Source organism: Mustela nigripes, chromosome 2, assembly GCF_022355385.1.
Source record: "Mustela nigripes isolate SB6536 chromosome 2, MUSNIG.SB6536, whole genome shotgun sequence".
Classification (NCBI taxonomy): domain Eukaryota; kingdom Metazoa; phylum Chordata; class Mammalia; order Carnivora; family Mustelidae; genus Mustela; species Mustela nigripes.
In genome coordinates, this window is record NC_081558.1 from 125248666 (window position 1) to 125320754 (window position 72089).

Below are 72089 nucleotides of genomic sequence, written 5' to 3' on the forward strand. Positions count from 1 at the left end.
CTTTGGCAAGCGGGTCTGCCGACAAGCAGCAAAAGCCGACCTAGAAAGCAAAATTTGGGCCAAAGGAGTGAGCTTGCAGCGACTACTAGTGGTTGTCTTTTATCATTGCATGGTTGGTAAAAAACATTTTCTGTGTAAAGTAGCCTATGAGTTGCAGAGAACCAAGATTAACAGCAACTTCCCACATGCCAATGCGCAGTCATTAGCCCCAAATGCAGTATACACTTCTCTGTAAAAAGCTTTCCTCATAGGGATGCCTGTATGGCTTAGCTGGTAGAACCTGCAACTCTTGATCTCAGGGCTGTAAGTTCAAGTCCCATGTTGAATGTAGAGATTACTTAAAATCTTAAAAAAAAAAAAAAAAAAAGTTTTCCTCACATATTAAGAAATATGCTTCTCTTTAGAAAACCAAACGTGAAAACATAGGACATATACGATACCACTTGGATGAGATTATTCATTTAAAAAGTAAATACTTCTAGTAGGACCCCCTTTAAAAGGATAATTCCTCTAGTTGTAACACAAAATTTCAAAGACACACACATTTTTAGAAATATTGTAGCACAAATTCATAGTGTAAACAAATGTCTCCAAAATTGTAAGCAAATGTCTCCAAAAAGTCCATTCATAGACTTTAAATGAAATGCCTGTGAGTTTGGGGGTTTTGTCTATTTTGTTGATCACTGAAATCTGAGTGTGGCCCAGTGTCTGGCAGACACAGAGGCACTCTGTCCATATCTCTTGAATGGAGCTGATTGAAATGTTCTCCCAAAAAAGGAGAGACTTCATTTGGCCTCCAAGTTTCACTAGGATGCTGTCTTAGTCTGTCCCAGCTGCCATAATGGAATACCATAGACTGGGTGGTTTATAGACAACAGAAACATTTCTCACAGTTCGGGAGGCTAGAAGTACAAGATCAAGGCACCAATCAGCAGATTCTGTGTCTGGTGAGAATCCTCTTCTTGGTTCATAAACGGCAGTGTTTTGGCTGTGTCCTTAGATGATAGAAGGGTCAAGGGAATTCTCTGGGGTCACTTTCGTTAGGGCACTAATCCCATTTAGGCGGCCTACACTCACGTCACCTAATCACCCTTGAAAGATTAGGTTTAACCGGTGATTTCAGGAGGACACAAACATCTAGTCCATAGCAGCTGGGAATCTGAAGAAGAAGAAATCAGGAGGTAGGGATCATAACTGGTGTGAGAGCAGGCAAGAGGCAGACTGAAGGCCCTTTGTGGTCTCAGTACCCACCTGCTGTGCTTGGTAAAGAAGAGCTTTCTCCAGTAAGGAACGTGTGCTGCTCAGGTCTCAAGCAGGACAATCTCTGATTACCTAGAGATCCTGGCTCAGTCAAGGTATCTTCACTGAGAGCAGAGCACTTTCACAAAGTTCTTCCATCTAGAATTTCGACTTCAGCTACTGGGGGTAGGGGGGTTGCCTTTTCAGGGTCCCATTTCTTGGCCTGCGTGATGCAATTAAAAACCATTCCTGCAGAGGCCATTTTATTCCAGATTTCCCCTCCTTCCACTTAAAGATGAAGCAAAATAATGAAAGGCTGCATCTGGATTGTTAGGTTTGAGCCCTTTCCAGAATGTTTTCTGTCCTCTGCCTTCAAACGGCTATTCATCTGCTTCTGTATCAGAAGTTTCAGAATACACTGGACGCTATAAACTCATATGTCCTAAAGACCAGTCGCAGTCCATATTTTTAGTTCAAACTGGAGATCGCATTTTTCTGAAAGTAGAGTTGTCATGAAGTACGTAAGTAATAAAAGAAAAATGAGACAATTGACTCGAAGTCCACACTATTAAATTCTCTTTGAAATTAAATTATCTTCCATTTACCCACCTAAGACATCAAAATATAGAGCAATTTGTCAAACTGTAAATCTTGCACTGAAGAATGTATGAGTTACAGAATAATCAAAATCATCATGTATCCTCTTGTTATTCATTCAATACATGATATTAGATTATAAATTACGTTATCAACACTATACTGTTCCATAAAGAATTACTAGAAGAGAAACCTGTCTCAATTGTACCAATTATTTTCTTTCAATTTTTCATTAGTTTGTTACATAAAGTTTCTACTTTATGAATTATCCTGAATGAGAACATTCCTGGACACTAAGATCTAAGGGAGACATTAGAGCAGGTGGTTAAGAGCACTGGGTTGGAATCCTAGCTCCATCACTTACTAGTTACTTAACTAGTTGAGCAAGCTATTTAACCTTTCTGTTAAGTTATTCTGTTTAGTAACCAATATTCTATTTCTTACTAGTAAAATGGTATTTAAAATAGTAATTATTTTACAGTAACCATGATAATTACTATATGTAAAATCCTTGGAGCAGTGCCTAACACATATAACCACTCAATTAATATTAGTTTTTATAAGTAGTTAATCAGCTTGTTTTAAACCTGTTTGAAACAGCATAATCTTCATATAACAAAGCAGTGAAATTCAAAACATTTCATAATCTGGTAGCAGATGAACAAGAATTTGAAAGGAAAGCAAACCGCATCTGTTCTCTAACTAAAGGAGAGAAGGCCTTTTCAACAGCCAAGATATTTCTAGCACTTTGCTCTTTTTGTCATTAAAATTTAACAACTAGATACAATTCCTTTTTAATTCTACCGTTGGTAATATTTTTGCAGAAATTAGCTTGGCCACTGGAGGGCTCTCATGGTCTCTCATTAATGCTATATAAAAGTGATACGATAAAAACAACACAAAGAATGAACGCTACAAAATACTAATAAAACATGATATAGGGACACCTGGGTGGCTTCATTGTTTGAGCGTCTGCCTTTGGCCCAGGTCATGATGATCCCAGAGTCCTGAGATTGAGTCCCACATGGGGCTCCTTGCTCAGCGGGGAGCCTGCTTCTCCTTCTGCCTGCTGCTTCCCCTGCTCATGCTCTGTCTCATTCTTTATTTCTGACAAATAAATAAATAAAATCTTTAGAAAAAAAATTTTTAAAATATGATACATCCTTTCACAAAAGTAATTCAGCAATATATAGCCAAAGGCTTTAAATACGTATATTCTTTGTTCCAGCTTCTAAAGGTCTACTAAGAAAATCGTTAAGAGTGTATTCAATTCGGTTTTTTTTAAAGATTTTATTTATTCATTTGAGAGAGAGAGAGAGAGAACATGAGCAGGCGGGGAGGATGAGAGGGCAAACGGAGAGGGACAGACAAGCACAATCCTAACAGAGCAGGGAGCCTCTTTAGGGACTGCATCCTGGAGACACTGGGATCATGAACTGAGCCTAAGGCAGAGGCTTAACCTACTGAGCCATGCAGGCACCCCCAGTTTTTCAATTTACATTTCAATTAAGTGTTCAGTTCAGAAGCAAATATGTTGGGGTGCCTGGCTGATGCGGTCAGTAGCATGTGACTCTTGATTTGGGGGTCATGAGTGCATGTCCTATATTGAATGTAGAGCTTACCTTTTTTTAAAAAAAGTAAACATATTATAAAATATGAATTTCAAAATGCAAATCATTAAATTGCATTTAGAAATATCTAGACAGTTGGAGATTGGTTTTTAAATACATACAGATATATTTGGAAAATCAATGCTGAAATAACAAGCAGTTCCTTCAGGTAGTAAGATTGAGGGTTCCTTCCCTTGCGCTTGTTCTTTAGGCATTTTCCAGTTTTCTGTAATACGCATGAGTTGATTTTAAAATAAGGAAATAAATTTAATTTTTTAATTTAAAGTGCTTTCAATATTTTTAAATATCCATTACCATAAGGATCTATAAACAGTACTCGTGTCCCTATATATTATGTGACCATCCTGATGATTATGTCACTACTTCACTGACAGTCCTTTTCACTTTTGGAACACATTCCAAACCCTTTAAGATGCAAGAGCACACACACCCTTTGTGAACAACCCTCTCAGCAACTTCTCCCTTCCTTTTTACAGCCCCCCACTCCAAGTAACAGCCATACCTGTTATAATGAACTTTCTAGCAGTTCCTCATAGAAGAATGCCACACTTTCTCATTCCCTGTGCTTTATACCTGCCCTTCACCCTATAGGAAAGGACCTTCTTCACGCAACTATTTTCCAGTCACCCAAACTAGTTAGCTCAAGAGCTTCCTATGACAGGAATTTATGTGCCTTTTCCTATGAAGTTCTGAGGTGTTCCCATAGCACCTTTTGTATGGTTATATCAAAACATAAATTACTAGCATTATACTGTTAAGATTCAAATTAAACTGTGTGACTTGTTCTTTCATAAAGTATAACATTGTAATCCTTACTATCCGAAAGTAGATCCTTCCACCTAGAAGGTTTCCCAACACAGCCACAGCTCTTCCTCCCCAAATTCCCATCTCTCAAAGTTCTGTTCAGTTATCATTTGAAACAGGAACACTCCTTGCCTGTCATGTTAGGCTAAGTGCACTCTTCATGTTCTCCTAGCCCTCTGTATAGAACTTAGACATGCTGCTTTGAAATGATCCATTCAGATGTCTGGGAGTTCCTCCAAGGTAGAAGTTGTGCTTGACTCATGCTGATAGGTCCAGTATCTGTGTCAGGCCAGGGCAAACAGTAATCATTGCTATCTAAGCCAAACACCTCCCCTTAAAACTTTCCAAATCAAAGTTCTAGCTATAATGTATGCAACTCTGTGGTTTCAACCAAGATTATTTTGGTTATATGTATATTTTATTATAGATATATTATTATATTATTGGTTATATGTGTATTTTATATATATATATATATATATATATATTACCTATCCTGTGGTAAGCAACCTCTAAGATAACTCCCGGTGGTCCCTACCTCCCGGTATTCACTCTTGTGTAGTGCCCTCCTACACTGTTCCACAGTGGGTCTGTATGAACAATAGCATAGGACAGAAGTCATATATCACTGCAAGATCAGGTTATAAAGTGTCTATGGCTAAATAGGACAGTGGTAAGTCAAACAATGAACCTGGATGCTCTAAGCTCTCATTCTCCCACAGAAACATTTAAAAAAAAAAAAAGCAACTGGCAGCATCAACTTTGTCAGTACTCTGGAAAATAGCAAAAGCTTTAAGCAACCAAGCAAGCACCCAATTAAAAAAAAAAAATCTTCTAAAATGATAAGAATGTTTGGGGATGTTTTGTTTGCCCTTTTTATCCCCTCTCTAGTGTAGAAGTAGTCTTGATCTTAAAGCACCAGCCCAGTTTCCAGATCCCTCCCTTGAACAAGAGGGAGCAGAGAAAACCTTATTTGAAAATCATCATGTACATCTGGGGCGCCTGGTGGCTCAGTTGGTTAAATGTCTGCCTTCGACTCAGGTCATGATCCCAGGGTCCTGGGATCAAGTCCTGCATTGGGCTCCCTGCTCAGCAGTCTATTTCTCTCTCTCCCTCTGTCCCTCTGCCCACTTGTGCACTCTCTCTTTCTCAAAGAAATAAATAAAAATCTTTTAAAAATGAAAATCATTGTGTACATCTGTTCTGACTTGTCTGGGAATACTTGAACTACTGATGAAGTTTCTCATCTTCAATATGCCTGATTTGGAACTTAAGTGGAAAAAGCAGTGGGGATTGCTTATAAACAATGCAAAGGTGGAATACAAATTCATAGATGCCTGGCACAAGAGATAACAAGGTAGAAATGAACACAGACTAAGTACTGAAGGAGAAGCTAGGATGAGATTCTTTGGGAAATTAGAACATTCAAAAGCAGCTCTGTGTGTGAAAGCCACACACATGCCAGGCAAGTTACATGCCCAGAAAAGATCCAAGAAGGCCTTAAACTTTCATTTTGGGCTGACTCCTAGGATGAGAGCAAGTATAGCTTAGTGTTGAAGGAGTGCTCCAACACAGAGTCAAACTGCAAAGACTGGGAGAAATGCTTGTACTTCTTTGTTTGCTTTTGTTTCTCTTTTTATATTTTTTGTGAGTTTTGTTGTTTTGTCTGTTTAGCTCCTGACATTCAAGGAAATCTTTCAAAACATTAGCTGAACATGAACTAAAGGAACAGCTACTTCAGTGACCACACAGAATAAGGAATAGTCTGCAAAATAGTGTGGAAAAGTCAACCAAGAAATTTATATTTGGCAAAACTGTCCTTCCAAAATAAGGGAGAAATTAAGACATTCCCAAATAAACAAAAACAGGAAATTCATTGATACTAGACCTATCCTACAAGAAATACTGGAAAGAATCCTTCCAATTGAAACAAAAGGACACTCAATGGCAACATGACACTTTAAGAAATAAAGATCTCCAATAAAGGTGAATTCTTGGACAAATATAAAAGTCGATATTATTGTAATTTTGGTTTGTGGTTACACCCTTAGTTCCACATGATTTAAAAAAACAACTGCATTAAAAATAATAAATCTATGTTATTAAGCACACAATATATAAAGATGTAATTTGTAACATCAATAATAATAAAGTGGGGGAATTTAGTGGCATAGGAACAGAAGTTTATATGCAATTGAAGATCAGTTGGAATCAATTCAAATTAGATTGTTGTAAGTTTAGGATGTTAAACATACACCTCATGGAAACCACAAAGAAAGTGTTTACCGAACATTTTCACAAACGAAAAGGAAAAGGGATTCCAAATATGTCATTACAAAAAACTCAACTAAAAACAAATTAAGGCAGTAATGGAGGTAATGAGGGACAAAAAAAGTAGCAAAATGATGATAGTAAGACCTTTCTTTATCAGTAATTACTTTGAATATAAATGGATTAAACTCTAATTAAAAAACTGAGATTGGCAGAATGGATTTTTTTTTTTTTTAAGATCCAAGTATATGCTGTGTACAACACACTTTAAAACTAAAAACACAAACAGGTTGAAAGTGAAAGGATGGGAAAAGATACAGAAATACCTCAGAGATATGTGGGCTCAATTCCAGATCACCCTGATGAAACAAATATCACAATAAACTGAGTCAAATGAATTTTTTGGTTTCCCAATGCATCTAAGACTTATGTTTACACTATACTATAGTCAATTAGGTGAGCAACTCCATTTTGTCTGGAAAAAACAATGTAAATACTTTAATTAAAAACACTTCAGAGTTACCTGGGTGGCTCAGTCAGTTAAGCATCTGTCTGTGGCTCAGGTCATGATCCCAGAGTCCTAGGATTGAGCCCCTCATTGAGCAACCAGCTCATCATGGAATCTACTTCTCCCTCTCCCTCTGCTCCTCCCCCTGCTAGCGCTCTCTCTCTCTCAAATAAATAAATTTTTTTTTTAAAAAACCACTTCATTGCTAAAAAATGCTAATCATAATCTGAGCTTTCAGTCAGTCATAATTACTGATCATGTCACTACAACAAATATAATAATAATGAAAAAGTTTGAAATATTGCAAGAATTACCAAAATGTCACTCAGAGATGTAAAGTGATCAAATGTTAGAAAAATGGCACCAGCAGACTTGCTTGATGTAGGGTTGCCACAAACCTCCAATTTCTAAAAATCGCAATATCTGTGAAATGCAATAAAGGTTCAATAAAACAAGGTATGCCTGTAGTCTGTGAAAATAGTAATCAAAAGACAGCTGGGATAAATGTGCTAATATCAGATGAAACAGACCTTAAATCAAAAACTGTTACAAGAAACAGGGGATATTATATATTGATAAAAGGTGCAGTTCATCAAGATGATATAAGAATTGTAAACATATACGCACCAAACAACAGTGTCCAAAATATATGAACCAAACATTGACAGAATTGAAGGGAGAAACAGTTCTACAATAAGAGTTGGAGGCTTTAATACCCTGCTTTCAATCATGGATAGAACAACCAAACAGAAAATCAATAAGGAAATAGAGGAGTTAAACAACACAATGAATGAATTAGACCTTACAGATATATACAAAACATTCCACTCAATAACATCAGAGTACACATTCTTCTCATGTACATATGGAATTCCCCATGATAGAACATATGTTGAGCCACAAAATGAGTCTTAATAAATTTAAAAAGATGGAGCTCATGCAAATTTTCTTTTCTAATCACAATGGAATGAAACCACAAATCAATAACAGAAGGAAAATACACAAATTGGAAAATAAACAACTCAACCTTAAACAACCAAGGAGGAGTGCCTGGATGGCTTATTTGGTTAAGTGACCAACTTTTGATTTTGGCTCAGGTCTGATCTCAGGGTTGTGAGATCAAGCCCCATGATGGACTCTACACTGAGCATACGGTCTGCTTCAGATTCTGTCTTTCCCTCTCCCTCACCTCCCCCTGCTCATGTTCTCTCTCTCTCTAAAAAAAACAAACGTACAAACAAGGAGTCAAGAAGAAATCACAAGGGAAATTAGAAAATAGCTTGAAACAAATGGAAAAAAAGAAAAAAACACACAACACTACATACCAGAACCTATGGGATGCTAATTAAATTTCTATTCTAAGATAGAAATTTATAGCTGTAAAAACATCCATTAAACAGAAAGAAAGATCTAAAATCAATGACCAAACTATAAATCCTGAGGAACCAAAAAAAGAAGTGCAAACTAAATTCAAAGCTAATAGAAGGAAATAACAAAGATTAGAGTGGAAATAAATAGAGAAGAGAAAAATCAATAAAATCAAAGGTTGGTTCTTTGAAAAGATCAACAAATGAAAAACCTTTAGCTAGATTGACTAAGGAGAAAGACAACTCAAATTCCTAAAATCAGAAATGAAAATAGGAACATCTCTACTTATTTTACAAAAATATAAAGGATTTTAAAAGAACACTATGAACAATTACATCCCATCAAAATAGATAACTGGGGTGCTTGGGTGGCTCAGTCATTAAGCATCTGCCTTCAGCTCAAGTCATGATCCCATGGTCCTGGGATCAAGCCCCATGTGGGGCTCCCTGCTCAGCAGGAAGACTGCTTTTCCCTCTCCCTCTTCCTGCTGTTTCCCCACTGCTTGTGCACTCCTCTCTCTCTCTTTCTCTCTCTTTCTCTGTCAAATAAATAAATCTTAAAAATCCAAAAGGAAAAAATAGTTTTAAAAAAATAACCTAGATGAAAAGGACCGATTCCTAGAAACAAAATATACCCAAAAAACAACTCATTTAGAAACAGTAAATTTGAATAAACTTATAACTAGTACGGAGATTAAATCACTAATCAAAAACCTCCCAACAAAGAAAAATCCAGGGCTTCACTGGTGAGTTCTACCAAACACTGAAAGAAGAGTTAACACCAGTCTTTCTCAAACTCTTCCAAAAATTTGAAGCCCAGAGAACATTTCCTAACTCATTCTATGAAACCAGGATTATCCTAATACCAGGACCAAAGACATTACAGAAAAAGAAAGAAAGAAAGAAAGAGAGAGAGAGAGAGAGGAAGGAAGGAAGGAAGGAAGGAAGGAAGGAAGGAAGGAAGGAAGGAGGGAGAAAGAAAGAAAGAAAGAAAGAAAGAAAGAAAGAAAGAAAGAAAGAAAGAAGGAAAGAAAGAAAGAAAGAAAGGAAGAAAGAAAAGGAGAAAGAAGGAAAGAAACTCCAACTAATATCATTTATGAGTATTGATGCAAAAACCAACAATCTTAGCAAACTTAAAAAAATACAAATGCATCAAATTAACATAGTGTACACCTTAAATTTACACATTGTATGTCAAGTATATGTCACTTACATAAATATATTCACCACAAGCAATGGGATTTATTCTTGGAATACAAAAGCTAGTTCAACATACAAAAACCAAGCACTATAATACATCACAGTAATGGGGGGGAGCACATGATCATCTCTAGCACTGCAGAAAAACCACTTGACAAAATCCAACACCTTGTCATTATAAAAACACTTAATATCTTAGATATAGAAGGAATTTCTTCAAGTAAGCCATATCTGAAAAACCCACAACTAAAAAAAAGGGGGGGGGAGGGGAGAATCCACAGCTGATATCATACACAATGGTGAAAGACTGAAACCTTTCCCTCTCAAATCAGGAACTGAACAAGGATTCCTGCTTTCACTACGTCTATTCAGCATAGTATTGGAGGTTCTAGTTAGAGCAGTGAGGCAAGAAATAGAAGTAAAGCCATCCAAATTAAAAAGGAAGAAGTAATTTTTAGATGATGTGATCTTATGTGCAGAAAACCCTAAAAATTCCACACAGTATAGAATTGTTAGGGTTAATAAATAAATTCAGCCAAGTTCCAGGACACAAAACCCACAAAAATTAACTGCATTTTCTACACACTAGCAATGAACAATCTGAATGGAAATTAAGAAAAATCCCATTTATAATCATCAAAAGGAACCAAATATATAAGAATAAATCTGAGGGGAAATTCTTGTACATGGAAAACTACAAAATATTGTTGAATATATATATATTTATATATATATAAATGCATATATATATTAATGCATATATATATAGATATATATATCTATATATATATAAATGCAAAGCTATTCTGTCGTCATGGACTGGAAGACCTAATATCATTAAGATGACAATACCATCCAAAGTGACCCAGACTCGGGTGAAATCCCCATAAAAATTCCAATGGTGTTTTTTGTAAAAATAGAAAAACCCATCCTAAAATTCATATAGAATATCAAGGGACCCCAAATAGTCAAAACAATCCTGAAAAAGAATAAATATGGGAGACTCACACTTCCTCATTTCAAAAATTGCTACAAAACTACAGTAATCAAAAAAGGGTGGTACAGGCATAAGGAGAGATACATAGACCAATAGAATAAAACAGTCCAGAAAGAAACGTTCTCATATAAGGGCAGTGATTTTGGACAAAGATGTCAAAACCATTCAACAGGAAGAACAGTTTTCAACAGATGATGCTGGATATTCATGCACAAAAAAAAAAAAAAAAAAAAAAGGGAAGGAAGGACGAACGAATGAACTTAGAAATTGGACCTCTTGGGCGCCTGGGTGGCTCAGTTGGTTGGACGACTGCCTTCAGCTCAGGTCGTGATCCTGGAGTCCCGGGATAGAGTCCCACATAGGGTTCCCAGCTCCATGGGGAGTCTGCTTCTCCCTCTGACCTCCTCGCTCATGTTCTCTCTCACTGTCTCTCTCAAATAAATAAATAAAATCTTTAAAAAAAAAAAAAGAAAGAAAGAAAGAAAGAAATTGGACCTCTTACATCATGTACAAGAAAAAAAAAACTTAGAAATTGGACCTCTTACCTTAAATCATTTACAAAAGTAACTCAATGTGGATCAAAGGCCTAAATGTATAAGCCTTTTTAAAAATATAAAATTCTAAGACGAAAATATAAGAGGAAAGCTTTCTGACATTGGATTTGGCAATGATTTCTTGGGTAGGATACTGAAAGCATTAACAGATAAAGAGAAAATGGGTAAATTGGACTTCATCAACATTTAAATGCTTTGTGCATCAAAGGACATTAAAAGTGAAAAGACCACCTACAGAATGGAAGGAAATATTTGTAAATCATTTATTTGATAAAAGATTAATATCCAGAATATATGAAGAGTTCCTCTAGCTCAACAAAAACAAATTATCCAATTCAAAATGAACAAAGGACCTAAGCAGACTTTCTCCAAAGATATACAAATGGCCAATAAACACATGAGAAAATGCTTAATGTCTCAGCCATTAGGGAAATGCAAATCAAACCACAGTGAAATAACACTTCACAATCATTTGGATGGCTATTATTGATAAAATGGAAAATAACAAGTGTTGGTGGGAAGATGAAAAAACTAGAACCCTTGTGCATTACTGGTGGGAATGCAAAATAATGCAGCTGCTGGGAAAATGCTTGGTGGTTCCTCAAAAATGTTAAATGTAGAATTACCCAATGATCCAGCAATTCCACTTGTGGGTGTATACTCAAGAAAAGGCTCAAAAGCAGGGACTTAATCAGATACTTGTAAGCCAATGTTCATAGCAGCATTACTCACAAGTTAAATGTGGGAACGACCCACACGTCCATCATCAGATGGATGCATAAACATGATATGCACAGATATATAACACTTATATTTACAATAAAATATTCAGCCATAAAAGGGAATGAAATTCCAATACATACTACAACACAGATGTATCTTGAAAATATCTAAGTGAATGAATAAAATGGAAGTCAGACATAAAAGGACAAGTATTTTATGATTCCACTTATACCAGATACCTATAATAGATAAATTCATAGAGACAGAACATACAATAGAGGGTATCAAGAGCTGGGAGTGGTGGGTAAAAGAAGTTGTTTAACAGGTACAGAATTTCTGTCTGGGTTAACGAAAACCTTTTGAATATAGTGGTGATGGTTGAACACTGTGAATGTAGCTAATTCCATTAAATTACTCTTAAAAATAATTTGCCTTATTTTATGTATATTTTGCCATTAAAAAAAACTGGGAGGATAGAATAATCAGATTCTAGGATGGCCCTCGATAATCCCTTCCTTCTGGTCCTCCATACCCTTGGTAATACCCTCCAACTGCATATGGGCTGGACTTGTGACTCACTTAAGAGTCTCATTAATAGAAGAAACTGGCATCATTCTCTTTTGGATCATTCATTTGGGGGAAGCCATCTGCCATATTGTGGGGAGCTCCATGGACAAGTCCATAGAGGAGGAAAGTAAGCACCTGTCAACAGCCATGTCAATGAACTTAAAAGCAGATCCTCCAGCTGTCAAGCTTCCAAATGACTTCAGCCCTAAATAACATAGTAACTGCACACACACTTGTAAGAGCTCCTGAGCCATCACTCTCAGCTAACCTGCTTTTGAGGTTTCCGACTGTCAGTTACTGTTTGAGATAGGTTATTTCAAGCAGCTATATTTGGAGTAATTTGTTACACTGTAATAAATAATAATACCAAAGGTGGGAGTAAAGGAGTAAGGGAAAGAAGTGAAAGCAAAAGACTCTATATCATGAAAGAAAATAATCACAAAATGCTGGTATGTTCTATACCTGAAATATTGCATAAAATTTCGTAATTTGTAATTTAAAAAAGATTTCTCAAGTTAATCACTTAGTGTGTAATGACTAATAGATTTGAAGGAACAAAAGGAGAAAATGTCAATCTTAAGGGACAAGAAAGTTGAGCTCACACAGGATACTAAAAGGGCTTCAATCAGTTTTATTGGCATTAAAAGTTTTATTCTGAATTTAATCCACAATCTATACAAGTTATTTACAAGCCATGAAAATGGAAAACAGCACAAAATACAATTGAGGTATAAGCTGAGAGCACAGTATGTCATGTTTCAATAAATATAATTCAAAATTTGTAAACTAAGTAACCAGATAGATGAGTCTTGTTTTATAGTAAAACCATATAAAATATTTATTCCACGTGAGGTAGAGGACAGTTTTGTGTGTCATGTGATGCAACCAACCACAGCAATTTAAACCATAAAACTGTACATCATTGGCAAAATTTTAAATTGAATTGTGGTCAATGTAGTCAACAACTTGTTTCAACAGTTGCAGAACAATTTTACTTACTGCCTTCACAGGTTAGAAATTCAGAAATAATTTAAGACTACTGTGTTGGCTTAAAATTATCAGGATAAGCAAATACTTCTAACAGGATGGTTAAAAGCAAATATATTTTATTTCTCCCAAACTATAATTCCCCCAAAGTTGTCCTAGATTAAGCAGTTCTTTTAGCAGGACTTTTTTACTAGAACTACTTTAAGTATGCTGTGCTTTATTTTCAAGTGAGGTATCTATATTGAAGAAAAAAAATCTTATAAATTTCTTTTACATTCAACTAACTTAATATACTATTTTGTTTTCTGGGCTTAATTTTTAAATTTCAGTTTTTACATTTGATCACTTCCTAATTCAAAACCAGTAGCACTATATAAGACATTTAATTCTATTACTAAAGAAACAAGCCTCAGACTGCATTACAGTTTTAGAAGCCATCTAAAATGGAAAGATCTTCCAAAAACAAAACGAAATGAAACAAACAAAAAACTGTCCTTTTAAACAAGATGTAATATAGAATACCCATATAAATTTCTTCCAGTAATGGAAATGCTTCAGTATCTTATAATAGAAAATAATTTAAGCTGTTTATTCAATCCCACAATGTATAATACAGCAGTAATGTGTCCCTTATTGCTGACAGCTTCAGTTAAAAATTAACAAGTAGTTCTAAGCACAGAAACAGATGTACAGTATGAGCACAACTTTTCATTACACTGATTTTTAATGTCCTGTCGTGCAGATTAAATGTGTAAGAGCAAATGAAAATGCGGATTTTCCCCAAGGCAATCAAATCAAATCAAATCAAAATAAGTCACTGAGAAGAAAAACTTTAGAAGCTGATCAAAAACCTTCAGCACCAGCTTGACAATTAATTTTAGGGAAAAACCTTGAACATATTTCATATTATTGGGGTTTCCTTATCATTCTACTTTCCTTCAAACAGAAGCCAGAGATGTGCAAATAAATTGGTTGTTTTGTCATGACTTCTAAAACCTATGGATGACTTCCAAATATCATCGTACTCGTCTATTTCACCTACTTTAGTAACTGGTTTTTAATTCAGTATGTACAAATGATTTTATATCTCAACTGGTAATATATGTTATAAAATTAGTTCAAGAAGCATAAAACATCCTGACTCTCATGGACACAGAAATTCAAGCAAAAGAATATGCTTTACAAAACCAAAGCACAAGCCAAACTTATGTTGTTGGTCAAATCCTTTCATAGTGTTACAAGCTGCATTTGTAATATCAGGCTGGTTTAGAGCTTCTTCAATGACAGTAGGTTTTACATTTACTACCTTTATAGATTTGGTGCCTTTTACTCACAACAATTAAAGTACAGAAACTATCATCACCCATCACCCAGTAAGTTAATATTCTATCTTTTCTTCCTTCTTAAGATGCCCTAGCACCTCTGATAAGCCGTTCCTTTAGTGCAGCTTTTTAAAGTAAATATTTTTATATTTTTCGTAAAAAGAATATTACAAAGTCTGAGGAAAAATCTGCTTACCTAATAAATTGGCACACAAAAACTAACACCAAAACAAACTTTAAGCTAGCAACCAACACACAAAATGAGCATGCAAAGAATAGAAGAATAAGTTTATATGGATAGTTCAGCAGAGGCCACTTTTAAAGTATTACAAAATCTCTCTATTTTCAACCTATGTGGTGCAGTTTAACTTAAAATTACTTTTAACTAGAATAGGTAAAATATTTACAACTGTCTAAAAAGCTCTATTTTCAAGGAAGAAGACAGAAACCTATGGCACATCAATGTATCTTCTAGAAAATGAAGACTACACAATTTTATGTGGCAAGTTTTCCTAATGCAAAGGACTAGAAAAAATATTTCTTTACTCAATTCTAACTTAAGAGTTTATGATAATTTAAAGATGGTTAAGCACTGCTTAGAGTTTTAAAATAAACTATCTCAAAGATTAAGCAATGTATTTTAGAAGTTTTGGGTTGAAACTTAAGTAAGCTTGTCATTTACATAAGCACAAAGATTTTTTAATATATCAGAAAGATGAAATTATAGGGGTTTGAGTTTGTCTCCCAAAAAGATTAACTGTGACACAACTAAAATGAACTTTATCATAAAATGTCTTTGTGATTCTTCTTTCTCCAGATCTAAATAAAAGATATTAGGAGGGTATATCATTTTTAACATTTGTTCCTCCTTGAGGAAACCAAGAATCAACAAATTAAATTGGAGGGTAATATAGTAAAATTTAAATGGAAAATAGAAAATACACATTTACATCACACTCTAGTAAAGAAACTATACTTTGAGAAGTACAAAAATTCTTTTAGGATATGTAAGTACCATTAAGCGAAATATGAAAATAACTGGCTAAATGATAACCTACTGGTTTTTGAAGTTTTATACCAGTAGAGCATCTATCGTCTACACTGGGAATAGTATACAACCTTAACTCTAACTGATTTATTTTAAAAATAAACTTAGCTCTCAAGTAATTTCATACAGTACCCTACATGAGAACATAAACATTAAATTCCTGGAATAATGATGTCAATTAATGGTAGCTTCAGGAAACTTCCTTTAAAAAATGCATACTAAGAACTTTACCTAGTATCTTTTAAGCCAAGAATTAACGAATATGAAATTTGCCATTAAAGAATGACAGACTTTTCTGTGCAAAAAAAAAGTGCAGAAGATTTGTCCCTCCCCCTAACTATGGAATTCCTTTGTCTTCTAAAAATTATCTAAAAACCTTTTAGTAGCAGAACTAAACTTCCCTATATTACCTATCATACACTACCAGCTGACTGTAAATTCCTGATTTTGATATTAAGTAGTAACTGAAAATGGTCCATTTGTGCAAATATTGATAAGACTTAACATTTAAACATACAAAAATCCAAAATAAACGTCACGGTTTTTAATATGTTACAATTTAAGGAAAAAAGAACCCATTAAGGAAAACAGATCCATTATATAAATTTCAGTAAGACCCATAACTACATATAAAAACTGTACAGGAGGATTATGGATTGTATACAAACTGAAGTACATCAATAGTATCAGTTTTTCTCAAAAACATTGATATTTTCACACCTCTATTAACAACATAAACAAAAGTTCAAAAATCATTACATTTTATTCCCTCTTCTAAAGTTGCTACATAAAAAAAATTCTAAATAAAACCACATGTAAACCAAAAAACACATTACAACTGCTTCTTGTATTTAACAGCAGTATATAATAAAGTATGTTATTCTTCCTCATTACGCCTATGGGGTGTGCTATAACCTCATCAATGAAATTCCTCTTTTGACAAAATGTCTCTTAGGAGACATTAAAAAAAAGAGAACTGGTGGAAACTCATTCTATAATATAAACAAAAGAAAAGCAGATTTTATGTGTAATGACTATATCAATTTAGAAAGGAGACTGTGTTAATGAAAAACATGGAGATTCAATTCCTTCAGTAGCTCCATATATCTGAAATATGGAGCCACCATTATATTAAAATTGAGTCTGAAATATGGGTAACAAAACTGACCGCAACTATCCATCACACAATGCAGCTTTTAAAAAGTATACAACTGCTAAATTTGCATTTGAAATATAGGCAGATTATATAATAGTTCAAACCATATAGTACTGTTTCTAAGCTGGCTGAAAAAAAGAAGTACAAAGAAACATACATTTTCATTCATTTGGAAAATGTAAAAATTTATGTACTAATATATAATCTCTTCACTTTCTATGATCTACAAATGGATAGGATGCCTAGTTATCTTCATGCAAACAAGTTATTCAGAATTCAATAACCAAAGCAAATAAACAAACAAAACTAAACCCTGTTGGGAATACACAGATGAATCTCTTTAAAGGTTTCTATTCTTTCGCAGTCTTAGATGATTTCAAAATTTGCAACTTTAGCTCTTTTATCATCATCTCTAACTTTTGTCTTGCCTCCCGTTCCTGTCGAAGTTCATCTTGGAGTTCTTGCCTATCAGCCTCAGCATGGTCCAATCTCTGTCTCAGTTCTGCCAACTGTGAGATTTAAAAGACTGTGTCAGTTTTCATTGTTTTGTTTTTCCATTTAATTTTCACACCGTGGCGAAGATCTACTTTCAAAATTACTTTTTAAAAAATGAACTACATTTGTAACTTCATGCATATACAATCCTTGAATATCTAATAATATTCATCCAATTTTGACATAACATCGAATGGGGGGGGTCAAGAGAACTAACACCTAAAGCACTTTCATTATGCCCTACAGTTTAGTATACCTCTCAAACAGCCTGCTCGAGTTCAGGGTTATTTGTTCATCTTCCCCAAGTTGTGAGCTACTATTCATTTTTGCTCAAGTGCTTTTAAACATTTGAACAATTCATGTCTGTTAATTTGTTGATTTGAAAGCCCATATACTACATTAAGGTAATTTAACATTTGACATTCAGAGAGCTAGAGATTAGCAATTTGGGCAACTAAAATACAGAAACCTAATGAAAGTTTAATAAAGCAATCAAATTCAAAAAATCTCTTGGGGGGCACCTGGGTGACTCTTAACCATCTGCCTTTGGCTCAGGTCGTGATCCCAGGGTCCTGGGATTGAGCCCTACATCAGGCTCCCTGCTCAGCTGGGAACCTGCTTCTCCTCCTCCTTCTGCCTGCCACTTCCCCTGCTTGTGCTGTCAAATAAATATATAAATGAAATCTTCAAAAAAAAAAATCATGTTGGATGATACACCATAAACTTGTGTTGAACAGAATTTTATATATTTTGAAATCTTGCCCAATGAACTGAACTTGACAAAAAGTAATTTTAATAGGGAAGGTACAGCTTCAATCTCCACACCGAAAGGGCAACATTACACAAACTGAGTCATTCTTACCTGCGCTGCATATTCAGCCTCTTTGTCTTTTTCTAAATTTGAATCACAGGTACATTTTTGCTTCATTACCTGCTCTAATTTTTTCTCTAAGTCTTTCTGTTCAATATAAAATTCTTCCATTCTATGAGCATGTTCATTCTGCAAAGATTCAAGCTCTTTCTGTAAATTCTGCTGTTCTTCAGTGAGTTCCTTCATAGCTTTTGAACTACTCAACATTTCAACTTCCTGTAATACACAGAATCACATTACAATTTTTATTTTATTTCCATCATGCTAAAAATTTCAATACAAAAAAAAAGGGCAGAAAATATCTAAAATTCAGCTGTCACATCAGTTTTATATATAAGTAATTATCTTGAAAAAACTATTTTCTCTAAAAATTTGAAAGAAAATTGCTTATGAGCATAGAACTCTAAATCTTAAACACATTTAAAACCTCTCTCTTCATTTTTCTTGAGAATATGCAAACGTATCTTTATAATAGACTATCACTTTAATAATTTTACCATCTGAAGTTGTTGCTTCTTCTGCAAAATTGAGTTGAGTTTTTCCTGTTGTTTTACATAAGTTCTCATTACTTCTTCCATGATCTTTCCCTTATCATCCTCACAAATGATATCTTTGACAAGAAGTGGAGATGAAGCTGCAGTATCACGGTCTATTCCTGCCTTGCTTGTGTCTCTGATGAAATTGCAAGTGGCAGACTCGGGTTTCTTTTTACTTGTAGAATTATTGGAGATTGATGGATCTTTGAAAAGCAAAAATGAAGTAACAAAAAGTGAGCATCACTGTGAAAAAGTCACTAGAACCCACAAACTAAATGAAAAAAAAAAATTCCTTTTACAAGTGAAATAAAAAATAATGAAATAGCTAAGAATAAATTTAAGAAAAGTAGTATAAGACCTATTCAATAAAAACTACACAACACAAAAGATCTGAACAGATCCAACAAGACACAAAAAGGTACTCAATATCATTAGTCATTGGAGAACTGCAAATCAAAACCATGAGATATCACTTTATAACCATTAGGATGGCTATAATCAAGAGAGACAATAACAAATGTTGACAAAGATTGTAGACTGGAACCCTCATCAGCTGTTGGTTGAAAGAAAAATGGTATATAGCTGGTTTGAAAATATCTGACAACCCCTCAAGATATTAAACATGACCCAGTAATTTCACTCCTAAATATACACCCAAGAGAAATGAAAACAGGTCTATGTTAAAACATGTGCATAAGTGTTCATAGCAGCATTATTCATTACAGCCAAAAAGTAGACACAATTTGGGGCACTTAGCTGGCTCACTTAGTAAAGCATGTGATTCTTAATCTTGGATTCATGAGTTCAAGCCCGAAGTTTGGCATAATATTTAGTAGTAGTAATAAAAAAAAAAGGGGACACAATTCAATGTCCATGAGCTAATAAGTGGATAAACAAAATGTGGTATATTTATCTATAAAATAGCAGAATATTATTAAACCATAGAAAAAAAGTACTAAAAAAGTACTAAAAATATGCTACAACAATAAAAGGTCACATATTATATGATCTCTTTCATATGCTATGTCCACAATAGGCAAATATATAAAAACAAAAAATAAACAGAGGCTGGGGAAAGAGGAAAATAGAGTGTAACTTCTAATGAATCACAGGGATTTGGGTGGCAGTGGGGGGGGGGGGGAATGAAAATGTCCTGAAATTAAATAGCTGTGACTGTTGAGAATTTACTGAAAGTCACTAAACTGTACACCTTAAAGGGATACATTTTATGGTATATGAAATATATCAACAATTTAAGTCACTAGAATTTGGGAAATGAAATATAACACAAATATGACATAAGAGTACATTACTAATTATTGTTTACCATATTTAAATTCAAAGAAAGCTGAACTTCAAAATTAAAGTACAGAAATCGCTCAAAGAATCTCAGCTATCTATGAAAACAGTTAAATGACTAATGGACACTTTAGCTACTCCAAGATAGCTGAAATAACTGTCACACTTGCCTAAGCTGGAAGCAAAGCTCTGCTGCTATGTAAAGGGTAAAACAGGCAGCATTTGTGTAGACATGTCTCCTTTGCTCCACAGTACTTTAAAAGGCACTGTAACTAGGCAGATTTTTTTTTTTTTTAAGATGCCCAGCCAGCAGTCTGCTTTTTATACCATCTGCCAGGCTCCCACACCTATTGAGTTTTCGATCTTTGCTTATCACATGGCTAAGTTTCCCTGAGTCCTATACCTAACTACTCTTATGTACTTCTTAGCATTATTTTTTTTAAGACTTTTATTCTTGGACATCTGGGTTGCTCAGTCATTGGGCATCTGCCTTTGGCTGGGGTCATGATCCCAGCAGCCTGGGATCAAGCCCCATATCAGGGTCCCTGCTTAGCGGTTAGCCTGCTTCTCCCACTCCAGCTTCCCCGGGCTTGTATGACAGACTATCTCTGTCATAAATAAATTAAATCTTTTCAAAAAAAATTTTTTTTAAGTTTGGTTGTTTTTGTTTTTGTTTTGAGTAATTTCTACATCCAGCGTGGGGCTCAAACCCAGAGACCAAGAGTCACATGCTATACTGACTGAGCCAGCCAGGCACCCCATTACATACTTCTTAGCATTATAAAATGGTTTCTCAGTTCAAAGCAAATTAGAAAGGGCCTTCTGAAGAAAACTAACAGCAAAAAAAGGGCAGGAAAGGAAAAAAACCAATCATGCAAAAACCACTTACAGTATGAAACCATGTAGACTACATATCTACAGCATTAGCATCTATAGCTATAACTGTTCTAAAAAAAAGTTTAGGAACTAAGGTTCTAAGTAGTCACTCAGAGTTTTGAAAGGTGCACTTTTTTTTTTTAAGATAAAAGCTTCAACTGTCTGGAACACTCGCTTAAATAGAAATCCTCTTTGTAAATGCTGAATGAGGGAACCTGGGTGGCTCAGTTGGTTAAGGTTAAGCAGCTGACTTCCCCACAGGTCTTGATACCCGCTCAGCCGGGAGCCTGTCCCTCCCTCTCCCACTTCCCCTGCTTGTGCTGTCTTTCTCTGTCAAATAAATAATATTGTTCTTAAAAGAAAGAAAGAGAGGAGAAAAAAAGAAAGAGAAACAAAGAAAGAGAAAATGCTGAATAAATGTGTTTAAGTATATGATTTAAAAAAAATTTTTTCTGAATACTTACCTAAACGGCTACATAATTCTCTGTTTGTTTTTAAATCCATTTTCTCCTGTTCCTCCAATGAGACATCTGGGTAAGACGCCAGTTTTTGATGTTTCCCACTACTATGAGGCTTCTCTGACTGTCTTGGTATAGATTTACTTGCCTCTGACTTTGTGACCTCTTTAGACTGGGATACAGCAGAAGTAAGGGACACATTTGGAGCAACCACTTTATCGCACATGTATAAGTAGTAGCTACAAACAAAGAAAGGCAAAATAAGATATATAACACATTTGGGTAAAAAGCAAAATACATTAAATCTATTTCTATGGTTAAAAAATTTTATACTAAAACAGACAAAATAACTCAAAAAATAAGGACTGTAAGGGTAGGCATTGTGGGGAACCCTGTGTATTGTGTAAGGCTGATGAATCACAGGCCTGTACCCCAAAGAAATAACATATTATATGTTTATGATTTTTAAAAAAGAAAATTAGATCATAGAAAAGAATTCTTTAAAAATTCAGTACTTTAGACAGTAAGTGCAAAATTATGAATAATTTTTATTATATTGCAAAAATTTCTAAGCACTGAAGAGACACTCACTGGCAAAGAAAATTACAGTCTCATCTCCTTCCCTCAAAACCACCTGAGACTAAAAGCATGAAGCACTTTAGGGCTGTTTAATAGCCCTGAATAGGTAAGGCTTATGCTAGAAAGAAAACAGATCAACGCTACTTGAAAAACCATTTTCTTGACTACCACCCGTGAAAGCAAGGAATCCTTGCTCTTTGTTATAGAGGCTGATTCAGTCCCATACTACAAGGCTATGCCCTGATTCACCATAGGCCCAATGAGTAGCTCCTGGGGCCTTTCTTATAGAGCACTCAATACCACCCAGCTCCTGTTCCTGGGCAGTCAGTCCTACTTGTTTCAAACCCCACACAGCAGTCTTCCCAAAATACATTAGTATTTCCTAATTTGATTAAAAAAACAACAACAAAACTTCCATAGTGAGTTGCACAAAACTAAGACTGAAGGGATAACTACCAATTTTGCTCAAAGCTCACATAAATTGTTCAGCAGATTATCTGAGAGACCCATGGAATAAATTTGAGCTAGATACTGAAGCACTGTATTATTAGCTATAACCTGCATAACCTTTAGCCAGAAGATGCAACCATTTAACTGATGTACTACATAATACCTTAAACTCTAAATGCTCTCCTCTTAGATCTTATTTTCTTTATCCAATAATCTATATTATTCCTCTTTACTAATTACAAGAATTCTGAGGATTAAAAACTCTGTATTCTGCTAAGAACACTGACAGGTTTAATAATGTCCAAAGACTTACTTCAAACACAATAGGAATGGTAGAAAGTGTGCAAATGTAAATTAAGACTGCGATTCTTCATCACCATATTTGGGGGGAATATATATCTACAGCACTAAAAATCTAGAAATCAATGAACAGTTTATCATCTAAGGTGCATTTTTATTAAAACTATGAAACTGGATTTTGAGGGATGTGGCTACTAAGAAACTTCTAAGTTTCAAAAAATTTGTAAAACACCAAAATTGCATACCAAACTCCTGAAGAGTTGGTTTACCTCTTCTAGGGAAGCAAGGAAATTAAAAGAAAACTTCCAGGGGTAGGGGGAGGGTGATTGGGTTATGGACATTGGGGAGGGTATGTGCCAAGGTGAGTGCTGTGAAGTGTATAAACCTGGCGATTCACAGACCTGTACCCCTGGGGCTAATAATACATTATATGTTAATTTAAAAAGATATATATATAAAAGGAGAACTTCCAATTTTTACTTTAGAGAGAAAAGGAAATGACAAGTTCCTAGAAAGAACATAAAAACATCAAGAAAAGGTTATCTCAAATATTCAATGCAATTTACAATTCATTTAACAAGCCTAAAACTAAAAAATGAATTCTCAGGAACTAGAACAGTACCTGACATATAGATGTTGAATAAATGAATGAACAAATGAATGAATGAACAAACAAATGAGCTAATAATACTCACTTACCTGGGGTGTAAAAATGAATGTGTCTGAGCAACATGCTCACCCTCCTGCTTTATAACAGGGTACCATGACTGTAATTCCATTCCTGATGGTGTATCTATCTGTAGAAAAATGCAGAAGGGAAAAAATTCATTGAGGGAAGATGTGATGGTTAATTTTTTATGTCAGCTTGACAGGGCCAGTGCATGTCTCTGGAGAACCCTAATAAAAGGTATGTTATTTGAGAGTCCTCTGCTAACAAGGCAGCCTTCCCTTAAAGTACCAAATGTAGTCACTAAAAATTATATGAATTATCCTATCACAGAAACAACTTCAGTATGCATATTAACATGGACTACCAAAAACGATTTCATAAAACTTCATACTAAGGAATCTATTTTTAAAATCCATTATAAGGGCATTTGGGTGGCTCAGTCAGTTAAGTGTCTGCGTTCAGCTCAGGTAATGATGCCAGGATGCTGGGATCAAGTCTGGCATCATCAGAGTCCAGTATGGTCGGGGCTCCCTACTCAGCTCAGCAGGGAGTCTGCTTCTCCCTCTCCCTCTGTCCCCCCACCTCTGCTTGTGCACTTGCTCTCCCTCACTTGCTGTCTCTTCCCAATAAATAAAAATCTTTTTTTAAAAAAATTAAATTAAATAAAAATTAAATAAATAAATAAATCCATTTTAAATAGTACCTTGCAAATGTACAGCATCAGTAAGTGCGGATTCTTCTTGCTGTGACAATCAGCTAGAATGTCCCCCTTCCCTACTGTACTTGTTAGTGGATTAGATAACATTCTATAGCAATAAATACTTTGCCAGGGGAGAGATGTCACGAAGATGGCAATACAGGTTGTTCTTGACTTCACACTCCCTCACAAGAGAAAAAACATCTATTCAAGAACAAGATACCATAAGAGAATCCTGTAACATGGCAGTGTGGAGTTGGTGAAGCTGAAGCACCCCACCGCACCTCAGAGACCGAGACAAACTGCATTACAAGGATGGATGTTAACTGAACCTGCTGTGGTAATCACTTCACAATATACGTAAATCAAACTATCACGCTGTATGCCTTACACTCATACAGTGATTACGTTGATTATTTCTCAGTAACACTGGAGGGGGAAAAATGTGGACAGACAGATAAACAGGTAGATTTATAATAAAAGATGTATGGTGGAATGTTAAAAAAAAAAAAAAAGTAAGAAAGAAAAAACAAAAATTAGAAAGACAAGGGAACCCAGTCAGAGCCTCACAGAGTAACCTGAGTGGAGAAGACAGGGTACAACATCCAGAAAGACCAAGGCAAATCAAGTCAGCAGGTCAGAGAAAGCTGCCCAGAGAAAACTCTACAGATCTGAGGTGGAGGATCCACCTCAAGAATTCAGCATAAGCACCTGAGCAGCACTCGCTCATGAGGAAACTCCTTAAAGCTGAATCCTGCCTTTCTCTGGACAGCTGATATGGTCACTGATACAATGGAGGTAAAGAGCTGTGGAGACCAAAGGAGTAGCAATTTTATCCTAACATGGTAAACTCAAATGGCCATTATTCACTCCACAGTTCTCTACCAACTTGGCTGAAACACTGATGGGACTGCATTGCACATTTTACCTTCCCTCCACACAGTCTCACTTCCACTCCCTTCCTTTAGCAGGCAAAAAACAACTCCCCAACAAACACCTTACACACCAAAAAAAAACCCACAAAAAATAACAAAAAAAAAAAAAAAAAAACTTCACCAGGTTAAACTTGAAATTACTTTGCTTGCTAACACTTATTGGTAAAACACATTTCCTCATAAACTACACATGTGAATAAAGGAAAAGAAGAAAGTAACTGGCTACTTAATGAACATCTATCTACCTGATAAGAACTTTATAAACCCTACTTACTTTTTTTTTTTTTAAGATTTTATTTATTTATTTGAGAGAGAATGAGTGAGAGAGAGCATGAGACAGGAGAAGGTCAGAGGGAGAAGCAAACTCCCCAAGGAGCTGGGAGCCTGATGCGGGACTCGATCCTGGAAGTCCGGGATCATGACCTGAGCCGAAGGCAGTCGCTCAACCTACTGAGCCACCCTGGCGCCCTAAACCCTACTTACTTCTAACAAGTACTCCTTTATTAAATGGGTATCGTTAACTCCATTTTACAGATTAGTAAACCGAAGTTCAGGAACTGAAAAAGAAAAGAATAACCTGTGACTACGAACTTCTCCCTTATTTTGGTTTGTTTTATATGGCCTCTCCACTACCACCAACCACCAGCACCATTATGCACATGCACAGTATTTCAAGTCACAGTAATTACCCTGTTATTTTTGAAAAAGAATATCTTAAAGGGGGACAAGACACAGTAGAGAAGGGAGCTAAAAGGACATAAGGTTTGGGTGAGCAACAAAGACAGGAGGTTAATGGACAATCCCAATGGAGTAAGAGAGGATGGAATTGAGACTGAGATAAAGGAAAGATGAAACAAAAACGAAAGCTGGATATTCCTCTGAATGTCTCCTGGTAAGATGTGGGAGAAATGACATCCTCATCCAATAATCCATAAACACAGCACTCAGGGGACAGCCACTAAATACTAAGAGGTTAGGAAAACTATTTTGCCTGATGTCCCAATATTCCAGTTCAGAACAAAGAAACTACATAAAATGGAAAAGAAACAAATCTCCAGATGCTAAGCAGTTATGATTAAAGCAAAATCAATTCATAAACTGTCCACCATTTGACTGGGGATACCCTTCTAATGGGGGAAAACAATTAGGATGAAGAAACTCAGGAGAAGCCTGATAACCCTTGGCCCCAACAAAATGGGTTGAAAATGAAAAGGAAACCACTTCTGCAGCAAACATTATATGTAATTTAATCAATCAGGAGATGATTTAAGACCAATGAAAAGCCAAAAATAAAAATATGGTAACTTCAATTGGTGGTAAATCAACATTTTGGTTAAGAATGAACAAGGAATTTGAAAAACTAACGAGACCACAAGATTAAGGAAAATGATGGTATTTTCAAAGGATTTAAACAGTTGATTATTCAGTGAGGGCCTCTAGGCTCTATACAGTTAAAAAAACAAACAAACTCAGGCGCCTGGGTGGCTCAGTTGGTTAACTGTCAGCCTTGGGCTCCGGTTGTGATGCCCCACTCCCACACCCCATACCCCCATTCCTGGCATCATGCCCCACCCGCATTGGGCTTCCTGCTCAGTAGGGTCTCTGCTTCTCCCACCTCTGCCCTTTCCCTAACCCCCCATAACAAGCTCTCTCTCTCAAATAAATACAATCTTAAAAAAAAAAAAAACACTCACAATCCAGATCAATTATTCTAAATAAGTTCAGAATCTGAGGCAAAATCAAATGCTTATTCAGAAAATAAGCCAATCACTTGTTCACACAGTTTCTCAACCTATAGTCCAGTTCTACAAGTAAATTAGAAAGGGTGGATGCCAGGCAACAGCTGATAGCCTAAAGAGAGGAGAATTATAAGATCCAAACACAAAACCTGATTCAAAAAGCAAGACAATCTGAGGGCTTTATCATAGGCCAGGACAAATAATTTAATATATCTCAATTGTCCCCTACCTTCATCACAACACAGTACAGTAACTGATGTTTAAGAAGTCTTGAGTTAACATGACATAGTTAAATTATAGTCTATATTTATGAGATATAAATAGTACACTGTATACACATACACCATAACTATATACCTACCACATAGACTGAAAACTAAGACATTTTAGAATGCATTAAAAAGGTTAAAGTTTGGGGCGCCTGGGTGGCTCAGTGGGATAAAGCCTCTGCTTTCAGCTCACGTCATGATCCTAGGGTTCTAGAATCGAGTCCCACATCGGGCTCTCTGCTCAGCAGGAAGCCTGCTTCCCTTCATGTCTCTGTCAAATAAATGAATAAAATCTTTAAAAAAAAAAAAAAGGTTAAAGTTTTTGGGTTTTTTTTAAGATTTTATTTATTTCGCAGAGAGATAGAGAGAGCACAAGTAGGCAGAGTAGCAGTCAGAGGGAGAAAGAGAAGCAGGTTCTGGACTGAGCAGGGAGCCAGAACTGAGCAGGGGGCCTGATATGTGGCTCAATCCCAAGACCTTGGGATGGTGACCTGAGCTGAAGGCAGACACTGAACTGACTGAGCCACCCAGGCGCCCCAAAGGTTAAAGTTTCAAAAAAACACTTCTATAAAGAGTAGCTTCCTCATCCAGAAAACTCACTTAGGCAGAACATTTTTCACCACAACACTGTATAACAGGAGGTGTTTACAAGCATGGATAAGCTCACTCTAACAGATCAATGAAATAAAACATCAGCTTGAGTTAAATGATAATTTCTTTTCTAGAAGTCATTTGTTAAACTCATTATTTAGAAAATAAAGCTCCACTTTTTTTTTTTTTTAAGATTTATTTATTTGACAGAGAGAGATCACAAGTAGGCAGAGAGGCAGGAAGAGAGATCACAAGTAGGCAGAGAGGCAGGAAGAGAGGCAGGCAGAGAGAGAGGAGGAAGCAGGCTCCCTGCCGAGCAGAGAGCCCGATGTGGGACTCGATCCCAGGACCCTGAGATCATGACCTGAGCTGAAGGCAGCGGCTTAACCCACTGAGCCACCCAGGCGCCCCTAAAGCTCCACTTTATATCACTTTTATATCCAAAATAATTCTAGATGTACTGCCCAAGATACCAACTGTTTCCAGATATTTTAAATTCAAATTACTAAAATTCACTTATATATTCAAAATTTTTTCGATTATAAGCTGGAATCCCCAATCTTCAAAATAGCAAGTTCTAAACTTCTTCACCCAAAGATCTTGACTTGAAATCTGAATCAATATTAAAAACAAACAAACAAACTGACTCAATTTTGATCACATTTCAAAACTCTACAGCTTGATTTGTGTAAGTTTTACTTTTATTCATGAGCCAAACTCAGCATATCTTCTTACTTCTCAGTCTTTAAACTTCAGATGTAAATAATAGCTAGCATTTTAAACATCCATCCCTCTCTAATTTCTTTCCTTTATTTTCTAATCTCACCCTATCCTACTAAAAAAATCACAATCAATAAATTCTAAAGAAATCTTCCTTAAAGATCACTTAGTGTAGTCCCCTAGTCAATGTCTGAATTCCCCATTCAAAATCCCTAACAAGAGGCTATCAAGCCTCTGCTTCAACTGCAGCTTGAGGTCAAGGACCAACTTCCTTACTTTTGTATTTTCAGTACCTAGCACCATGCCTGACATATAGTAGGAACTAATAAATATTTGCTGAATGAATTCTGAATGACAGCTTAGCTCATTAATTCCCAGAGTGGCCTTTTATCAGGTTACTCCACTACCCTGAAACTGAGAAGACAGTTTCTTTCACACTCAATACCCTTCTACTCCATGAGGTACCAAAGAAGCTCAACCATTTCTGGGTCATATTTTTAGAATCAGATCTACAAATTAAATAATATAAATGATAGGGAAATGTACAACACTGACCATGATAAACTGTTGGGATTTAATTTTATCCAACATGTGGTAAGCCATAAACACATTTATAACAACTTATCCTAACTGTGTGTTAAAGACAATTAAGAAAAACACATATTATACAACAGAACATTCACAGGCATGCCAGATTTTCTCATCTATTCTGCATTTGTGTCAACATACAAATTAGGTCTTCAAAAAAAGAACAATATAATTAAATGGCACAGCAGTAATGCTAGCACTGATCAGGAATAAAAATTAGATACCAAAAGATACAAGCATCTATTCCCTCTTATCTTACCTTTAAATGTAGGAAAACTTCATTCACTTTGTATATTTAAACATTAAAATACATTACTTGGCAAAGGAGAGAAATAGATCCCTTAGCATCTAAAGTTGGAGTCTTAAACATTTTAAAATGCTTTTATTGCCCAGCTTCCCTATCATTATCTATCACAAAATGAACAGATGGCATCCTCATCCAAAACACATAAGAAATTTTTCAGACAAATTATTTCATTTCAAAGGTTCTTTCTCTAAGTCATAAAACAAATAATGTCTATGAAAGCAAATTTTAAACAATCCCAAAATGTATAGAAGAATTCATTTTAAATAAGTAAAAATCAGGAAATGTTTTATGAAAATTTCTCTAAATTTCAACTGTATTATGTAGGCATGAACCTTTGATAGACTTCCTAATAAAGAACAACTGTATTCTGGTAGTACACTGCTTATTAGTCTCACAATGACAAATAATTCAGAGAACTTGATTTCATTTACCAAAAAAATAAATAAATAAAAATAAACATTTAGTTGCCACTTTCTAGACACAAAACAATCCTACCCACTCAGCACTATTCATATACAAACCCAATTTATACTTAAATCAATCAACCAATCAATCAATCAATCAATCAAAACCCTTTACAATTCCTAGACTTATCTCTGATAATAAGCTTTGCTTTTAGGTGGCACTCCAGTTTTTCATTACAATATCAGATTAATACTATCTTTAATGAAAAACAAATATTAATGAACTAAAGAAATCAAGGCAATACCTCAACATATTGGTGAGACTTCCAAATATCACCAAAAGTCAGAATTAAATTTTTTCAAATATGTGGAAAAATTATTTTTAAATACAGAATTTAGAAAGAGCTATAAAACATGTAGATTAATTTTTACATTGTGGTGTTCAGAAGACAGTAAGCATACAAAGAACTAGCAGACTGGTAAATTTAACAGGTTACCTAATGATGTGCTTATATAAGAAGTAATACATAATGCATATTAAATTATCATTACTTTGTACAAGTCCAACATAAATCATTAGCAACCTTACTAAACACATGACTGAATACATAGCTAAGCAACAGCTCCTTAGGTATAAAGTGAATATACCCGCCAGGGTCTTCTTACTGTGTTATTATAATACTAAGACATTCAAGTGGCCAATAAACGATTTCAGAAGGACACAAAGACACCCTACCACACAGCTGCCAACAACTCTTACTGAAAGAAATTCAATCTCTCACTAAAGGATCAGCTTTCCTCAATACTTCCAACATGTTGTGAATGAGTGTTTCAACAACTGAAACAGGAATAGTGTTACAAGTAGCAAATAGCTACTTAGAGAGATCTTTAAGACTAAGCAAGGCTTAGTCTTGTGCCTTGCTTCCTTGTAATTATTCAAATTAATCAACCCAATGAAAACTGAAACAATAAGGGCACTAACTGCCCAAAAACAGATCTTCAGGAGTTATAGGAATGTCTGCTACTCCCTCACACCGAAAGATACCACATATCTCACAAAGCCAATTTTAAGTTTAAAGTGCTGAAAAATGCTCATCAGAAAAACAAAGACTCACATTTTTATAATGTGCAACTATTATCTTAAATCCTTTATGGAAACAAAACCACGTGAAGTCCATGTGAAGTAGCATGGTATCACGCCCATTACAATGTGAAGGAAAAGGAGCAAACTGATAAAAAAATCCTGTTAATAAAATCCTGGTACTTTTAAAAATAATTTAAGTTTATTTATTTATTTAAGTAATATCTACACCAAATGTGGGGCCTGAGATCAAGAGTCACATGCTCCTCCAACGGAGTCAGTCAGGAACCCCTAAAAATAATATTTTTTATATTGTAATTCTACAGTGTCCAATCCATTTAATATTACAGTAATTTAGCAATCTCCATGTCATATACACATTTTCACTAAAATATCTGTATAAATATAAGGTTTTGTTTTTCTATCCCATTTCAGCATACATGCTTTCAAAAAATGATCTCAGATTATTTTGGTCTTGAATTAATGCATATTGACAATATCAAAATGTAGATTAATTTTATTATGTGCAACATAGTCCATTTTTTATTTTACTCTATTTCATTTTATTTGAATGTGGATGACCCACTAAATTGATTTCATAACCCTCCTGGCCCTTCTCAACCGTGGTTCTCAAGAGACAAGCCCAAATGCCTCAAGGCATCCATTGTATGCAATGAATTAACTTCACTCCAAAGCATTTAGAAGGGTACTATATACCATCATTGGAAGAACTGATGAAACCATCACTCAGGTAATTTTATGTAGGGCTTAATTCTCCCCTCATGGCAGCCCAGATGAAAAAGGCTGAATGAATGAAAAATTGCAATTTGAAAAACCTTGCTCTAAGTGAACTGTCTAAAAACAGGTCCAAAAGTATTATTTCAACAACTGGTCCTGTATTTAATAACACCTGTGTACTGTGCAGGTGCTTTTGCACAGATTTACAAAGCATTACATATGTAGAGGAATTATCACTCTATGCTACAAGTATGAAATTTTTTCTTTGCACTTGTTTAGGATTTACTACAATGAGCCTATACTATTTTAATAATCACACCAAAAAAACTTTTTAACATGGAATAAAAGCCGTAGTGTTACCAAAATAAACTGCAGTGAGTTTCCTAAACTTTTGTGTTCCTTGTCCCCATAACCCAAAATATGCACTTTCAGTGCTATTTGAAATCTCAAAATAAACTCAATACCATAAATAAAAACAAAATGCTACTTGCTTTAAAACTAACCCTGGTTTTCTCCTCGAAAATCACTGGTAACTTTATAGGGCTAGTAATACTTTTCATTCAGTTATTCAAACCTTTATTAAACATCTACCACATTCTAGATTCGGAAACTAGAAGATAAATTCCTGCCCTCAGGGGCCTGCATTTAGTCTTTATGTACATATTTCTGTGACCCACTTCTGAGTCTATAAATCAAAATGAGTTTTACAGGGTGCCTGGGTAGCTCAGTCGGTTAAGCTTAAGCAGCTGCCTTCAAAGGCTCAGGTCAGGATCCTGGGGTCCTGGGTCCCAACACCAAGCCCAAAAGCCCAGGAGTTGGGCTCTCTGCTCAGTGGGAAGCATGCTTCTCCCTCCCCTTGGCCTGCCACCTCCCCTGTTTGTACTCACTCTTTGTCCAAAAAAAAAAAAGCAACTTTATATTCTTTCTAGTCATTCTTCTGCCTAGAATGGGGCTGTAATACTTTATTTAGTGATTGAGGCAAACCGCAGCTTAAGAAAAGGTTTAGAATTTAATTATATATTTTCTTTTTTTGCTTTCTGTTGTCTAATAAAATCCTTAAGTTTTTTACGTATGAACCTTCATTAGACTAAAATTCTGCTTGTGGACAAAATACAGGTTCTTGCCATTCCTAAAGCTATTCCCAAACTAGTTCTACCTCTTTACTTGAACAAACTGGGTTCTGGCTCCATAGTTTCCTCTCCCAGAATTCCAAAGGAACTGAAATTAACCCAATTCTTGATTCCTTCCTTGTTCTTCCAATGGCATAAATTATGACATGTGCACAACTATGAGAACACTATTGGTTGCCTCCACACTGATTCAGGTGTGCCCTTTTTCTTCTTCCTTTTTTCCCATTTCTCAGACCAAAAAGAATAAATTCCTAAGTTTTTTATCAAAGCCTTTTTAAAAATGTTAACATTTATAACTGTTTTATTATTTTTTAGTGGTAAAAACAAATATAGGCTCTGTATTTTCTAAACCATAAGGGGGCACTATTCCCAAAGCCATTCTAAAGATTTCATTTAATAGTCCTTAACATAATTCTTATAACAGACCTGTTTCACACTTTTCTTCTCGCATAACTTTGTTTTAGTAAGTAAATATCCAATAGTATAATTACTGTGTACAAATAACGAAGAGTGAGATACATCTGAACCCAATACTCAGTTATTTTATTTGTATTAGAAATATATTCCTATAATTCTAAATTAAGACAAGAAGATATATGGGGAAAGGAAAAGTCCCCAAATACGTATTAGTAAATATTTCAATGATAGTTTGAAGCACCACCCTGCATTCCTAGACTCTTAACTTCAAAGTGCTTTCACTTCCATTCTCTTACTGGATAAGTTATCTCATTCAACAGTTTATCTGCAAATTATATATGTGTTTATTTCCAGATCAAACCATCATTTAAAAAAAAAAAAAAAACCCTCCACATATTCTGAAATATAATGTTGTTTTTCAAAAATCTATTCAGTTAAAAAAAGGAATTTGCTGAGTGCATCTGACATGCCAAGCACTTAAACTATGTTCTGGGAAAATAGGAAAAAGATAGTCTCTAAACTCATAAAGTCAGTTATTAATTTTAGAAAGTTAAACAAAAATATTCATACTGGCACCCTATATGAGCACACTTTATCTGATGCTAACCTTATCCCCACTTGATCAAAATTTATGCTAATCACAAAATGCACAATCTATCACTGATATATCAAACAAATTACCACCAAATCTGTCCCAACTATTACTAGAACACATTTTGTCTCAAACTACTGTTTGTAGTTGCCCATTCTCTCAAGTGTATTTCCTCACTTCATTTAGGTTTGGAATAAGAAACGCACTTCCTCAACAGAAGAAACAGTTTACAAAATGGGAAAATTTTTTTCTACTATTACTATTATTCCAATGACCTCTGCAGAAATGATGAACTGAAAGTAAAATGCAAAACTAAAAGTAGTAAAATGTTTAATGGGTTTTAAGAAACAATTTTGTTGATACCTTTAGGTCATCTATTTGCATCACAGACAATCTGTAGGGGTTTTTTACCCCTAGGCAGAGTAAAACCATATTCTATTACTTAAAGAGTCGTCAAGTCTAAATGTTAGAAAGCTAAATTTTAATTTAAAAAAATATATATCAGGGCATGGGGCACCCGAGTGGCTCAGTCCCTTAAGCAACTGATTCCTGGTTTCCTCTCCCATCATGATGTCATGGGTTGTGGGATGGAGCCCGACTCTGGCTCCACGCTCAGCAAGGAGTCCTGCTTAGGATTTCTCTCTCCCCGTGCCCCACCCCACCCCGTGCACACAGGTGCACATGCCCTCACATGTGCACACACACTCTCTCCCTAAAATACATAAATCTTTAAAAAAAAAAAAAAACCATAAGGGCATACACCATCTTAAAGATTATCTGCCACATTCTGTAACAGTAAAGAACCACCTATGACTACAAGTGGACTTTTCTAGTGTGCTTAAAAATATTCTTAAGTATCACCCTTCAAATTTTATTTACAAATAATCAATTTGCAGGGTGTCTGGATGGCTCAGTCGGCTAAGCATCCTACTCATGATTTTGACTCAAACCATGATCTCAGGGTCATGGAATCAATCCCTGCATCAGGCTCCAGGTTTGGCATGGAGTCTGCTTGGGATCCCTTGAGATTCTCTCTGCCTCTCCCCACTCACACAAGCTCTCTTTCATTCTCTCTCTCAAATAAATAAAATCTTTTTTTAAAAATGGGCAATTTGCTTAGCAATCTTTTTTTCCATAGACAAAAATGTATGAACAACAAAATCAGACTTAGATCAAATAAATAATACTCACTGAAGATTTGGAAAAGAAATATGACATTCTTGTATACATTCACACACTGTAAAATACAAGAACCATATTTCTAACAAAAAGCTCTGGTGATATACAGAAATAAATGGTTTAAGAACACCATGTTGCAAAGCCACCTAGGCAGTTCTAAAATCAAATGTGTTTCTCGTCGTGACCTGAGTAATAAAGAGTTCAAAATATACCTTTAATTTCTACAGAGCCAGTTCCTCCTTAGAACACTGACCTTATACCACTTATTTCACCCATCTAAATATAGGTACTATGCAAATTAAATGTAGTTATTAGTCATGCAAATAGTTTGGTGATCATTACTAATATAATTTCCATCCTTGGAAATAATTTAACAGTTGCCACATTTCAATCAACTCCTATTGAGTTTCCTAATTTTGTTTTTTAATCTAAAACAATACTTTGACTACATTAACTATATAAACATATTGAATTACATTAGTATTCATACTAAACATAAAGTTCTTTATATGAGAGGTTAATTTATTTAGTATATTCTACTATTTAAAAAAAAAAAAAAGCTTGTCTTGACTTTTCAAACACGCTTCCTCTAGGTCTATTTGGTTTGTTTGGCAACCAACTCACTGACTCAGAGAAGATAATAAAAAATGTTCCCCAGTCAAGCAGATCTCCTAGCCCCCCTCCCAGTTAAATACCTGAGTCTATAATTCAAGTTAATACAGAGGTTATTAACCAATATACTAAGAGAAATTGATAAGAAAAGTTAATGTTTCTCAAAATTAAGTTTCTACTACTAAGACTGCTTTAAGAAAAAGCACTAAAAATTACTAGACATCAAGTCTGAAGAAATGCCTCATTCTACCACCCAGTAAGTTATACAACCAGAACATGTGACCCATCTAGGACTGGTTTCTCATGAGAAACCTCACTCACAGACCTTCAAGCAAGAACTACCTCACAAAGTTTTAAGGAGTAAATTTTCAAAACATGAAGTGACAAGCACAATAAACCACTTAAGTATGTATTACACGTGAACCGAAAAAGACTTCCTTCTTAAAGATTTGATTGCTAGAAATTTTCTTAAATTCCATTAAATTGCTTAAAATTCACATAAAATTGGAAGAAATACACCAAAACACTGAAGTAAATCCTGCAAAAAGGTAACACAGACAAAAGGTGGGGGGGGGGAAATCTCACATCTTCCCCCCAAAAAAATTATTCAAATTAGTAATTTCTGAGACAATAAAGGACTACATCCAGATGAAGAATGGTTTCCTTTTTACCCAAACCCCAGCACATTCAGTTTAAGTAAATTCACATCTTCTTTTTAACCTTTATCTTGGTTCTCAGATGTTCTTTTCTCACGAACATAGAGCAGAAATATCAGGCAAAGTAGTTTATCCCAAAAATGCTTATGTCAGGGGCGCCTGGGTGGCTCAGTGGGTTAAAGCCTCTGCCTTCCGGCTCAGGTCATGATCCCAGGGTCCTGGGATTGAGCCCCACATCGGGCTCTCTGGGCTCTCTGCTCAGCAGGGAGCCTGCTTCCCTTCCTCTCTCCCTCTGCCTGCCTCTCTGCCTACTTGTGATCTCTGTCAGATAAATAAATAAAATCTTAAAAAAAAAAAATGCTTAAGTAAGAGCAATGAAGACTGGAGCAAGGACAGGCGGCAAATAATGTGGTCACCTATGGACAGGTAAGGGTAGAGCCCCTAATTAGCTTAAGGCAAGATATCATAAATATCAAAAGGGCATTCCACATTTAGAGAATTTCCAAGCACAAGCCTCAGCGTGGGACCAATCCAGCTGTGAGCAAGTCCAGCAGTTTGAGAAGTGGCTTGAAGTCAATCCTGCTTCAAAATCAGTCAATAAATGCACATGAATAATATAAACTTATCTAGGAGCCACAGGCAAGGAACTCCAAAGCGCTGACCCTTTGGAAGCAGCAAGTAGCAAACTCTCCTAAATTAGAGTCTAAAATTACCTTCTTGAGCTTCAGAAGCAAATCGCAGTTTTAAAACTAAACTGTAACTAAATTTCCCTCAAAACCTTAAAGGTACTATAATAAAGCACTCAACACCAAATCTAGCCCAAGCTCTAATATTGCTGTGAATAAGCTTCAGTCATTTAATACGCCTCATTCATTTCTTCTGTGAAGTAGAAAAGGCAGAGATTATTTCAAGAAATAAAACTAATAGTGGAAAATTAGATTCTTAAGATGAAACATGGCCAATCTTTTGTTGTAGGAATCAAATAAAATTATATATGTAAAGGCTCAAGAACAATGTTTGCCACGTTGTAAGTATTAAACAGTGCTAGCAGTATATTGGTTTTAATCAAGTAGAAAAATATATATAAAAATCAGATCAACAAACTGGATATTTAATAACCCGTATCTTGTTTTACCCAGACATTCAAACTCTTAGAATGAAAATCTTAAATACCAAATAATGTGGTGGATACATAATGTTTAAGATCTCTTTGTTGACAGGTTTTTACATTAATATTTAGTTAAAATAATCTTTTTATTCTAGCTGTCAGTTTTTTAAAGTTATTTCTTTAAAGAAAAAAACCTTGCTTACTAGAACCACAAATTCTTCAAATAAATCTGCCTTAACCATTTATTTTCAATACCAAATAGCCAGATATAGAAACAATGTCAGAAATCCAAGATCTACCTTTGAAAAATGCTGTTTGAAGCCCACAACCAGAATTGTTTTGGCTAGCTATTATACCATTTGCAAATGGAAATAACACCAAAGTGTAAATTATCTTGAGTCTTAGGACAACAACAGATCTAGTCATCAAAAAGCAGGATGTGTGAAAAAGAAAGAGAACATGACTTGAGAAAGAAGCCCTAATCCTCCATTCCCTGGCTATATAATCTTGGGAAAGCCACTTGATCTCTGAGCCTCATTCTATTTATCTGTAGAATGGGAATAATCCTAATTCTTACAACAGGTTGTTCAATTCTTCCAAATGAGCACACACGGAGGAGAGCATTTTATAGCTTAAAATGTGTAATACAAACATTATGCATTACATAGATCAGTATTTTTTGTTATTGTTGCATTAGCAGCAACAGTGTCTTAATGCACAGGTTAAGTAATAGTCTAAATTTGGAATTGATTTCAAAGTAAACCACTGCCATTATTCAAAATTACTATTTAAAAAAGCAAAAACAAAACTTGCCTTGGATTGAGTTCTCTTTCCATTTCTCATGCTAAATTTCTCCTTCATTTCTTCTAAAATTATCTTCAGTTTCTTTTCTTCAGGTGTCCCTAAGTATTTCTGGTTTACATGAAGATAGCAATGCCATTTGGCTGACTCAAAGCCCCAGTGGCAAGTCCTTTTGTCAGGTGATCTGTGAGAATGCATCACAAAAGTCTGGGGCGCAAACATTCCACAGCACTCCAGACACTGAATACAGGGAGCATCGGGCTGAACATAAAACTGGGGTGCAAATAGACCCTGACATTTGCCCAAGCATTCGTGTTCCACTTCAAAGGCACTGCCAGTTTCCTTTAACTGGGCCAATGAGTTTTTAGCAGGAAGTACACTACCATTTTGAGGAAAAGTGCGTGGCCGCAATAAAGCATTACATAGTCTTTGTGCATCAGTTAATGTGATCAGCCCACAGGATGGGGCATTGAATGGAAGTATTCCCAGGACCTTTAAGATATGAAGCTGGTCTGAAGTACACCGTGAACAATAGATGTACAATTCATCACACACTGTATTTATTTGCTGGAGTGAAAATTCTCGGAGAACCGAATTTAAGACTTGGGGCAAACAGAGTCTCTTTTCTCCTCCAACCTGAAAGCAAGAAATAGACTCTCCTTCCAACACAGTCTGGGTGAGTTCTGTGGAGCTATCAGAAGGGATGAGCAGTGGGCCAGGAAGAACCTGAGGAGATGGAAGAGGCAGAAATACAGTAGGTGACATGCTTTCTTGGGAATATCGAGCAGAAAATGCTGCTGGTCCACCCAGGGAGCTCTGACTACTTAAATGGAATTGCGCCAAAGTGTGTTTCAAACTGGGATTTAAATGTAAAGGTTCAGGCACAGAGGCACAGGTTCGCTTGACATGTTCCCCATCAGTTTCCATTGGCACTTCATAGTCATCCAAGTGTTCCTTCTTTACTGCTGGCATCTTGTTGATCATCATTTTCCCATTTGCGTGGATGTCTGTCATCATTTTTTTCACTGGAGGGCCGCCATCATCTCCCATCCCATTCAGTTTTTTATTTGTGCCCTGAACCAAGGAAAAATTTGTCTGTAGGTTTGCCATGGCTAAAAACTGTTGTGTTAAATAAATAAGTCTGAAATTTGCATTGTTCTTTAGTCACTCATTTGAAGAGAGAAAAGCAATGCATATCAATACTTATGGCAATTACTCTCATAGAAATTTAAATTTTCAAAGAGAAATCTCCCTAAATTACTCAATAGATTTTGCAACTTTTATTTTGTTCTGCTTCTACTCTAGTATAATTTCACTGCCAGTGCTATAAACTTTCTTCTTTTGTCTCTAATAATAATATAATAGGGAGGCACACCTCTGAGGAAGCCTGTTTTCGTAATTCTTCAAATATACATTAAAATAAACTTATCAATTCTCTCAGTTCAAGAAGTCCAGAATCAATGCAATGGTTTGGTTTGGTTTTAAGCAAAACATGTGAAAAGCTTATGTGATTACTTGTGTCATAAACCGTAGACACAAACACAGATCAAAATGTCACATCCAAATTTAGGTTTTGGCACCAAGGACACCAAAAAAGGGGGAAAAAAGGTATCTTCTCTAAAAGTGATGATCTTGTTGGTCTGTGTTAACAAACTGAAGGCTTGTATAAATCCTTGCACCAGTAAGAAGAGCTTCTGACTCCACTTGAACTTCTACAGTTAAAAAATGATACCTAAAGAAAAACTGCCTGGGGAATCTTCATGGATTACTGTTCATTCTTCTTTTAATTAATCTAGAAGAGAGCGGGGTGGGGGAGAGTTACATTTGAATTTGCTCCAGAAGCTGAAGGGTTGGTTTGAAACTAGTTTCTTAATCTTATACCCAGTTCAATTTTACCAAAGGTGACACTTGAGCAATTTCTTCAAATCTAACACCAGTTAGATAGAAGAACTTCATTTAAACAGGAAAGCAATTTGGAGAATGAGTAATGGGGGCAATAATATCCCTCGAAAGAAAAAGGGCTACCTCAACTGAGAACAGGGAGAACCTTAAGTAGATCATCTCACCCAAAATTCTGTACCAGAGGCTTTCTCAGTTATGCCATTTTAATGATAATAATCCCTTACTACATCTCTTAATATAAAACAATATATACCAGTTTCATCCCCCCAAAAAATCAGATACAAGTTAACATATCTACCATATGAAACTAAGTTACAATTTTAAGTGCATTAATTCACCTAGTCGGTGTACGCTATTTTTCTGGAATGACTGTAGGCAAAAATTAACTTTCCCTTTAAAAGGTGGGTGAAGTGGCTTAATGGAAGCCAAAAGCTAGACTCCACTCCTGGGAATCTCCATCCTTAACAAGACTAATCCCGAGGAAAAAACACAAGGCAGACAGACCTCACAAAGAATGCAAATGGAGGAAGAAGGAAAAAGAAAAGATTCTTCTTCCACTTCCTTCTTTTCCGAAAGAAATTCGATAAATAGAAATTTTTGCCTCCCGAACTCCCAGCAATCTACCTTAAAATATACCCTTAGGGCTACGGACCAAGGCCACCAGCCAATGTTCTGACTTTCGCCCACCACAGGAACACCTCAGAGAACGAAGGCTGAGAAAGAGGGCAGGAGGCATGACCTACAGTGGGGGAAGCCCCCAACCCTGAAATCCTCGGACCACGCAAATCCACCCACCCATCACAAACTCGAGGGGGAGGACGGAGTGGTGGGGGGATATGGGACGCTTAGGCTGTGCAAGGGGGGGGTGTGGGAAGTGGAGGAAGAGGAGTCCCCCAACCCCCACCCACAGCCTCGGGACAACCCCAAGTGCCCTCCAACACTGTCCCACTGCGGGGGCCGCGGGGAGGACTGTGGAAATCCCCCGCGTACCCTCTCCCCGGGAAGTTCTCGGGTGTTACCCCAGCACCCCTACGGCTGCACCTCCCCCGCCTGCCCGGGGCCAGAAGGGAGAAGGGTCTGCGAACGGGTGGGGCGACAAGTCGGGATCCTCGCGCCGCAGGCAGCCGACAGACGCCGGGGGCATCCCCGAGGAGTGCAGACAGGCGGCTGGGAGAGGGTGGGGGAGTGACGGGCGTCCGGGTCTCCGGGATCCCGACGGCTCCGGTCAAGTGCAGCGCCCTTCCTGTGTCCGCGCCCAACGCCTGGGGTTAGCGAAGCACGAGCCGCGCTGGGACACCCGCCCTGCGCCCCCTGTGGCCCCGACCCCACCCGGGACCCGCGCATCCGGACCCCTGACTCCGGCCTCCGTGCCGGGAGTAGCTCGACGAGCTTTGTTAACTCCCCACTACCCCGAGCACCGCCGTCGGGCTCCCTCGAGGCCGCGCGCCCCTTGCCTCCCGCCGCGCCCGCCGCGTCCTCACCGCGAGCCGGGGCCGCACCTGTGCTAGCCGCCGCCGCTCGCCCGCTCCCTTCGGCTGTGCCGGCGCCGCTCCGAACCCCACACACATCGCTACACACAGCCCTCTGACGTCACCGAGTCCTCGGCCCGCCCACGTCACTGCGGAGACACACGGCTTCCCGCAGACGCCGCCGCCGTCTCCGGCCGCCCGGGGGAGAGAGAGGGCGGCGGGGAGGGGGAGGGGTGGGGAACGGAGCCAGCGGCGGCACCGCGCGCGCGGTCCCGCCGGCGTCGCCGCCGCCACCGCCTCTCGGCTCCCAGCTCCTCGGGGACGCGCGCGCCGTCTGGCCTATTGTGGCTCCTCAGGGCTCCCCACTCGCCCCGTCGCCTCGCGCGCGCGCCCCTCCCCCCAGGCGCGCTCCCGGCGCTCCTGGCCCCGCGCGCCGTCTGGGCGGCTGGCGCACGGCGCTGTCTGCGGTGCACCCGGCGCAGACAGGATGTTCCCTCCCCGCCCCACCCCCACCGCCACCCTCCCTCCTTCCTTCCTCGAGTCGCCCAGCCGGCTGTCTGGGGCCGCCACCGCCCCGCCCCACCCGCTGCTCTGTGGTGACGGGCCAGACCCGGGGGCGCCCTGGCCGCTCGGCTGCCGCGCGACAGGGAGAGAGGGGGCAGGGCGGCCGCGCGGTGCACTGTGCGCGACCCCAGCTGCCAGCAGGGCGGAGGTAGGGCCCGCCCGGCAGAGCGCCGCCGCCCGAGGTCAGGCACGGGCGACCCTCCCCCCGCGAGGCCGCAGCTGGGCCGCCCCGCCCCGGAGGCAGCCGGGTGGCGGCCGCCCAGCAGCGCCCCCGGTGTGGGCCCTGCTCCCCGGGGCGCGCCGGGGCTGCCCCCCGCCCCCGCGGGGCCTCCAGCCCGCGAGCCGCCCTGCCAGCTGCCTACGCTCCGCCCCACCTCGGCGGCCCCCGCCTCGTTCAGGCGGCCTCCGCCCAGACGCCTTCCCCGGGCTGACCTCCATCCGCCATCCGGCCGGGCTAGAGGGCTGGCCAAAGTTCCGGCAAAACCGAGAGAGAAATTTCTGTCCCTACTTCTCAGCCTCCCTCCTCTCCCCTCCCCACTAGGCTTCTCCCTCGGTTTCAAAACGGAGCTAGAAATTACAGGTTTCTACGGTGTTTACTGAGGGCTTATTATTTGGTTTTTGTTTTAGAAGGGAACACGAAATGAGATGAGGAAAGGTACGACCTAGGAGCTTTTGGCTTTGACCATCGGGCGAGCAGTGTGGTCTTCCTTGTTAGCGTTCCCAGGATAGCCAATTAGCATATTAAACTCTACCGAGTTGCTCCGTCATATTTCGAAACACCAAGAAATCCCCTTTTCTCCACCCCACCGCAAGATCAGGAACCGAAATAGTTCACCGACTTGCACTGCACAGAATTCAAAGGACTCGAGCTTCGCCCCTGGTTGGTTTTTTTTTTCTTCTTCTTCTTCTTTTTTTTTTTTTTTTTTTCTTTTTTCCCTTTTCGCTCCTTTTCGTCCAGTGTCTCCTGGCTTTACTGCTTCGAGGTCGCTCCTACGGGGTCCGCATTTGGAGCTAACCGACTGGGAATAGTCCTGTGCTCATAGATTTTTTTTCCCCTCTTTTCCTCCCAGAAGGCCTACCAGAGGCTCACAAACCTCTCATTCGCCCCACTCCCACGTTCCCTTCCTTACGCCCCCCAACGTGTGCTCCCGGGTCGTGCCCCCTCGCCCACCCCCCACCTTCCCCTCCTTCTTGACTGCCTCCTTTGCTGAACATGAATAATTCCGCAGCACTTCCCATCTGTTATTGCCATAGAGACAGAAGCTCGGCAAAGATAATGATGTTCTGTGCAGAGCCAGTGGGGGGAGAACAGCATCTGTGAGTCTGGGGGATAGATTTTCTAACCGCGAGAATATTTAGAAGGCCGGCTGCAGATCCAATGTGGAAGACTGGACAGTCCTGGGACTTGGCATCCGGGCAACTCGTGGCACCTGGCTCGTGTCTCTGGAGAAGAAACAGTTTTGGGGAACCAAAATGACAATTTTTTTAAAAAGTGATTCCAAACTGCAATTAATGACAAATGTTTAGTAGTCGTTCCATCAGCCATAAAAACAAATACTTGCTAGCATGACCAAAGGCCTAAGGACCAAAATAAACTGGACAGTAAATAGACTTTTGAGAAATCAAACGCATTATCCCCTCCACTGTTCTTTTGATTTGCTTTCCCCAGGAATCTGTTTTTTGAGGGAAGGATCTTTTGTGCCTGTTATTTTATGTACAATAGTTTGAGAAATAGTGACAGGCAAATGTAGCTAGAGCCAATCAAGCTTTGAGGGCATTTTTTTTTTCATTATTCATCAAAGTACAAAACGTACCAAATTAAAATTCACTTTACCCTTGAATTCCCAAGGTCTCAGCCTCAAAGGTACAGGTTTGAACACAAGTGAAACTAAACAGGGTATATTTACACAGTTCTGATGCAGCTGAGGAGGCTCTTCCTAAGCCACATTTTTGCAGGCTTACTTAAAGATTTTCAGGAATTATCAGCAAAATTGTATAATATGAAAAAAACACACAGAAGCAGATAATAATGGTTCTTTATCTCAGAATTAAGTAGACACAGAGAATACAATCCTTAGAAAAAATACACACTGTAAGGTAATGAATATTATAATTCCCATATACTGATGGTCTTCATCAGTGTTGAAAAGTCACCGCAAGTATTGGTTAGTAAATAGCTAGTAGATAGGTTTCAATTGCCTCCTACCTCATCCTGCTCACTGCCAGTAGGAACTAAGCAAGACCACTGTGAGAATGTGTGCCTGTGTGCATATAATGTGTGCAAATGATTGGATGGAGGAGCTGCCTACCCGTTGTCTCATCTTCCACTAAGCAGTCCAGCTAGAAGATCCAAACTAATTGCTACTAGATGGTCTAGAGTTTCTTCTTCATTCGTTATGACCCTCTGGTAATAAGAGAAACCAAGAATTCAAAGACTAGTTCTGACCTGTGACCTGATAAATGATTTGGTGCAAATGCCTTCCTCTTGTCTCCATGTACCCATCTATTGATAATGACCTACCAATATTAATTACGAAGAATATGAAAATGGAAAGGACAGGGTAAAGTGCAAACACTCATTGTAAATTAATTTTATTTTCATGAAGGAGGGGGAAGAAACATCAGATAAACGTTAATAACGGAGCACAAAAACACTGGCTTGTGTTTTTGTTTATACCCCTTTGTGCTCTTTTCCAAGGAAGAAAAACCAGTTGTAGCTTGATGGTTCTAGTGCCTCTTCTCCCGTCTCCCTTGATCTTCAACAAAAAAAAAACTTGTTTGACATATTTTCTAGCAGCAAATCAGATGCTACAAGGTCCTTCAGTTTCACAAAAGAATCTCAACTATTTCCTTTTCAACCTTATTTTTTTCTGTAGCTTTTCATTTATTTCTACTTGTCCGAATTATGATGGTACTGATCCTCTTTAACTTCCTCACAGCCCTCTCATCTTTTTCCTACCTATCCCCTCTCCCCTACTCTCCTGCCCCTACCCCCACCCCCCAGTGCACTTTAAGCCCCATATTAGTTTAATGCTACTGTCCCTGCTGGTACAAAAATCCTTCCCCTCATTGACTAGGCTTTTTCTTCTTTTTTTTTTTTTTTTAAAGATTTTATTTATTTATTTGTCAGAGATAGAGGGAGAGCGAGAGGGAGAGAGAGCGCGAGTGAGTACAGGCAGACAGAGTGGCAGGCAGAGGCAGAGGGAGAAGCAGACTCCCTGCAGAGCAAGGAGCCCGATATGGGACTCCATCCCAGGATGCTGGGATCATGACCTGAGCCGAAGGCAGCTGCTTAACCAACTGAGCCACCCAGGCGTCCCTAGGCTTTCTCTTCTTATCTGCCAAATCAATACTATGCCTATAAGATCCTAATCCCCATTTTCATGTCTTAAATAAGATAAGAATAGATGTTTAAAAATTATTAACCTCCTTTTCCTGAATAGTGTCATGCAGCACTTTTTTTTTTTTTTTCTGGATTTTAACTTGGGCTCTGTGAAACTGGAAGGGAAATATGAAGAAGAAATCAAAAAGGAATAGCCAGAAAGGGTAAAAGAGAAAAAGATCATGTTAGAAGAGTTTGAATTTTTAGCGTATAAATTGCAATAAACCCTAAAATCAATGTAATGGACACATGGAAAGTGTATTTCATTGTGAATTCTAGGAATTTCATGAGTGTTTAGAAAGTGTGGCAAAGTTTGACTTACTGCAAATCAGAGACCTTTTCTCTTTTTCAGGGAAAAAAGTCATAATTAGCCCTGTGATATTGCCAAGCTAAGATTTGAAAACTGCGTAGTGCTAGGACTGTAAGTAGTTCAAAATGCTTCACATTTTCCTATGAAACACAGACAAGAAATTCCCTTTTTAACAAAAGAGAAGTTGAGGCAGAGTTTAGGTTACAAGCCTAACCACTAGGCTGATAAGTGGCAGAACAGAGGTTAGTAGGACATGCATTTGACCCACCATCACTGGCGTTTCCATTCTTCATTTCCTCACTCTTCTTGGTTCTCAGTCCCACATGCTGTAAAGGCTGTCAAATTGGCCAAAAAAATCCAAATATTGAAATTTACAGGTAGGTGCATTGTACCAAGCTTCAGAGAATATTTATCATCACCCACAATAATACTGTTCCTTCCTATGGAGTAATGCTCTGTGATAGTCTACTCTCTATTCTGAATCTTTGAATTTCAATTAGCTACTAATACATGCAGCCTACAGTTTAGGAAACAATGCATTAAAGAATAATAGCCAGTGTTAACATTTATATAGTATTTACTATTGCTAGGCTCTGTTCTAAGCATTTTAAGTATAACTCATTTAATCCTCAAAACAACCCAATAAAAGAGTGGCTATTATTACCCCATTTTACAGATGAAGAAACTAGCACAGAGTTATGCTCAAAATCATACAGCTAGGTACATCCTTCCTCTTCAAATTATGAAAAATATTATCTACATGATTTTCAAATCTGAGTTCTATGTAAGACCAATCTGGAGGTAAGAAATAGGATTAAGGTTTATGTTATATGATTTGAAGGTCACAGAAGATTCTATCGTCCCCACTGCCTTTCTGACATAGTGTTTGAGATTCCCATAATATATTATTTTCACTAATATTCAGGTTAAAGTGCAAATGTATTACATAGAAGGGAATAAACATTATTATTATTATTAGTCTCTATTATTATATAATTATTAATCTCACAACACTGTCTCAAGTTAGGTAATATTACCCCTACTTATCAGATGAGAAAACTGATATTCTGGGTTTAGGTTATATCTTTGCTCTGTTTTGCCATCTTTATCAGATTCATTGGTCACACAGCAGAATCCTATTATAATGCCACACAAGATAAGGAAACTTTGATTAGAGGAGGACATAGAAATAGAAAGTATTCATGTATAGCTCAGGAAGGGAAAGCGCAGGTAAAGAACCAAAGCAGGGAGTTCTGGGCCACCAAATGGTAGACTGAGAATTTAGTAGCTTCGCATAGGGTTGGCTGCCCAGCTATGCGTCTTTTCCTGGCTCCTATCCCACTTCCTCAACCACGTGGCTTCTTCAACTACGAATGACCTTCCCTGCAAACCTAACCAACTGGACCCAGAATAGACACCTGAGCCAAGCTAGACCAATGAGCACCTTCCCAGAGGGGTTTGGAATGAGCACTAAGAGAGTTTAGCCCCAGCCTGGCTGGTGTACTGAATGGAGAAAATATAACCTCCAAAACTTTTGGTGGTCCTGCTGCCATATCGTGAGTGGAAAAGCAGTGTAAGCCATCTGCCAGAAGAAACCCAAATGAGGCAGGTGTAAAGAGGAGAGTGGATAGAGTGCTGATAAGACTCAAGGTTTAGGCTCCAGTGTGTTCCCATGCTGAGCTATACTCCTGTCCTTGGATGCTCCTAGTCTGAGTCCTCGCAACCTAGAGTCAGAAAGAAGTGGAAGAATGGGGTAGTGGCAGAAAAACCTGTCTGCTTCCGTTTTACACAGCTCTGGACTTAGTGTTAACTACTAAATCTCACTAGACTTAGATTCACCAAGAAAACAAAAAACCAAACAACAACAAAATATCTATTAGAACACCCCATCTGGGACTCCTGGGTAGCTCAGTGGGTTTAAGTGTCTGCCTTGGGCTCTGGTCATGATCTCAGGTTCCTTGAATGGAGCCCCGTGCCTGGCTCCCCACTCAGCGGGGAGACTGCTTTCCCCTCAGCCTCTGCTGCTTCCCCTGCTTGTGTGCTCTCTCTCTCTCTATGACAAATAACTAAATAAGTAAATCTTTTTAAAGAAAGAGGGGGATAAAAAAAAAACTTTAAAAAATGGGGAAGGAAGGGGGAAAGCGGAGAAAAGCAAAAACACTATGAAGACATAAAATGGTTCTCTGGGGCCTCCATTGGTTAAGAGTGTGACTCTTGGGACACCTGGGTGGCTCAGTCATTGGGCCTCTGCCTTCAGGTCAGGTCATGCTTCCAGGGTCCTGGGATGGAGTCCTGCATGGAGCTTCCTGCTTGGCTGGAAGACTACTTCTTCTCCCACTCCCCCTGCTTCCGTTCCCTCTCTCGTTGTCTCTCTCTCTGTCAAATAAATAAATAAAATCTTAAAAAAAAAAAAGCATGTGGCTCTTGGTTTCAGCTTAGGTCATGATCTTCCAGTCCTGGGATTGAGCCTATATTGGGCCCAGTGCAGAGTCCGCTTCAGATTCTTTATCCCTCTTCCTCCCCCTCCCCCTGTGCTTCTCCCCACTCTCTCTCTCTCTAATAAATAAAATCTTTTAAAAAATAAAGAACAAACATAAACATAAAAAATAAAATAAAATAAATGGTTCTCTGATCAGAATAAAATTTACCTGACGGCAGGAGCGCTGGTCTGGCTCAGTCCATAAAACACGTGATTCTTGATTTTTAGTGTTGTGACTTTGAGCCCCACATTAGGTGCAGAAATAACTTAAAAAATAAAATCCTCAAAAAAAAAAAAAATCTTCACCTGATTGCATTAACAAGCCTACAAAATAGAGATATCCTTCAGAAGGCATAACTGGTCAGGAAGATTAGCAAGGCTCTCTCAATTGTGGAGATGAATGAATGCATCAGCCTTGAGGTATCCAGAGAACAAATTGTGTTCCTTATTCTGAAGCAAACTTCTGATTATACTTGAGCTTCCCAAACCACTGGTATGTGGAGAAGTCCATGTCAGTGTAAATGTCCAGTTCCTTTCTGACTATAAACAAATGCCTGCTATGCTGATTGTGCGCACCAGATGTTGTGAGTTTGGTTCAAGGGAACCGGCTCACAGACCAGAGTCAATCTTATTTGTTGACAAAATCAAGCAGCTGAACCTTCGAAGCCAAGAACCAAGTTCTAATTAACCCAGATAATGCCAAAAGGTCTATCCCTAGGAGGAGGCAGCCAAATGGCCTCCCCACACAATCCTGACGTGTCCCAGAGACTTGTCCTCGAAATATTAATTCCTAAAGTAGAATCAGGAGAAACGCTAGAGCTCCTCAGTGGATTCTGGGATGGGCCAATAAGAACAGGAGAACCAGAGAGATTAGGAATGGAAGACTGTGAGACACATGAGTTAATCAAAAAGGATGGATAGTGGGGCACCTGGGTGGCTCAGTAGTTAAGCATCCACTTTTGGCTCAGGTCTCCGACCCAGGGTCCTGGGGTCAAGCCCTGCATCAGGCTCCCAGCTCTACGGGAAGCCTGCTTCTCCCTCTCCTGCTCCCCCAGCTTGTGTTCCCTCTCTCTCCTCTCTCTGTGTCAAATAAATACATAAGAGCTTTATTTTTTTTTTAAGATTTTATTTATTTATTTAACAGAGATCACAAGTAGAGAGGCAGGCGGGCGGGGGGGGGGGGGGGCAGGCTGAGCAGAGAGCCTGATGAGGGGCTTGATTCGAGGACCCCGAGATCATGACATGAGATGAAGGCAGAGGCTTAACCCACTGAGCCACCCAGGCGCTCCTACATAAAAGTTTAAAAAAAAAAAAAAAAAGGATGTATATAGTAAGAGAAAGCAAGGGCCAGCAGCATTCTTGTTAGGGAGGTACTGGGTTTGAAACAGAGTTCAAGTTCTTCTTTAAGATACATTCAGATCTGGGGTGCCTGGTTGGCTCAGTCAGTGGAGTGGGCGAATCTTGATCTTGGGGTTGCAAGTTTAAGCTCCACATTTGGTGTGGAGATTACTTAGCAAATGAAATCCTTAAAAAAAATTTTTTTATAGGAAAATTTTTTTAAATATAAAATTTTTACTTTTTTTTTCCTCTCACCCAAAAAGTACCCATTAAGTCCCCAAAGAATTTTTGTCAAAGTGGGGTTTGCCAAGCACCTGCACCAGAGTCATCTGAGGAACTCGTTAAAGATCTAGACTCTTGGGCCCCAGAAATACCAAATTAGAATCTCGCGGCAATCAGCAATTTCAATAAACATCCAGGCATGTCCCTGCCTTCTCAATTCTGAGAAGCTCTCCACCCAGGGAAGTATAAAGGAAAAGTAGAAGGGAGAATTCTTCTACCTGAACAACTCTGGCAGCAGAATCAGTCAGAGCGGCCATAGGGGCAGACAAGGCAGAATACCAAGGCAGCATTCCCAGAGACAACACCCACGCCCACTTTCCAGACTCTGTCAGGGGTACGCCCACACTGAAAGCAGGTTTGGCTTTGTGTGTGTGTGTTTTGATCTATTACAAAATTTGCAAAATTAAGTGAAAAAGAACACCTGGAATGTTATTTTTTCTATCCTCTGGATGCTAGCCTCCCCTATGGCAGCCAAGGGGCCCTCACCTTTTCTTGAAGAAAAAAAATTCTAGGGCACCTGGGTGGCTCAGTGGGTTAAGCCACTTCCTTCAGCTCAGGTCATGATTTCAGGGTCCTGGAATCGAATCTCACATTGGGCTCTCTGTTCAGCAGGGAGCCTGCTTCCCTCTCTCTCTCTCTGCCTGCCTCTCTGTCTACTTGTGATCTCTGTCTGTCAAATAAACAAATAAAATCTTTGAAAGAAAAAAAATTCTAGAGATATGACTGTTTCCCAAAACATAACATTAAAAATCTTTCATCACAGTTTCACAGAAGCATGAGAAAGAGAGCAAAGTGGTAAGGCTTCACCGTTTTTGTGAGCTGATTGCAGAAGTAAAACTTTTATTTCTTTCATGTTTACACACATGGAAAGAAGCAGTATTATATTCTTTGTGTTCAGTAAGTGAAATAGTAAGAGATGAACATATGGTAAAAATATGTCAGGACAGGTAGTAAAATTAAAATTTTTCAGATCCTTTGACTTAATAGTTATTCTTCCAGAAATTTATCTTAGCAGAGTTAATGGACAAGTGCAAAAAGGTATAAAACGAGGATGTAGGGCGCCTGGGTGGCTCAGTGGGTTGGGGCCTCTGCCTTAGGCTCAGGTCATGATCCCAGTGTCCTGGGATGGAGCCCTGCATCAGGCTTTCTGCTCAGCGGGGAGCCTGCTACCTCCTCTCTCTGCCTGCCTCTCTGCCTACATGTGATCTCTGTCTGTCAAATAAATAAATAAATAAAATCTTAAAAAAACCCCTACAAAACAAGGATGTATATCAAAGTGGCTTACAATAGAGATTGGAAACTTCTGATATAAAACACACCAACCATGATGCCAGCAATGCCTTCATCCTCTTAACAGAACCCATCGTGTTCACGGTCTTTTGCTGTGATCTAGACTATTCCTTGAGCAAAGGGTGGTCACTGAATGGATCAGGAGTGGGGCCCTGAATCATAGGCTGGCCAATAATGTAGCTTAGCCTGACCCAAAAGTTCTGGCCCAGAAGGGTTGATACTAATTAATTAGGCCAATTAGCCTTTCTCCTTTTACAATTTAAGAGAAAAATACAGAACTAGCAATTGGAATCGACATACACATTTTTCCTTATAAATAAATTATAAAGTTATATATTAAAACATCAGGCAATAAAATGATTACTTAAAAATATGCTTACTGTAAGTATGGAAGTTATTTTCATAAGAAAATATTAACAACTCTGTTGTTTCATCCATTAATGTCTTGACCATTTATTTACCAGTTAAATTAGTTACAGTAGGTGGTCAACATATTCTTTCAATTGAGAGCATGGGAAATAAGTGTTGATAATAAAGTCTTACATTCACCAAGTTAAATATCTTGGATTTTAAAGCTTGCTAGAACTGGCCTCTGTGGGATATGAATATTGGCTCTGTTACCAAAATCAGAGACTGGATTTCTAATGAATAGGTTTTCTTTACACAGGTAATATAGATTTTAAAGAAACCACATGGGCTCATTAAAGTTTAATATAAATGTGAAATTACTACGCTGAAGTTCCATTAGCCACTTTGTTGATTTTTAAATAAATCATCTTGTCAAATAAAGCTCTATATAATATTGTCCTCGTGTGCTCTAACACTTTCTCCTGCATGGACAAGTGCCAGGCACTCAGTATATTTTACACATTTAAAAATAGATAAAATAAACATGGCATTACCATGATTTTAGGCAAAGGGAGAACAACCTGCCAATAACTGTTACAAAATTATTCAGTTGTAAACAATCATCCATAACTTCTAAGGCCCTCCATGAAATACACACTGCAGGGTGGCCCATAATAATTCCCACAGGCCTCTAGGACCTTACCAACCCCACGCCTGCTTGGATGTTCTATTGAGACCTGTACCTAATCTAGAAGATCTTCTGGTGTCACCTCTCCACTTTTGTCTTTGATGCCAACCATAACACCTGCTCCGCTGATTCTCCACATATCAAAATGTCAGAAATACACAACTACTGTGAATCAACTGTATCCAATTTCTGCCCTTCAGGATATAACCTCTCCATTTTTTAATTCTTATCAAAGCACAGTTTTGAGGAATGCTATTCATCAGATATTTCCTGGAGGACTGGAAGGCTGTTTGCTCCACTAGGCATGTTATATTTTTCCCCTCCCAGATTTTTTTCCTGGGATTAAGTCAAACCATCAGTGTTCATATTTAAAACAAGGAGAGTTCCCTTCCTTACCCAAATTTGGTATTATGCTCTTCATCTGTGTAATGGATATTAGAAGACAAAGCCACCTGTCCTTCATTGGTTAAGGATGACGTGGCATTTCCTTCATGAGGACCCATGAGAGGTATTTCCGTTGGGCCTCAGCTGCTTTACTTCTGTCTTACAAATACTAAAAAGGTTATTAACCACATCCCCCCACCCCCCACAGCCAGTTACAAGTTCAGAATCAGATTTGTAACCACATCCGGTCACAGTTGTGTGTTAGCTCTACACCTGGTTTGATTCTATTTCTCACCTTAAATTTCTCATTGTTCTCATTTCATCCATGAGACAAGGAAGGAGGGAGGAAGAGGGAGCGAGAAATTGGGAGTAAGAGAAAAAGAAACTGGAAGTTCTGGTTAATTCATGCCACTTCTCAGTTCCTGTCACATGCAAATATAAGGGTAATGTCTACTCTATAATTACTAAGATGACTTTCAAGGTATTTGTACAAAGAGGGCCTCAGAGCTAAGAGAGAAGGCAAAAAGTTACTATTTCCATTCATCTTGTCCACATGATTTCATCGGATGATTCGGTTAAACAGATATCTGTTCCATTTACTTCAAATCACTTAGAGGATTTAAGGACACCCTCAACTGGAACCAGAAAATCCTCAAGCTCCCAGGTAGCCTCGTACCACCACCAAAGTTCTTCAGAACTTTGACTTACACATGACATCCTTTCATTTAGCTTTTTTCATATCTCTACCTTTACATTTTCAAAAAGGAGACTCTCATGGGCTCAGAATATCTTTCTCAGCCAGGCTACTCTGGTCAGGCCACGCCTGGGAGTGACATTCCTGGGCCATGAAACCAACTTTAACCTAACTTGCTGGAACAGAGGTTCTGGGCATTAAAACATGACTGCCTAGAAGAGCTTTTGGGCAAGACAACTTCTTTAGAGGGAAGGCAAACAATATCTAGTATAGCATGAAATAATTAGATAAGAAGTCTCTCTCCCCTCTTAACATCTACTAAAACTGGGGCCAGACTTTAAAGCTAGCATCATTTCCCAGATCTTTTGTGAAGATTTGCCTGTCTATCTCAGCCTTTCCTAATCTCATGGTCATTGATATTCACTGTATTATGTATTAGAATGTAATTTTATGATCTTAGATCATCTTCTGTATTGAAAGATCTGACAGAGCAGGAACTGCATCTTATTTATCATGCCCATGTCCCCCACAGGGTTTGGTATGGTTCCTTTACATGGTAGTCTCAGTAAGTGTTTGTTCTTGACAACACAGAAGTTGATATGGTCAGCCTTCCTATTAACCCACCACATGAGCCAATAATCCTATCAGCAAGATCCTGAAACACACCAAGACCCCCAGTTTTTTGTAATACTTTCCTACTGCAGGTATTTCTCTAATATTTAGGGAGAATCTCAGAATTATCTTTTTTTAAGATTTTTAAATTTATTTATTTTTGAGAGAAAGAGAGAGAGAACACAATGGGTGGGGGGCAGAGGGAGAAGCAGACTCCCTGCTGAGCAGAGACCCTGTTGCAGGACTCGATCCTAGGACCCTGGGATCATGACCTGAGCTGAGGGCAGATGCTTAACCAACCAAGCCCCTCAGAATTATTTTTAAATTGAATAAAAATCAACTAATCACAGAGAGGAAAGAAGCAAGTTTCCTGCTTCTTTCTTAGGCCCTTAATCCTCCTCCCACTGCCCTTTACTCCCTTACAGTGTCCAGCAAAATCTCTGGTGACTGCAAAGTCTAGACATGCCCTTTGCCTGTGAGTATAAAGGATGCCCTTTGGAGCCAATCGATGTGGCCATAGCCTGTTAGTCCTGACTGGGGCACTTCTGACTCTCACCAGGATGGATTTCCTGTCTGGCTGACACCCTTGGTATACAGATTCTTATCATTAGGTCAACATAGACAGGCTCCCTACGGGACGCCCTTTTTCCTGGTCCTGCATTTCCTACCCATTCTTGCTTTGTCAGTTTGATAAGTGAAATATTTTTTAATCCACTCTGACGAGGTACTAGCTAGTCAGAGTTCTCTGTGGGCTGTCAAAGAGATGGATATGGCTAAAAGTTATACTTCCAAGAATAGTCTAGATTCAGCTCAAGTACGGGATAAGGTTTAGGTCTACTGTAGGGATCGTGAACTTGACGAGAGGCTATAGCTTAGACCCGTGTTCTTGGGCTCCAGTGTTCACTCTCTTTCTGTGTGTCATTGAGTTTGAATGCTTTCGGATAGAGCATGCGCTCTTCCATGTACCGTGGCCCCAGTACTTCCAAGCACTGGCCCTGGCACACACTTTTACACTCAGCAATTACTACCATTCACAGTGCTAGCTACGCTGGCTCTTCCTTGGCTCTGAAGACCCAGCCTGACTCCAACAGCCCGCACAGAGTAGGCTCTGTGACAAGCCACAGGAGGCCTGGACATCTACACCAGCTTTCTGACTCCATTGTAAGGAAAGCCAGTCCCATGGAATAACGGTTGGTGGGACCAAGAAGACAAGCAAAAGAATAAGCTTCTCTTTTCTCTAGTATGTACGTCTAAACAACAAGTCCTCTTAAAACACAATCACAACACCAGTGCCATACCTTAACTACTTAATAACAACACCTTAATATCATCAAATATGTAGTCAGTGTTCGCCTTTCCCTGGTTGCCTGATAAAAAAAGTCTTGCTTGGTGGCTTGTTTTAAAAGTGAGTATGACTGAATCAAGATCCACCTCCTACACTTGGGTGTTTCTTAAATCTTTGAGACTATAGGTACTCCTTTTCCTTTGCCATCTATTGGTGGGGGAAAAAAGCTATCATTTGGCCTGTGCATGTGCCTATATTCTGATATTGTTGACTGCGTCCTGATAATGTCAATTTTTCATGTCATGTAGCCTCCATTTTCTTTGATAATGGTAGTAAAATCTAGAGACTTGATCAGATTATGTGTGATTTGTTGACAAGAAGAGTTTATTGGCCATATTGTATACTTCCTATTTATATCACCTGAGACACACAATGTCTGCTTGACTCTTTTTTTTTTTTTTTTTAAGATGAAGATCAATCATGGTTTTCAGCCAGTTTTCAGCCAATCGGGTGTTGTCAGCCTGACCCATCTATTATAATGTTCCCCATCAATTTTCAACAAATGCTTTCAGAGGCCATTGATGAGCATTGCCTGGATTTATTATTTTGTTAGAGGTTGCAATATCATTTACTCCTTCTTCATTTATTAGCTAGACTGTGTGTTTGGAAGAACTCTCCCTCATGGTCTATTGGTTACCCTGAGGTATAGGGCTATTTTTCTGCTTTTTGTTTTTCAGAACAGGCAGGCTGTTCACCTTTTATCTACCGGTTTTCAGGAGAATAAGCATCCTCCAAAAAAGACCAAGAAATATTTTAGCTTTTAATCTTTGTGTCATTACGAACATGGATATTAACGTATTTTCCATATCTCAATCTATTACAGAGTGTTTTTGTTCAAAATGTTCCACTTTCAACATAAGGAGCTGCTTTGGTTCTTAGAGGTGAATGACCCACATTTGTATAAGCATTTACTTTCCAATATGTCTAAGAGCTACGTTCCAGAACTTATAAAATGACTTGTTATGAATTACTTAAATCCAGTATTTATAGACCAAAATGTGTGTGCTATTGGGTGTAAGAGGACTCTGAGTTCCTCTACGAAGTCTGCCAATGGTGATGATGGTTGGAGTCAGCTTCAGCTGGGAGAAGGAACTTCCCTTCTGTGTGTCATCGGTATTGTACTGCTCACTCCTCATGGTTTTCAGGTGCTGCTGTTTCTGTGTGGCTGCTGTGACTTTTACTCTACAAGACTGAGGTTGGGAAATAGCACATACCTACTACCCGACAAGCAGCCGTCCTGGAAAAATGATCTGTGCTTTTTTCCAAACCACTCATTAAAGGGGGAATAAATGAATAAACAAGAACAGCCGCAACAATGATGACAAAAAGCTAGAAAAGATAAGGACACAGGACAGAAAGATGAGACTGATATGGGAGGGAAGCCCCAGGTGACAAGTGCGTTCCAGGTGAGGCGAGTGCAGAAGAATGAGAAATGACAGAAAATGACACATTTCCTAATGGTTGAACAAACAAACCGTTTCCTAATGGTTGAACCCTAGTATGTCGTGTAATGTTTGAAGATGAACAAGTGATAAATGGGTATACGGAAAACTCAGCAAAGTTGTTTTGGTTTGTGTGTTTAGGTGCTAACTCTAGAAAAAAGTCATTTGAGAAAGGAAATCACAATATATTACCTGGCTCTGCAGTGAATAAAATTGATGTAGTCATAGTAATATAAATCCTCTATAAATAACCAAAATTGTGAAATTGTGCTGTGTGTGTGTGTGAGAGAGAGAGAGAGAGAGAGAGAGTGTGTGTGTGTGTGTGTGTGTGTGTGTGTAAGGGGGTTGAACTTTTGTCTTCCATAGGAAGCAGTCCTTAGATTAAAATATAAAACTCGGAAACTTCAGAAGTAGTATGAATTACCTTATTTAGAATTATGGAGGTAAATGTGGGAAGAAACAGCTAAAAAAGTTGAAGGTGGTTGTTCCTGGGAAGTGGGAATCTAAAGTGAGGGGGTGGGGTGAGGGACTTTTATTTTCATTTCTATTTGATGTTTCAAATTATGTAACTATGTACATTTATAAATTGAGATATTTTTCATTAAAAACTTCAGGGATACCTGGGTGGCTCAGTCAGTTGAGCATCTGACTTCAGCTCAGGTCATGATCTCGGGGTCCTGGGATCAAGCCTCACATTGGCCTTCCTGCTCAGCAGAGTCAGCTTCTCCCTCTCCCTCTGCCCTTACCTGCCCCCCTCATGCTCTCTCTCTCAAATACAGAAATCAAATCTTTAAAAAAAACTTGTCACATTTCTATTTCAAATAAGTCTACTGCCAGAAAATTAATCTCTGTCATGATTTGGAATCCTTCTCTCCCTAGGGTCATTCAAGAGTCCCAGATGGTCTAGTGTATTCTTAAACACACAGGCAGGTCATCTGGTCTCTAGTGCACATAGTTTCCCATGCAATATCCAAGTCCATGATGTCTTCCATTCTTGGCCCAAACTTGGGCAGAAGAGTCTTTTACTGCTGCCTTCAAATCTTAGCATCTCCCTACACTTGTCATCAGTAAAGGTCTTGTCACCTCTGGGGGGCCCTGTGTGGAGTGGGACTCCATTGTACCGACTCATAGAACCTGAAAACATAGACATGGGCACTGGCTCCTTCTCCACTTTCTTCTTTCCTTTCCTTCTCTTCTTAATGAACTTTGAGAAACTCAGAGCCTGTTCCTCTTAACTATAAGGATGGGGGTAGGAAGGGGGGTCGTGGGCGGGGAGAATATCTGCCTTGGTCCCTCCCCCATAATCTTTGATTTCAACAATTGACAATTTTGCAATCCTATGTAAAGTTCTGTGTACAGATAGCTTCAGGGCTAGATCTCACCACCTCTCACTTGATCCCTCCTCCACTTGCGCTCCAACCAACAAACTTCAGCTGCTAAAACTGAGAGGAGCCTATTGCTAGCAATTTTTTTTTTTTAAACTCAAGGTGTAACATTTGTAATACTATACTTTGGTTGTACTTGTGTAATCTGTGTATTGTTTCAATTTTTTTGTAATTTTGTTTCTCTCCCATTATAAGCATCCAGTTCCTCTACTCCCTAAGGGAGTGTGATAAATGGGTCCTTTGCCTCATCAAGAGCCAGTTCTAAGATAGCAATTTTCAAAGGGGCATGTGCACATCCCAGGAATACACATGGTGATCAGTGGGGTGTGGAAAGACGATGCTGAGACTTTTATTCATATGTCTTCTTTCTATTTTTGTATGTTTTCTAATGTACATAAAGGAAACTTCTAACAAAAAATTTACATTTTGGGGGTGCATTCTCAAACATTCTTTCCTTGATGAATTGTTGTTGTTTTAAGATTTTATTTATTTACTTTGAGGGAAAGAGTACAGAGAGAGAGAGAGAGAGATACACACCCCCCACTGAGCAGGGAGCCTAATGTAGGGCTTGATCCTAGGGCTCTGGGATCATGACCTGAGTCAAAGGCAAACGCTTAACCGACTGAGTCACCCAGGCACCCCTTCATTGATGAATTGTGTGATCTAGGATATTTGAGAGTTATGCTCTAGGCCAACACTGTCCTACAGAAATGTAATGTGAATCACAAATGTGAGCCTCGTATGTAACTAAGTATTCCATAGCCATAATTTCTTTTACATAAAAATATATTTATATTATATTGTACTTAAATTATTATATTATATTTAAATATAAAATATATTTATTTATATAAAATATATCTTAAAATATATTTTGTTTAACACATTATGTCTAAAATATTCTCATTCCAACATGACATTTCCAAGTATTAATAAAAATGTTTACACTTCTTTTCTTACTAAGTCTTTGAAATCTAGTATGTAGTCTACACTGACAGCTCATCTGAATTTGAACTAGCCTAATGCTCAGTAGTACATGTGGCTCCTGGCCAGCGCATTAGACCATGGAACTCAAGGGCATCTGACCGGACTCTAGGAACTGCTTTTAAGGTAGGGACCTCGTGTGGTTAAGACAGGAGTGCGCCTACTTCTATCCGCAGCACACCCAGGGCAGTAAGGAGAAGAACACTAGTTCATGGAGTATCTGCTCTGCACTTCAAGCATGTTTCCATCTATGTTTCCATGTCACGTTCTGGCATCATGTTCAAGATAGAGACTATCAAACCTTATGAGGTGAAGAGACAGAGACTTGGATCATGGCACTACTTAGAATCCCAGTCTTCTTCATCCAAAGCCCTGAACGGCAGATTCTTCTAAATGGCACTCTGTCCGTTCCTCTACAAGCTACGGAACTGATTTCACTCACGGTTGTGTAATGCTGTTACCTACTGAGAATGCTTTCAGAGAGCGAGTGAGCAAAATACCATAGGACCCCAGGGCAGTCAGGATTGCCCTCCCCCACCCCTGAGAGAACAAAAACTGAAAATTCTGCTACGGGGCATTCTCCTGCCCTCGTAGACTCTCCAACTGCTCACTGTCAGATTTCCTAGTGGAGGACTTTCCTGGCTGGGGCTCCTCTATGTGAAGTCAATCTGCAGTAAATTAATTAAACACTGGATTGATTTTCTATTCTCTGGGGTATTTCTAAAAGGGTTATATTCTTGAGCCCCCCTTCTCTGAGTTAGTAGAACATTTCCCTTTTGGAGATGTGATACTTGGAACTGTCTCACCATCCTCCCACCCACCCCGCCCCCGGTATCACCCCCTCCCCATCAGTTGGCATAAAATCTGACTCCTTGCCTTTCCCCAAAGATGGTGGTGGCAAGAAAAGGGGGAGGGAGTCCTGCTGGTTTTCAGGTCATGTTGATTTAACACTTCATGATTTATGCATCCTGTCTTGTCTTGCTTGTAGCTTTTCATTTTTGCATGTTGCTAAATACCTTGCAGGGGTGTTGTTCCTCTTAATTAGTTAATGTTTGCAAGGCACGTTACAGATGAAAGTGCAGTGTCAGTGCTAAAGATGAACACTGGGTATCCTCAAGCTGTCCTTTGTCTGCACAGGAATTTTTGTTGTAAGACAAATCGTGAAAGATCGGCGTTGGAAAAAGGCTTGGATGTTCTCTCCTGAACTGTAGATTCTATTAAAATATACATATTCGGACAAGGGGTGTTAGAGAGGAGAAGGGAGTTGGGGGAAATTGGAAGGGGAGGTGAATCATGAGAGACTATGGACTCTGATAAACAATCTGAGGGTTTTGAAGTGGCGGGGGGTGGGTGGGAGGTTGGGGTACCAGGTGGGGGGTATGATAGAGGGCACACGGATTGCGTGGAGCACTGGGTGTGGTGCAAAAATAATGAATACTATTATGCTGAAAATAAATAAATTAATAAAAAAATGAAAAAAAATGTACATATTTGGGAGTCAAGAGCCACAAGAAACACAGGGCTATTTGCATTCACACATTTTTCTGACCCCGATGTAACAGTGCTCTCCCCACTTAGTCAAAGCGTTATGATAGTGGGGAGTGAGTGAGAAAACAACTTTTCTTGTGAATTGTGCTGCCTTAGTGGTAGACCCTCCACCTTCCTGATATGTACCAAGCAATAAGTCATTTTTGGGTTCAGTGAGTGGGTGACTGAAACAATGTAGCTGTATCTTCAACGTGTCTGAGTAGGGAAAAAGATTCATTTAAAATTACAGCATATTAAATTAAGTGTTGAGTAATGTTTCGCTAAGAAAAATTTTTAAATACCAGTTTCATTCGCTTTTGTGAACATAGTCACTAAAACTGACTGTATCAAATTTCTAAATGTGTAAAGAATCCTCCTTATGAAGGTATTGATTTCAATGACCCATCTTTGAACACAAATAAAAAATGTTTTCTTTTAGAAGATTGAGTGGCTTTCCATTCTTTATTATTTCTTAATCCTCAGCCTTGAAGCTAGATTATATTTTAGAATAAGAAAACTGCTTGAGGGGGGTGCCTGGGTGGCTCAGTGTGTTCAAGTCTCTGCCTTTGGCTCAGGTCATGATCCCAGTATCCTGGGAAAGAGCCCCACATTGGGATCTCTGCTCAGCGGGAAGCCTGCTTCTCCGTCTCCCACTCCCACTACTTGTGTTCCCTCTCTCACTGTCTCTCTCTCTCTGTCAAATAAATAAATAAAATCTTTAAAAAAAAAAACAAACACGAAAACTGCTTGAAATGGAACAGAGAAAGTTGCAGGGTTCTATTTTAACAGCAATGGTTTATGAAAAAGGTGATTTGGGGGGTACCTGTCATTTTTTTTTTTAATAAACAAAAAATCATGTGTAAACTTCCAGCCAAAAACTTTAGATTCCCCTCACATCCGCAAAATGGCTATTACCTGGAAGTAATTTACAGTTATGTGAATAAATATTATTTTTGCTGATCCAGATTTCATGTTAAGACTCTGGCAAATTATCCGTCAGTTCCACTGCTTTTCAATGTAAGAAAATCTTAGATTTATTTTTAATAACCAAAATTCCTAAATGTTCCAACAAGATCCTCAGTCAATGTAAATTTACATAATTCATCTTCTTCCACTCAACTTGTTTTTCTATAATTAGCGCAGCTGTCACCAGGGAGCCACATTCTTGTGGGCAGGTAGCTATGGGTACAGCAGGCAGGCTTCAGTCAAACATTTCCTTTTAAACCATCCATCAGTTTTTTCCTTCATTCCCCATTCTTTAAAAAAGAACTCATTTTCCACCTAGCAGATTCCCCTTTTCAAATTTTGGCTATTATTCCTTAATTTACAATTCCTTCTCCAGGTTTGCTTAGCCAGAAGATACAAAGGAGTGTGTGAAGAATTTCTTGATCAGGTCAACTTCTAGCCTGCGTAGATGATATTTCTCTTTATAGCTGCCATATTTTTATCGAGACAGATCCTCATTTCCACATGTAGTTATAATGCTGTGAAAAGCACAGGCAAACCACAATATAAGTACAATGACAAAGCAAAATCTAGAACAGTACAATAAATATCTAGCTTTACATCTTTCTAGCATATATAGTCTTTAAACTGTTTTTCTTTTTAGTTTTTGGTAGAATCTTCCTCAGGAGGGCTATATAGTTAGCCTACTCTGTTATCTATTCTGTCATTGCTTCATCTGTAAGATTTATTTTAAGGGCTGAGTAGCCAATGCTTAAGTCATCTAAAGCTTCACTATAAAAAGAAACCCCTGGAGCACCTGGATGGCTCAGTCGGTTAAGTGTCAGACTCTGGATTTTAGCTTCGGTCATGATCTCAGGATTGTGACTTTGAGCCCCGTGTCAGGGTCCATGCTGAGTATGGAGCCTGCTTGGGATTCTCTCTCTCCCTCTCCCTCTGCCTCCACCCCCATCCCACGCTCACTCCCTCTTTGCCTCTTTTTCGGTCTTAAAAAAATAAAAGAAATAAAATAGAGTAGCTGAGATGTTATTTTTTTAAAAATTTTCCCTTAAAATAGTAAATGAAGGAAGGAAAAGCTAGTATTGATAGCATTTAGTGAGTGCTAAGTATGTGCTAGGTGCTGAGGAGTAAACAAAGAATTATGTATGAGCCACAACACTTAGGTCGTAATACTCATTATATCTAGATCAAGGGTTTCTAACTTAGATAGGGAGGCAGGTGGCAGGTCACCTACATTTAAAAAAACAAAAAACAAAAAGCAAAAAAACCTGGGTGCCTGGTGGCTCAGTCCATTAAGTGTCTGGCTTTGGCTCAGGTCATTATCTCCAGGTCCTGGGATCCAGCCCAGGGTGGGGCTCTCTGCTCAACAGGAAGTTTGCTCCTCTCTCTTCCTCTTCCCCTCCCCCAACTGTATTCTCTCTGTCAAATAAATAAATTAAATCTTAAAAAAAAAAAATCTCACCATTACTAGGCTGTTGACATATGTGCAGGGACAGATGAGGATTCTTAGTGAGCATATTTAATGTCTACGTCTTCTGAACTGCTTGGGCCACAGAAGATTTCCAGTTAGGGAGCTCTTCACAGGAAGGAGGCACGAGGCCCTCGGCCCTAGGCCCCCAACACAGACCCAATCTGCAGCTTGGGAGAGCAAAAAGCTGAGTGTGTTTGAGTGTGAAAGAGACAACTTCCAGAAAGCCAAGCCAGCAACTGGCCTGGACGGAGGTCAGATGGAGGTGAGGAGAACAAAGGAGGAGACCAAAGTGCCAAGCCAATGGGCAGCCTTGAACAACAGCGTCCTGGGCACAGGGCATCAGCACAAGGTCTAGGGCTATTCCCTGCATTAGGCTGTTCTCAGCCAAGCCACCTGAGCCTTCCTTGAAGAAGGAAGTCCAAGAGGGACGTTAAGAGCTGCCATCCCCAGGAACCAAGAGGGGCTGTGCCGGTGACCCTCTGACTGTCAATTCAGGACTTCCCACCTAATCTGTCTCTATGTGAAACATACACTGAGGTCCCTCCGAGGGTCCGTTCCGGACCTCTCATTCGCCATGACTCAGTCTGAAAGAAATTCTACTGCAGCATGGTGGAAACATCTACTTGCCTCTTCTTCCTCGGCGTGCAGCTGGCTGGGATTCTTCAACCTCCCTGGTTTTAGGAAAGGCCAAAGGACTGAGTTCTAGCTGAAGTAATTCGAGCCTAAGTGAGGCAGGCTCCGTCAGGGCCTGGGCCAAAACACCTCCTGTGAATGTACCTGCCTGCCTTTCCCCTTCTGATGGTTGGAAGACGGCAGACCCGCCATCAGCCTGGGCCCCTGAATGTCAATGGGAAACAGAACCCCATCCTTCCAGATGGGGTCTTCCAGCTGCAGACCCAGAGCGTCTGCTGTGGACTGTTAAGAGAGGAAGAAATAAACTTCCCTTACCTTACAAGTCTACTGGTTGAAGCCGTGTAGCCTACCTTCAAGAAATACTCAGGGAGGCTTCAGATTCACAAAGGCCCCAAAAGGATAGTCCCAGAGAGGATGCCCCCGAACATTGCCTTTATATGGGTCATGTGTATGACCACCCATGCATACACATAGAGACTGTTTCCACAGTAACACTAGGTCTACTAGTTTGCTTGTCTGTCTTTATTTAGAACATAGAAGATCTTTCCCCGTGTACATCGTTTTAGAAATGGCAGTTAGGTCCTCACACCTAACACTTACTTAACCTAAAAGACCAAAAACACTAACTCAATACAGTCCACCATCATTTATAACATCTCTGTCTGATGTCGGAGAGTGAAGAAAACAGGAAATTGAGAAGGGGAAATTAGACGTGGTTTCTGTTAAGCTCACATTAATAGAAAGGGCCTTGGTAAGATTACTCCAGGTTTTAAAAGGGGGCAGATACTCTGTGAAGGCCCAAAGGCCCAAGAATCATGCAAGCAGAGTATGAATCTTTTTTTTTTTTTAAGATTTTATTTATTTATTTGACAGAGAGAGAGATCACAAGAGGCAGAGCAGCAGGCAGAGAGAGAGAGGGAAGCAGGCTCCCTGCTGAGCAGGGAGCCCAATGAGGGGCTTGATCCCTGGACGCTGTGATCATGATCTGAGCCACCCAGGCACCCGCGGAATATGAATCTTAATTGTAGACCTGGAGACGGAGCCACAGGATACTAATCCTCACAAGGCAAACTCTGATTTTTTTTAGTAAAAAAGGAATTTAGAAGCCACCCCAAACAAAACAAAGCAAAACAAAAAAACAAAACAAAACAAAACAAAAGCAAGGCAATTGCAATTCTTTTCTGTCCCCCCAACCCCAAAATGCCTGTTTCCTCTATTCATCTGAGCAGCAGAGATGGGATGTGGGGTAAGAATAGTAGTTAACTCAGGGTGCCAGGTGGCTCCGTCGGTTAAGCATCTGCCTTCGGCTCAGGTCCTGATCCTGGGATCCTGGGATCGAGCCCTGCATCAGGCTCTCTGCTCAGTGAGGAGTCTGCTTCTCCCTCTCCCACTCCAACTGCTTGTGTTCCTGCTCTTGCTCTCTCTCTCTCTCTGTCAAATAAATACATTCTCTAAGAAAGAAGGAAAGAAAGAATAGCAGTTACCCATGTGATAAAGGAGGTGGGTTAAGGATGGGGGGTGGGGAATTAAAGGCGGCTCTGAGTGGGACGTTCTCTGCTACCAGAGAGCACCCATGGAGAACAATTCCAGGCCTGTGGCCAAGATCCTGCAGTCTTGTAAGCTTCGAAGGATAAGGATAAGGATTCTAAACTAGAGGTACAAGGCCTTTCTTTTCATCCCCACATCCCAACCCTGTGAAATCCTGTTGCGAGTAGCCTGGAGTATAGAACCAATGAAATATTCTTCTGGGTTCTGCAAACATGCACTTAGAAGAGCGCTCCACACCTTGGTCCACAGCCAAGCACCTGGGGTACTACCAGGAGGCTGAATGAAAAGACAAAGAACGCAGCTTTGGGGAATCATTGAGCCGGAGAGAAAAAAAGATGTTTTCTCCATCATCATTTCGTCTCCCCTGAGAATTGAAGCCTTCCTCTGTGGGTCAAGAAGAAGAAGCAAAATGTCCTATTTACCTTAAAGTCAATCCAGCAGAGGTTCTTGCATCAGGGAGAAGAAAGGAGGCAGAATTAAGGTCCAAGTTTCCAGAACAATATTTCCCAGATTTGCCACCCACGTGAGACTTGACTCTAAATAGCTTTGGAGTATTTCTGAGAGTCAGATCTGTCCTCAAAGTATGAAATGTGCTGCCACTGAGCCTTTTCAATAGGATTCACCTGGTTAAGGCAATTGAGGCTGTCTATAAACTGAAATTCTCCTCTCCTAAATTCTTCCTACAAAGTGGAAAACTCATAATCAACAAAACCGGTCTATGTTTTGCAGCCTCTGTAGTATTTCAGGAGGCCCTTTTCCCCAGATTTCCATCTTTTCCTGAGAAATTAAGGGTCTTGTCTAAAAGCTTCAGTTTATATCAGCGCTGGGCAATCCCACAAAACCCCAGAATGATTCACCTTCCCAACCGTAGCAAAAAGTTTCTTTAGCCTAGGTCAGCATTCAGTGTGTGGGGGAAGGCCTTTTCCTAGCTCCACTTTCCAGTCCCTGTAAAAGCTTAAAAACCATTGACTGGTCTCTTCAAAGTCCTGGCTCCTTAGCCCCCACTCTACTGTAGCAATGAAAGTTACTCTGATGATCTCCACTCAGAGGGAAACCATCAGCCACCGGGAGCTTCCTCTTTCCAGTAATGTTTGTTCATTCACTCGTTTATTCACTCATTTAATAAATATTTCTGGAGGGTCTGTGTACCAAGCATTGCTCCAGGTGCTGGGACTACAGTGGTCGTGAAACTGACATGGCCCCTTTCCTTGTGGAGCCCCCAGATTGGTGGAAGTGACAGATGATAATAAAACAAGCCAACGAATGGGACCGCCTGCGGGGCTCAGTCGGTTAAGCGTCTCCCTTAAGCGTTAGGCTCAACTCCTGATTTCTGGTCCGGGAAAGGAAGTAGCCCTGAGGGTAGAGAGAGCAATGTGCCAGGGGCCAAATCCTCCTCAGGTGACATGGGATAAACAGGAGGGCGTTATCAGACAAGGAGGTCAAGCCATGGGGCATGAACCTGGAAGAAGTGGGATTTTCCTACTTGGGTGGAGGAGTCATAGTAGGCAGTGGCATGAAGGAACCGGAAGAATGCTGGCCCCTGGGCTGGGAACCATCTGGAGAACAAGCAGCTTCTACTTCAGAGTGTGGAGGGAAAACAATGACTCCAGGGGAGTCAGAAGGAGAAGGAGAGTACCATGAATAGGTTGAGAGCTTTGATAATGTTCATTGACCTAGGATCCCAGTGGGCACTGGAGAAATGGTAGGAGGGTAGGGAAGAGGGAAGGTTGACTTTGGGAAGGGTGAAAACAGAGAATGGGAAAGCGAGGATGAGGCAGGTTACCTCTCTGGAGTCACATGGTGGGCGGTCGGCACAGATCACTGGCATACGGGCACTGTGAACTCCAAGAGAGCTAAAAGAACAAACCCTCGCAGTCACCTAGAGCATTAGTGATAGGTGTGTTTTAGAGGGCACCTTGAGTTTCCAGAAATCAGCAGCATCCTGGACTTCTTGATCTGAGGGTGTCTGAGCTGGGGAAGGAGGCCAGACACAGGATTCTTTCACTGGGCAGGCTCACACCCAGTGTCAGATATGGGAATAGTTTCTTCTTTTTTTCCTTTTCTTTTTTTTAAAGATTTTATTTATTTATTTGACAGAGAGAGATAGAGAGAGAAAGAGAGTACAAGCAGGGAGAGTAGGAGAGGGAGAAACAGGCTCCTTGCTAAGCAGGGAACCTGATGCAGGGCTCAATCCCAGGACCCTGGAATCATGACCTGCGGCAAAGGTTATGATTCCAACTGAGCCACCCAGGAGCTCCTGGGAACAGTTTCTGATGGACTACCACACAGCTCTACCTGCTTGAAAGGAAGGGGTCCTGGCCTGTCTATAGAGTAGGAGGCTCAAACTATGGAAAGACAGAGTACAGCATCACGTGAAAGGCTGGCCAACTTGAACTGACACAGTTGCAGAGAATGGACTGAGGTGTTAAACATACCCACAGAGATGGCCTTTGAGTCAGCAAGACAGCATTTTAAAAATAGTGTGTTCGTTGTGTGTAATTTCTCAGAAGGAGACAGATTTTAGTGCAAACTTTGTATTTATATAAAATCTCTTGAGAAGCAGTAGGCACCGGAAACATAGGGAGTTTGCTTCCTAAATCTCCATTTTTTTTTTTTTTAATCTGATGAATGGTGAAAGTAGCCCATATTAATACAGGTTAGTGGTTCTCAAAATTTAAACCGAGACTCGTCTGAGATGCTAGTCTCGGGTCCCAATCCAGAGACTTCAGTTTAGTAGGTCTGGGGTGGGTGGCACTGTCAGAAGTTTCTTAGGATTGAATGCAAAAATGTTTGGCATAGACCTGGCCCATGTTAGCTATTAAAATCAGTAAATAGTATTCCTTTCTGGGTGGATTCAACGTCGAGGAGCAACTTTCTTTGGGAAATTCAACTTCCTCTGGCATCAGTGAAAATCAAGCATAAGTTAAAACACACACACACACACACACACACACACACACACACACCCCAAAAAACTCCTGCCAGACCTCATGATAAAGTACAAGCTTTCACCTGTCTTTTAAAAAATGCAAAGGAATTCTTATACTTCTAAGAAAACTGTGCAAGTGGACAGTCATCATACTTCCCAGTTCCTCTTACTACCAAGTTACAATGTGCAGATTACAAAGTGGTCTCTACAACACACCGTCTTAAAAAAGTTGTCGATGAAAAAGCCTGTGAAGGAGAAGGTGTGAGGTTGTTTAATGCAACTTACGGCACATTGTACAAGCAGTTATTTTGGGCAATGAAGTAAATACCTGCCTAGAATTGAGGCATGGTGGAAATTCATTTTCAACAGGATTAACAAGAAAATGCCTTTTCTTGGGGCATCTGGGTGACTCAGAGGGTTAAGCCTCTGCCTTCGGCTGAGGTCATAATCTCAGGGTCCTGGAATCAAGCCCCTCATTGGGCTCTCTGCTTAGTGGGGAGCCTGCTTTCCCCTCGCTCTCTTTGCCTACCTCTCTATCTACTAGAGATCTCTGTCAAATAAATAAATAAATAATCTCTTTTTTTTTAAAGCCTTTTCTTGGCAAATTGATGCTTTCAACCACTTACCTCCAATACAAAAGTGTTTAGTGTTTTTGAAATAGAAAGAGTCAAAATTTTTCTGAAATCATGTTTTTAATGGACAATCTGAGTGTTTGCAAACATTCATGGGTTAAATCTGTGAGGTCACGCCATATCTGATATAGAAAGTTCCACAACTGAAGAATCTTGGATTTTATTTTTGCTGGATTTCTTGGTGTTTAAATGACCCAAAAAAGCCCTGATTTTATTTTCAGCTGAAGGTACCCTCCATAGAGGGGGGAAATGCCCAGGTAGCATGAGATGTGATATGACTAAATCCTTGCTTGAATTATTCCCCGGTGCCTGGCACATAGTAGGTCCTCACTTGTGTTGAATAAATATCAAAGTTCCAACACCCAGAAGGCAAAGCACTTTTGAGAAAATTTGCCAGACTCTTGAGTAACATATTTGAGATTTCCTTCAGAAGAGCGGTTCAAATGTTGATTTCCGAAAGTTCTGTACAATCACAATATCCGTTGAGCACTCATGAAATCCTGGAACCTCTTGCTCGCTGGCCTGCGTCTCCCAGAGGGCTGAGGTGACTCTGACCTTGATTACAGCAGCAGACTGGCCCCTGGTGGTGGTAAAGGAGATAGAATCACCATTGCAAGAGGCGGACATACTGCCCTGTGTTTTGGACCTCGCTGCCTGTGGGAGAATGTTAATTTTTGTTTTAATCGTAGGAAATATCCCCTATCTAAAGGAATAACATGCATACAGACTATTCTTTTGAACTTACGCCAACTTTTCTGAACGAATTTTTTCTTTAGATCACAAAAAAATTTCTCATAATAAAATGTTTCTAAATCCCGCAGAATTGGCAGAATGTTAGACACATTGTAATGCCTCCAATAAATAAAATTAAAAATTTAAACTTAAGGATTAATTTAGCAAAATGTCAAGTCTTTGCCACAGTGATTTAGATTTTCCTCATTGAAATACTGTTTCAAAATGGGTAAACTTTCGAACTGTTCACAAATGCACATCCTTTCGTGATCCTCAAGTTTAAAAACCTGACTTTTAAATTAAAACCTAGAATGCCTAGAAAGAAATGTTGCTTAGAGAGAAAATGTTCTGTTAAAGGCCATAAAATGTGAGTTAGAATAGTTCCTGTACTTAACTACCTTTACCTGATTTTCCCCTAAATATGTTATGAATGATGTAAAAAAGTAACCAAGAATAACTACCCACATTGCAGACAGTTTATAACATGTAAGTTTTAAATCTCATTTCGTGTCACTACTTCTAGAAACCCAGCATTTACCTTTTATGGAAAAAAAAAATAGCAGTATCTAATTTTTCAAGGATTTTGATAGATCTTTTCATTCAACTGGCTCTCTTTCCTAATGGGTTTTCCTATAGAATTAGAATATTCTTCTGATCAGCTAAACTGTCAATGAAAAGCTAAAGTTCTTGGGGCACCTGCATGGTTCAGTCAGTTTGGGTCTGTCTTTCACTCAGGTTGTGACCACAGGATCAAGGAATCTAGGATCATGGGATAGAGCCCCACCCCACATTGGGCTCCCTGCAGTGGGGAGCCTACTTCTCCCTCTCTGCCTGTCACTCCCCCTGCTTGTGCTCTCCCTCTCTGTGAAATACGTAAATAAAATCTTAAAAAAAAAAAAAAAAAAGCTGAATCTCTCTCAAATCTCAAATCCAGCTGGCATGGTTGTTTTTTTTTTTTGTTTTTGTTTTTTTAACTTTTAGACATCCTATAAAAGATCAGGCCAAGCAATCACTTAACTCTTAGAAAAATTATAATTTCATTTTCTTCAATAAAAACATTAAGAATAGTAATTACAGTAAAAATAGTGTTAATGTCAGTAAGGCACAAATGGCTACATGAAGGTGGACTGACTACCGAAAATCACTCTTAAATTCTGAGCCAGATTCATTTTCATCATAAATTTCAGAGATGAATTGTACAAAATCCAGTCTAAGCAGAAGCATCCAACAATTTTCTCTCCCACTCCCATTCATATTTCTGGGCACAAGAGCCAAAAACAATCGAATATAATATATGAAAGCATGTATGTATATATATGAATTCTTATTATATATAAATGAATTCTTTCTGTATATTTATGAATTCTGAAAGCTTTGTGGAATCTACCATAAATTTGAAAAACGTCTTGCATAAATTACATACGAATGTCAAGTAAAACTCAAGACAAGTTTCCCTGGTGAAGATGAAAACTATCACAACTGTACATACTGTATATTTACTGCATTTATTTGGTTCCTCTCATTGGTTTCTTTGTTGTAGACATGAACATCTTTCTCAGTGTGTCCACGCTCCATCCTGAATGTCAAGGCCAGAGATTCTTTTCTGGCACCCTGTATGGTAAACTACAGTATATTCTGGAACAATAAACTATGGATACAAAGTACATGGATTATCTGGGTTTTAACTAATCCTCGAAGTGCTAGGGCAGAGGAGGGTAAATCTAGGGAGATAGGCCATCAATACACCAGATTGACTCACTGGTGGGTGTTGTCCAGAAGCTAAGCTGCTGAATTTTAAAAACTGGGGATTGGCTTTACCTTTCAGGGAGAAACCGGTTGCCTCAGTGACCGCCTTACTGCAGTGTCCCTAAAGCTGCAAAGCTCCTCTCTGGACTCTGCTTTGGGATTTTACTATCTCAAAGGAAACAATCAAACTCATGATTTGATACTGGGGCTAGCTTGAGCAGAACTTCGTTAGTACCACCTCTAACTCCATTTTAAGCAAGAATTGAAATTAGGATAAAATAGTAAAACACAGGAGATGCGGGGTGGCTTAGTTGGTGGAGCATATGACTTGATCTTGTGTTTTAAGTTGGAGCTCCACACTTAGTGTAGAGATTACTTTAAAATAAAACTTTTGGGTTGCCTGGGTGGCTCAGTCATTAATCATCTGCCTTTGGCTGAGGTCATGATCCCAGAGTCCTAGGATCGAGCCCTGCATGGGGCTGCCTGCTTAGCGGGGAGACTGCTTCTCCCTCTCCCACTCCCCCTGCATTTGTTCTCTCTCCCTATCTCTCTCTCTGTCAAATAAAGAAATAAGATCTTAAATAAAATAAAATCTTTTAAAAAATAAAATAAGACACAGGAGATCAGTCCTTGGTGCTTTTAATATACAACCCCTTGCTCTCTGACAAGTCCACTCAGGGAAAAAAAGTAAAGGCACTTAAGATTTCATTCTCCTCGTGAAGGGAAGGCGACATTAAGCTGTGGTAAAGAGGTTTGCTCAGTGTGAGGCGCCGATCTCACAGCTGTTATCTACAGACACCAACTACAACCGAGAAAGGACAAGTTCTGGAACTTTAGACCACAGTGCAACATAATTTGGGAAAAACCTATTCGGACTCTGTTCAAATTTGCTTCAGTTTTAAAACTAGTTAAAATGCTCTACGTTCAGCTGATTTCTACTA

The 72089-nt window shown here is 39.0% G+C and overlaps 2 protein-coding genes across 3 annotated transcripts in view; both read right to left on the reverse strand.

The window, feature by feature from the left end:
• Positions 1-13069: 13069 nt before the first annotated feature.
• On the reverse strand, positions 13070-41858 carry SKIL (SKI like proto-oncogene). Of its 2 annotated transcripts, none has more exons than XM_059391564.1 (7): positions 41471-41858; positions 38082-39861; positions 23535-23632; positions 21513-21745; positions 18835-19076; positions 18329-18553; positions 13070-17480 (listed from the first exon to the last, which is right to left on the reverse strand). In XM_059391564.1, the coding sequence occupies exons 2-7, from the start codon at positions 39177-39179 to the stop codon at positions 17322-17324; spliced, it is 2055 nt and encodes a 684-aa protein (XP_059247547.1). In that variant the 5' UTR covers positions 39180-39861; positions 41471-41858; the 3' UTR covers positions 13070-17321. The 2 variants fall into 2 exon arrangements, with proteins under 2 accessions (XP_059247547.1, XP_059247548.1); XM_059391565.1 differs by having other exon boundaries at positions 41453-41858.
• A 29913-nt stretch (positions 41859-71771) lies between these two features.
• The window catches only part of PRKCI (protein kinase C iota), a 69381-nt gene continuing 69063 nt past the window's right edge, over positions 71772-72089 (reverse strand). Inside the window, exon 18 of the mRNA XM_059391566.1 lies at positions 71772-72089. This exon is cut by the window's right edge and continues 2830 nt beyond it. The gene's annotated coding sequence lies outside the window, so the exon portion shown is untranslated.

Excerpts from the sequence above, each read along its gene's own strand:
- SKIL (XM_059391564.1), bottom strand. The coding sequence starts at position 39,179 with ATGGCAAACCTACAGACAAATTTTTCCTTGGTTCAGGGCACAAATAAA. Across the intron at positions 23,633-38,081 it reads GAAAGAGAACTCAATCCAAG|ATAGATACACCATCAGGAAT; the intron begins GCAAGTTTTGTT and ends ATTTTTCTACAG. Across the intron at positions 21,746-23,534 it reads CATTCATTTTTACACCCCAG|CTACTACTTATACATGTGCG; the intron begins GTAAGTGAGTAT and ends CTTTGTTTGTAG.